Source organism: Phoenix dactylifera, unplaced genomic scaffold (assembly GCF_009389715.1).
Source record: "Phoenix dactylifera cultivar Barhee BC4 unplaced genomic scaffold, palm_55x_up_171113_PBpolish2nd_filt_p 000046F, whole genome shotgun sequence".
In the NCBI taxonomy this organism is placed as follows: Eukaryota; Viridiplantae; Streptophyta; class Magnoliopsida; order Arecales; family Arecaceae; genus Phoenix; species Phoenix dactylifera.
In genome coordinates, this window is record NW_024067669.1 from 1,250,938 (window position 1) to 1,317,726 (window position 66,789).

Below are 66,789 nucleotides of genomic sequence, written 5' to 3' on the forward strand. Positions count from 1 at the left end.
TAATTATAGGGTTGACAGTGAGCTCTAAGTCATCCTGGCATTAGGAGTCAAAGGGATTGAATTATACAGTAACCATAGTTCAGGGTTCCAGAATATTTGCTTCGCATATATTCGGCCTATCCGGACGTTGGGTACCATTGCTAGATGGTCACATCAATTAGTGTAGGAAATTGTTCCTATACTACCGGCTTAGGTTCGAACCTATGAGGTCACACGCATAGAAGATTCCTGATTGATCAAGAAAGCTGATGAATGATTAAGAATCATTCAGGGATAATTTGGTCAATTTGATTGGCAAATTATCTTATAAAATAATTAAAGTAATTATTGAAGGATTAATTAGTAATTAAATTACTAATAAACTCAATTTGATTGAGTAATTGTGCTAAGGATGAGCCAAATTGAATTGGATTCAAGTTTGGGCTCAATCAGAATTTTGACCTGATTGGATTAGGTTAGAACCAAAAAGGACTTAAGCTGATCAAATTAATTTTAAATTAATTTGTTCTTAATTGGGGATTGACCTAATTGGATTAGGTCCAACACAAAATAATTAATTCAATTTGATTGAGTTTGCATGAGCCAAAATTGAATTGGATTCAATTTGAGCTCAATCAGGGTCTGACCTGATTAGATTGGGTTCAACCAAATTGCTTTGTTTTAATTTGGGTTTGACCAAATTTGATTAGGTGCAACCCAAGAGGATTAGGCTCAGATGATGTGGCAATTATTGGTGACATGGAATTGGATTTCATGAATTTTAAATAAACCAAAATTATTGCATGGCACATGGACCCTTTGCTTGACACATGGCGACATTGTTTGTTATTTGAATTTAAATTCAAACATTAAGCAATGTGTTAAATGATTTTAATCACTCAAACCATCAGCCAAGGTGGCGTATGAGTTTTTGAATGGATTAAATTCGAATTTCAAGATGTGATTTCGAAATTATGAAGTGTTTTACCTTGCCGCATGGATTTCAAATTCCTTCCCTCTTGCACATGTGTTTAAAATTTGAATTTAAATCAGATTTGGTTGAGATCTGATTTGGGTTGTTCCTATTCCTTTGCATGTGCCAACTAAAAGAGGTTTTCTGAAAATAAATTTTGAATTTTGAATGAAAATTCGGAGGCCATTAAAAGGGGTCAAACATGGGCACCATAAACACATCTATTGCAGCCTTCTTCCTCACCCGCCTCCTCTTCCTCTTCTTCTCCATTTTAGATAGGGTTTTCAAAGTGAATATCTAGAAGATTCAAGATCAGATCTGAGTCCTCTACTTTCCTTACAAACCTCATCTCCATCTGCTTCAAGACGATTGATCAAGAGTTGATTGAATCCCGACGGGCAGATTTCAGCTTTCAAGAAATTCTGCGCAAGTTAGCACTTCCGCAGGATTGGATCTCTTCAGGAACTTCGCGTGGACTTCTCGTAGAGGCCATTCATGTGCGTGGCTGCGAAGTCGAGGATCAGATCCACAAGTTTCATCCATCATAAAAGGTATTAATCCTACATTAATCTTTTATTATGGTGTCAAGATCTAGGTCTGATTCCCCGAGGTTTTACCCTCTTTTGGGGCTCCTCACGGAGATATCTCCAGAATCCATTCAATGGATATTCGGAGATTAATCGGAATAGAGTTCTTAAGTTTCAGATCTGATAGTTAATCATGCATAAAAGTTTTAGCATAATTGTTTAAACGATTCCGGCATAATCCTATGTGTTCTTAAGGTGCTGATTTCTAGATTTGATCTTGTAAGCATGCATGAATTAAATTGTTTGATTCGATTTTTCCGCTGCGTTTTAAAACTTAAAAAGAACTACGTATGGCTTGATCCCCCTTATGAAGGGGTACGTAGGCAACCCGATCAGGTTCAGCCATGGTTTTTTTAAAAAAAAAAAAATCAGCATGCTTAACACCGAAGAACCTAGGATTCACTATCAGTGGTATCAGAGCCAGGTTTATGTTTAAACTTTTATGTTTTAATTCTTGCAATTAAATCTGAAATCATTAACATGTTTAGATTAGATCTAAAGTGCTTTTTATGATTGATTTAATTGCTGATTATGCATGATTAAGTAGATCTGAAATTTTGGATGCATATGATGCATGTTTGTGTTAGGATTAGTAACATGAATAAATCTAAAATCATAATATTGTTTAGATTAGATCTAAATAAAGTTTATGATTCATATGATCTCTGATTTTAATGAACAAATCAGATCTGAAAATAAAAGTAAAAAAAAAAAATACATAAGATGTATGTTGTTTGTATTAATTCATGTTGTTATGTATATGTGATGCATGAACATAAAACATAATGACTTAAACATGAATTAAATCTGATTACATGTGATTAATTACAAAAACTCAGATCTGAAAATATGTTTTAAGAACTGAAAGATTGTAATTAATATGTAATTAAAAAGAAATATGCAATGATCAAAACTTTCATAAGTCTAAACTTAATTGAGAATTAAGTGTTATGAAATAGAATTGTAACTCAATTAATTGACATTGCATAATTCTTTGGGCATATGGGTTAGCTTGAATCAAATTCTTAGGATTGGGTTAGACCTAAGGTTAGAATCATACATGGACAAATAGAATTAATTGATCAAATCTAATTAAGTAGTAACTAGATTAGGTCAAGAAAATTCTAGATCAATTTACAATAGTTGTAGATGGATCAAGTCCATGTCTTTGATTAGACCAAGATGGAACTTGATTTAGGCTCAGAGGTGTAGCCCAAGTCATTTGAGTAATCAAATCGAAATTGATTAACCAGTCGGTGTCTAAGGTAAGTTTGGCAGTTTTGACCGGTGGTTTTTAATTGGGAGCTACTCGCACTGATTCGTCTTTGCCGAGTTAATGGCATATCCCTTCCACCGATCTCACTTACCTGGCCGACATGGTCAATCACATTTTGATTGGATCACTTAATGATTCGAGTTAGCCCATGCCTATAAGGAAAATCAGTTTGACTGATTTAGGTGTCTCCTTAACCGGTTTGAGTCTAATCTGATTTGGTGAAGTCAGTGGGAGAAATTAGACCAACCGAATCTTCTCATCTATCCTAATTATGAAATTCTCTAAAATTATTAGGTCCTTAAAATGAAATGGTTATGGAGATAACTAGGTCATAGCCTCCCATTAAGTTGGGTGATAATGGGTCCAATGTTTTGATAATTATTGGAGGCGCGACACGCCTGGTACTTATCAAGCATTGGAATTGTCATTCAATATATGATGAGTTAAGTGTACCTTCAATAGGCGGTCAGGTGAGCCGAGCCACACTCGGGCTTGGTCGTCTATTAGTTGATTAGACTTAACCCTATCATTTAATGGTTGGACCTGACTAGGGTATTCGGTGGAGGCGCCACACGCCTGCCGGAAAACCTAGGGCAAAATCATCACTAGAAGTTGCTTGGTGAAGCAATTGGTTAAGAACCTACCAATAGGTGCATATGGGTTGGCCGAGCCACACTCGGGCCTATATGTGATCTATTGGGTTCTAGTGCCCACTAAAGAATTAGGAGTAATTTTTCGAATTAGAGGTAGAGGCTACCAATTTGTATAAAATAGTGGGAATACCTTTAGACTAAAGTCCAAGTCTATTGAGTTTAGTCAATTCATATACTAATAGCCAAATTTTCTTTTTATGCAGAAATGGCCACTAATTTGTCACTTCGCTCATTGTTGGACAATGACAAGTTGACTGGTCCAAATTTCAATAATTGGCATAGGAAACTGAAAATAGTGCTAGAGCATGAGAGGATCCTTTATGTGATAACGGATCAAGCACCTGAGCAGCCCGCTGCTAATGCATCAAGATCGGCTAGAGACACTTATCAGAAGTGGCTCAGTGACCGGATCACTGTTCGATGCATCATGTTGGCAGCAATGAGTGATGAGTTTAGTAGGCGTTTTGAGAATACGCAGCCGGAAGATATCATTCAAGTGTTGAATGAATCATTCGGCGTTCCTGACGACGTTGAGAGGCACAAAACTAGTTGTGCCATCTTCAGCGCCCGAATGAAAGATGGGACCTCGATAACTGATCATGTACTGTACATGATTGAGTTGATCGAGCGTCTAAGCTCTCTTGGCTTTCCCCTTCATGATCAATTGGGGAAGGATGCCATACTAAACTCATTGCCTGGATCATACCGTCCTTTTCTCACTCATTTTCGTATGACGAAACCTGTAGTGAATTATCACCAATTGTTGGGGTTACTACAGACGTTTGAGAATGATCACCAACTTCTTAAGAAGACGGTGAATTTAGTGGGAGGTTCATCCAAGGGTCGCTCCTTTAAGAAAGGGAAAAAGAAAAATAAAATCCAAAAGAAACAGGTGCACCATGCTCAGCCTAGTCAGAAAAAGAATAAAAAGGCTGATCAGAGCAAGGCGGAGTGCTTCTTCTGCAAGAAGCAAGGACATTGGAAGAGGAACTGTCCTCTTTACATTGCATCCCTCGATCCGAACCGGCCTAAGAAAAGTGGGCAATCAGTTGCCAATCAAGGTACTTATATGATAACACCTTGCAATTTTTCTATTTGTGATAATTCGACCTGGGTATTGGATACCGGTAGTCCTTTTAATATTTGCAATTCGTTGCAGGGGCTACAAGTCAGTAAGAGATTTGAAGAAGGAGAAAGGTTCCTGAATGTTGGAGATGGAAGACCAGTTCCAGTTCTAGCTTTACGAATTCTTAAACTTAAATTCAGCTCTCATGTAAATGTCCTTAGTGATTGTCACTATTGTCCAAGTTTTCTATTGAATATCATTTCTGTAGGCCTTTTGGCCAAAAATGGTTATGAAATATCAATAAAAAAGGATTATTGCAATGTCATTTGGAATGGTGTTGTTGTAATGAATGGAATTCTGAGTAATGGCATTTACATTTTGTCACAGCCTGTTCATGTAATGTATAAATCCAATAAGCGCCCTAGAATAGATAATGTCACGGATGTCTACCTTTGGCATCATAGGCTAGGTCATATTAACAAGAATAGAATGAACAGGTTAAGTAAAGAGGGAATCCTTGATGTTAATGATTGTGAATCATTGACAACCTGTGAATCATGTCTTCTTGGTAAAATGACCAAATCACCTTTTACCGGAAAAGGTGAACGAGCCAGTGATTTATTGACCCTTGTACATTCTGATGTATGTAGGCCAATGAGCACAGATGCTAGAGGTGGGTATTCATATTTCATTACGTTTACAGACGACCTTTCTAGGTATGGTTATGTCTATTTAATGAGACATAAATCTGAATCATTTGAAATGTTCAAATTATATCGTAATGAAGTAGAAAAACAAACTGGAAAGTGTATTAAAACTCTTCGATCAGATCGAGGAGGTGAATACCTCTCCAGTGAATTTTTGACATATCTAGGAGAAAATGGGATTCTCTCTCAATGGACTCCTCCTGGTACACCACAATATAATGGTGTGTCAGAAAGGAGAAATCGAACTCTGTTAGACATGGTTCGATCCATGATGGGGTTTGCTAATCTGCCCATATCCTTTTGGGGATATGCTCTTGAGTCAGCCTGCTATATTCTAAATAAGGTTCCAAGTAAGTCTGTAAATAAAACACCACATGAGATGTGGACTGGACGTAAGCCGATGCTCTCTCACCTTAGGATTTGGGGGTGTCCGGCGTACGTCAAACGTTTGAAGACAGACAAACTTGAACCCAAGTCTGACAAATGTTTCTTTGTTGGTTACCCTAAAGAAACTAAAGGATATTACTTCTACTTTGCTGAAGAACAAAAGTTGTTCGTAAGCAATAGAGCAATTTTCTTAGAAAAGGAATTCCTTGGTGAAGGAACAAATAGCTCTAATGTTGAGCTTAGAGAAGTTCAACATGTAGAAGATCCGACACCATCTACTGAACCAGTTGAGTCGGATTTGATTAGATCAGATCCAGAACCCATATTAGATGCACCATTAAGGCGATCGGGTAGAGTACCACGTCAGCCGGACAGATACTACGGTTTCTTGGTCCGGGATGGGGATCCTATCGAACTTGATGAAAACGATGAGGATCCGATCACATATATGGATGCAATGCAGAGGTATGACTCTGATAAATGGCTTGGAGCCATGCAATCCGAAATGGAATCCATGAAGGTCAATGATGTTTGGACATTAGTTGACCCACCCGAAGGAATTAAACCCATAGGGTGTAAGTGGATATTCAAAAGGAAACGGGGCGCAGACGGAAAAGTAGAGACCTATAAAGCCCGTCTGGTTGCCAAGGGATATCGTCAACGTTATGGTATTGACTATGACGAGACGTTTTCTCCTGTGGCAATGCTCAAATCCATTCGGATTATGCTTGCGATAGCAGCACACTTAGATTATGAGATCTGGCAGATGGATGTTAAAACTGCTTTTCTAAATGGAGATTTAGAAGAAGAGGTGTATATGATGCAACCTGAAGGTTTTATATCTGCAGATGAGTCTAAGGTGTGCAAGCTTCAAAAATCCATTTATGGATTAAAGCAAGCTTCACGGAGTTGGAACATACGATTTGATAAGGTGATCAAATCATATGGCTTCATTAAGAATGAAGAGGAACCTTGCATTTATAAATGGGCAAATGGTTCAGTTATTATATTCCTTATTTTGTATGTGGATGACATTCTTTTAATCGGGAATGACATTCCTGCATTACAAGGAATAAAGGTTTGGCTATCATCTCAATTTGCCATGAAGGATTTGGGAGAAGCATCTTACATCCTAGGGATGAAGATCTATAGAGATAGATCTAGAAGATTGCTTGGATTATCCCAATCCACATACATTGATACTATACTGAAGAGGTTCAGTATGATTAATTCCAAGAAAGGCTATCTTCCGATGGGCCATGGAATTAACCTCTCTAAAAGGGATTGTCCGACAACCCCTCAAGAAAGAGAGAGTATGGATAGAATTCCATATGCTTCGGCAGTGGGATCTATAATGTATGCCATGACATGTACTAGACCAGACGTGGCATACTCACTAGGAGTAGTGAGCAGATACCAGTCTGATCCAGGTAGCAACCACTGGAAGGTTGTAAAAACCATCCTTAAGTATTTGAGAAATACTAAAGATCAGTGGCTTGTCTATGGTGATTCTGACTTAAAACTTGAGGGATATACTGATTCAAGTTTTCAATCAGATCAAGATGATAGCAAGAGCGTGTCAGGATATATCTTCACTCTTAAGGGTGGGGCCATCTGCTGGAAGAGTTCCAAGCAGCATACAGTGGCAGATTCTACATGTGAAGCAGAATATATCGCAGCATCTGATGCCGCCAAGGAAGCTGTATGGTTGCGAAAGTTCATCACCGAGCTTGGAGTGACACCCTCAATTGATGGTCCAGTGCCTGTATTTTGTGACAATACTGGAGCCATAAGTCAAGCAAGAGAACCCAAAGCACATCAGCGGACCAAACATATTCTACGTCGCTACCACTTGGTTCGAGAGATCGTCGAACGAGGTGATATTGATCTTCAGAAGATCGACACAAAAGAAAATCTGGCTGACCCATTTACCAAAGTCCTCGGCATCAAAGAGTTCGACGAACACAAGTCGAAGATGGGTATTAGATACTGTGCCGATTGGCATTAGGCTAAGTGGGAGTTGTTGGGATTTGTATCCTAAATGTCAATCGTCAGCATATTGATGATTGAATTTTGTAAATGAATTGACAAATTAATAAAGTGTTATTTGGCATTATTCATCATTTCATCTTCAAATGAACTCTTATATGATGAAGTCCTTAGGACTTATGTTATGATAAAGGAGGATTTATCTTTGAGTCCTTAAACTTGTTCGCGACCAAATGATATGTTGTTACTAGGACGACAGCATTATCGAGATTAGGTCGTTATGTGACATATACGTTGGTTGTCCTCTTAACCAAGGAGTGTGGAGATACTGGTATGCCACACAGGTGAAGTGTAGGAGTACATTTCACTGAACGTGACCAATTCCGGAATGCTCTACTGTCGAGAGATGTTCCGAGTGGATATGGGTATAAGTTTGGCCCTCTGACCTGAGACCGCAACCTGTGACTAGAAGCAACTCACTGTACTTTGGTACCGGACTATCTGAATTTCTAATTCAGTGACGGAAGGTCACTGGGTGCAGTCAAGTACTTGCGTAGTCAGTTGTGAGTCAAGATGGAATTGACCCCTCCTGAAAACAGGAGATAATGTCTTGTGATTAATTTAGCAAAACCTTGGCCAGGGTAATCCCAGTGAGGAGTCACGGGATATCTAAAGTTAATCACATAATGGATGTACTAATTAAAGGGTTGACAGTGAGCTCTAAGTCATCCTGGCATTAGGAGTCAAAGGGATTGAATTATACAGTAACCATAGTTCAGGGTTCCAGAATATTTGCTTCACATATATTCGGCCTATCCGGACGTTGGGTACCATTGCTAGATGGTCACATCAATTAGTGTAGGAAATTGTTCCTATACTACCGGCTTAGGTTCGAACCTATGAGGTCACACGCATAGAAGATTCCTGATTGATCAAGAAAGCTGATGAATGATTAAGAATCATTCAGGGATAATTTGGTCAATTTGATTGGCAAATTATCTTATAAAATAATTAAAGTAATTATTGAAGGATTAATTAGTAATTAAATTACTAATAAACTCAATTTGATTGAGTAATTGTGCTAAGGATGAGCCAAATTGAATTGGATTCAAGTTTGGGCTCAATCAGAATTTTGACCTGATTGGATTAGGTTAGAACCAAAAAGGACTTAAGCTGATCAAATTAATTTTAAATTAATTTGTTCTTAATTGGGGATTGACCTAATTGGATTAGGTCCAACACAAAATAATTAATTCAATTTGATTGAGTTTGCATGAGCCAAAATTGAATTGGATTCAATTTGAGCTCAATCAGGGTCTGACCTGATTAGATTGGGTTCAACCAAATTGCTTTGTTTTAATTTGGGTTTGACCAAATTTGATTAGGTGCAACCCAAGAGGATTAGGCTCAGATGATGTGGCAATTATTGGTGACATGGAATTGGATTTCATGAATTTTAAATAAACCAAAATTATTGCATGGCACATGGACCCATTGCTTGACACATGGCGACATTGTTTGTTATTTGAATTTAAATTCAAACATTAAGCAATGTGTTAAATGATTTTAATCACTCAAACCATCAGCCAAGGTGGCGTATGAGTTTTTGAATGGATTAAATTCGAATTTCAAGATGTGATTTCGAAATTATGAAGTGTTTTACCTTGCCGCATGGATTTCAAATTCCTTCCCTCTTGCACATGTGTTTAAAATTTGAATTTAAATCAGATTTGGTTGAGATCTGATTTGGGTTGTTCCTATTCCTTTGCATGTGCCAACTAAAAGAGGTTTTCTGAAAATAAATTTTGAATTTTGAATGAAAATTCGGAGGCCATTAAAAGGGGTCAAACATGGGCACCCTAAACACATCTATTGCAGCCTTCTTCCTCACCAGCCTCCTCTTCCTCTTCTTCTCCATTTTAGATAGGGTTTTCAAGGTGAATATCTAGAAGATTCAAGATCAGATCTGAGTCCTCTACTTTCCTTACAAACCTCATCTCCATCTGCTTCAAGACGATTGATCAAGAGTTGATTGAATCCCGACGGGCAGATTTCAGCTTTCAAGAAATTCTGCGCAAGCTAGCACTTCCGCAGGATTGGATCTCTTCAGGAACTTCGCGTGGACTTCTCGTAGAGGCCATTCATGTGCGTGGCTGCGAAGTCGAGGATCAGATCCACAAGTTTCATCCATCATAAAAGGTATTAATCCTACATTAATCTTTTATTATGGTGTCAAGATCTAGGTCTGATTCCCCGAGGTTTTACCCTCTTTTGGGGCTCCTCACGGAGATATCTCCAGAATCCATTCAATGAATATTCGGAGATTAATCGGAATAGAGTTCTTAAGTTTCAGATCTGATAGTTAATCATGCATAAAAGTTTTAGCATAATTGTTTAAACGATTCCGGCATAATCCTATGTGTTCTTAAGGTGCTGATTTCTAGATTTGATCTTGTAAGCATGCATGAATTAAATTGTTTGATTCGATTTTTCCGCTGCGTTTTAAAACTTAAAAAGAACTACGTATGGCTTGATCCCCCTTATGAAGGGGTACGTAGGCAACCCGATCAGGTTCAGCCATGGTTTTTTTTTAAAAAAAAAAATCAGCATGCTTAACACCGAAGAACCTAGGATTCACTATCAGATATATTATACAGTAAAAAAATTAAAAAATAATAAATTTTGGAGTGCACTAGATAGATCTCTTTCATCTGCAAAATATTTTTAAAATAGTTGATCACATATGAAGCCACTCAATCTGTTGTTCCATTAGTCTATATATATATATATATATATATATATATATATATATATATATATATATATTTGCCTATGAGATGAGCCCATGGATCTTAGCCGAAATGTCACCCTACTTTAGTACTAAGCTCTCATTCCTAGCATTAGTGGATATAAAAAATAGTCAAAAATAGGTAAAACTTGTGGGTGGGTCCCATTTCTTTTTCTAAGGGGTCAAGAAAGGGCCCAGCGTGGGCAAGCATCCAACTGAAATACTTATATCGCATAAACGGATACAGGGACCAAAAAAGATTCCTTCTCATCCCTCGTCTCGGAGACGACACGCGGCAGTGATCCATAGCTTGGAGATCACCATCTCTTCCCCAGGCTGAAACCGGTTTTGGTTGTGCATCCGGATGATATTAGTTAGAAGCAAAAATTCATACGCATCCTTATCTTAACAGAAATCGATGTAAATTAAATATAAATATAAATATAAATATAAATATAATAATTACATTTTATAATTATAAAATATAATGGAATATTAACTGAATGAGAAATCAAATTAATATTTATATTAATATGGTCATATATATATTTTTTTTAAAATTTATAAATGCTATATAAAATTAAATAAAATTATACATAAAATTAAATTTTTGGATATGGGTTAGATATTTATTTAATTATATCTATACTTATATATATATATTTTGAATATGAGTACGAATATGATATCCGGATGGATTTGGATTGAAAACGGATTTGACGGAGATTAGCCCAGTTTCATCCGTACCGCCATCCTCCGTTTCTCTCTCCCTACCCCGGTTTTCTCCCTTGCTTTCGTCCTTCCGTGCCGCTTCAGCCGTGGTTCTGCGCCCTTTTCAACCCCCCCAATCACTCCTCTTATCTTCTAAACCCTCCTTCTCGGTTGTCTCTCTCGCCTCCTCTTCTCCGCCATTTAGGTAATAATTCGGCTTCCGATCGTTTGATCGGTGGGGTTCTTGGGTGATTCCTCTCGCTATTCTGCGAGAGGAACTCCTGATGGCTCAGACCGTCTTTTTTTTTTTTTGATTTTTTCTTTTTGCTGGTTTTGATTTCTTTTATCGAGTTTTTGAACTGCAGATTGTGGTTTCGTTGATGATGTTGGAAGGGGGTGCCTGTTTCGTAGCAAAAAAAAAAAAAAAGAAAAAAGAAAAAAAAAGGGGTGCCTGTATGGAACTTTTGGTGGTTTTTGCTTTGGCATTTTTTTGCTTTTTTTTTTGTATGATGTTAGGTCGTCGTTGATCTGAAGGTGATTAGACATGACGATTGCTTCTGATTTGTTGAGAAGATTAGTTAGTGCCATCGTTATTGTCTTCTTTTTCCTCTACAAATTAGTTATATGTCCCGTGGAGATTGATGTTGGAGATAGCATTTGCACAGAACTTCTGCCATCGCTTGCTTTTCTTTTAACTCTGCTTTGAAAGCAAGAAATTTTTGTTTCCAAAAGCTCTTAAAATTTTCTATGTTTTGTGATAGTTTCTCTAGTAAAGATTGGCTTTCGGTGGATATTATTTTCCATTCTTTTTCTAATGTTTTCATGCTTCTCCTCTTCTTCCTCTTTAAGTTCTTGACTTATTTTACTGATGAAGTCACCATCTTGATTTTTAAAATAAGTCATTGAGTAAGCTGTCGAAAGAGATTAGATGGGACGGTCGAGTCTTGCTGGTAGAGAGGATCTAACTTTGGGATCTTTTTTCTTGTAAAACCGGGTTTCTTTGGTGATTCATTTCTTGCCTTATTCTGCTGGAATCATCGCAAAGCTTGGCGTTCTTAATTTTATAAAGAGTTCATTAAGTAGTTCTAATCTGTTTAATAGATATATATTGCTCTAGCTTGTTCTGACTTAGATTCTTATTATATGATGGATTGGAACGATGCAAAGGTCTTTCCGATTTTTGAGGATGTTGGAATTGGAGGATGGCATCATTGTTAAGCTGGACATCATATAAAATACTGTGAACTGAAAAATACTGTGAACTGAACTGCTCTCCAGATAGTTGTCCTTCATGGGGGGAGCTTGTTCGAGGAAGAAGGACCTGGATGACGAAAGTGATACACGGAGAACCTCTGGGCGATGCTCTAAAAGTGGCAGCTCGAAATGGTTATTGTTCACGCTGCCTCACTGTAGCATAGATGCCCGTCGGAGGGGGGAGGGGAAGTGTCCATCCCTTTTGGAACTATGCATTGCAAAAAGTTGTGAGGTATTTACCATGTATTTTCTTAAATGGTGTTTCAGTTTGGTTGGCCTTTAATATAATATGCTTCCCTTGAGAGCTTGCTATTGTCTTTCATTTCTTGGGTGATAACAGGATATCGATAAGTATGGCAGCTTTTCTATGCTCCCCAGAGATATAAGCCAGCAGATATTAGATGAACTGGTGGAATCTCACTGTCTCACTGATGTGTCTCTTGAAGCCTTTCGGGATTGTGCTCTTCAGGTATCATTCTCTTGCGGTTGTCTATCACTACTGTTATTCAGTCTGACAGGTGGTGACCTTTGATAGCGAATCTTTCCAGGGCTTCCATCCATATATAACTATTTTATGCAGCAGCATGTTAATGACTCTACAAGTACATGATATGATAATAGCAATTAGATTGTGGTAACAGCTAGATGGAGCTTAATCTTTAGAGAACTGTTGTTTATGTAGATTAATAATGTAAATTTCTTCTGTGTATCCAAATCCTTTCTGATGTTGAAAGGCTTCTTTGTCATTTTTTTTGTTCAAGAATACAAAATCTACAGCTGATGAGCCTTGACGTATATGCATGGATTAGTGTGCAAATATTATGTTGCTTGACATGTACCAAACAGGAACATCTGTGAATAGCTGGAATTAGTTCACTTCTTATGATTTATTTTGCTCAGTTTAAACAAAACATCTTCTACTTCAGGACATGTTCATCATAAAATACACCTGAGAGAAGCTGTGACTGGTGCACCTACTGCTTATTGTTAAGTTTGGATCACAGAGTCCGGACTAGTTTTGGGTAAATGATTTTTTTTACATAATTGCTATGCATTACTCTTTGATAGCTCTTAGTACCCATTAGTTGATTGATATTTATCACAATAGTTATTTTTGGGAGTGTTTTGTTTGTACATTCAGCTTCATATTCTAACTCTCAAATTCTGTCCATCTATGGTATTATCAATGTGGGACATGTTCTTACATATATGTCTATTTAATTCTTATCTGAAACTAGGATATCCATTTGGAAGAGTACTCAGGAGTGAAGGACAGTTGGATGGACGTGATTTCTTCCCAAGGGCAATCCTTGCTTTCCCTTGATATTTCTTGTTCTGACGTAACAGATTCCGGGTTGGTCCTTATCAAAAATTGCTCCAATGTACAAGACTTGACATTGAATTACTGTGATAATATTTCAGACCACGGCCTGGAGCACTTGTCTGGTAAACTACTTGTGGCCGCCAACTTCATCTCTTCCTGTAATATACCCTTGACATGATTTTTTTTTGTCCTTCCTTTTTTTGTTAACTTTTCTATATTATCTTGACACTTACAAAATGAGCAATTGTCATATGCATACAGGTTGTGTAGAAATCTATGCAGAAATGCATGGTCTGCCATCCACTTTATTCTTAAGACAGTCACCCCCATGCCCTGTATGACGGGCAGGTCATCCACTTCCATATCTTATATGATCTGTTTGTATGTGATAATTACTTGTATCAAGCATATAGATAATAATAAGATGATCATTTTGGTAATGGATTTCTAAGCTAAAATTTGGAAACGTGTTATTGGAGTTAGGTTGTGTTTACTTAAATTGCTGATTTTATGTGGTTTCTCTTCAAGAAAGGGATTATGCAACTATAATAGCATACTATCACAAGTTTTGGGCATTGTCAACAAGAGTCCTAATCAGTGCACGTTTGATCCTGAACCTGTGAGCTCTCATCCAATCTATATGTGTTTGACCTTTTTTATCGATGAAAAACATTTCAATATTTGATTTATCTTTTGGCAATTGGCTCTCAATTTGAGGGTAGCCTGGGATGAATTGGTGCTAAAATCTTTGTGAAGATAACCCAATGTGAATTGTTAAGAATAGGGCCTGCCATGAAACCCTAGAAGACCAATTGACATAGCAAATTGTTTTCCTGAGTCCAAGTAGGGAATAACCCTCCCAAGATTCCAGTAGTCTTTATAAAATATCCAGAAACAGAGAGCAAATCAAGGTTTGTATGGGGAATTACATTCACCTTTGAGGTACAATTTGTAAGATAACACCCCCCCCCCCCCCCCCCCCCCCCTCCTCAAATTTAAGCCTTCCAATCAGTGCACACCAATTTTTTACAAATTAATTTGTGGTTTCAAATCTTTAAAATCAAGGGGTTCAACGTTTGCTCTGCTGTTATTTTGTTATTGTAAGAATCTATTGTCTACTTGTGCAGGAGCAATATACAGAGGCATGCTTTTTGGATTTTTTAATCGATTTAGACATATCTGGGTGGGGAGTGCCCTATTAGAAGTGGTCTGGATCATTTCTAGCTTATAGCTGCTGCTGCTGTTATTATTATTATTTTTTTTCTGTCTGTCATCATGATTATCATTATTATCGTTATTGTTATTTGATTTGTTAGGGCGCTTTTAATAAACTTTGTGCAATGTCTGAAACAGATCTCTATAGTGGTCTCATGCTTGTAATGATTTTTTGTTAATTTCAGTAAGTGATGCTTGTTCCTGGGAGTGGGCATTGGATAAAGGACTCAATGTCTAATGCCGTCTATCTTCTTTTTTCTTTTTTCTATATTGTTTTTGCCACAATGTCTTGATGGCCTTAATCTGTCAACTTATGGTATTATTGCTCTTCACACTTTCTTACTTGCAGTGCATGCTTCATTTATAAAGTTGGAGAAAGACTGGTTGATGATGGTGTCTGTTTTTGCTGTTGATTCTTGATTCTTCATAAGAGTGGATTTCTATGTTTGGCAATTCAAAAATCATTATCTGTCTTGTACTTTCTTAGATTTGTTTTTAGAATAAGATAATGCACAGGCCTTGGCAACCTTTTCTCTTGTGACTTCTGTGAAGCAATGTTTCAAAAACTGCATGAACTAATTTTTGATGAGGAAAGCTCATAATATTATTTTGCTTTTTTTGTTTAACACCAATATATGCTTAATTTTATTTTTTATAAATTTTTTTATTTTTAATAGAATTCTATACTGCTAATAAATTAGCTTATATCTCACTTCCTCTAAACGTTATGGTATACAAATAATGGTAGAATGGCGTATCATCATATGAAATATTATTCTGACTTATTTTCAGTATGCTAATGAATGATTGTGAGTGAGATCATTGACATTGTTGCGACCATATTTTACATGGAAGTTCTTCTAATGTTCCTTATTTAGTTTTTTCCTGGCATAACTGGACATTGTTGCCTCTGTCATTTGCTTTCTTCTTGAATATTCACAATCATATTTTTCTCTTCTTCCAGGTCTTTCAAACTTGACATCAGTGAGTTTTAAGAAAAGCAATGCTATCACTGCAGAAGGAATGAGGGCTTTTTCCAGCTTAGTTAACTTGGTAAATTTGGATCTCGAGAGATGCTTAAAGATTCATGGTGGTTTGATAAATTTGAAAGGTCACCTTATTTTCCTTTGTATTTTTTCTCCCTCCACTTGCTGAAGTGCTTATTTATTAATTGTCATGTCTTCAGTTTGATGTTTAGGATGAATAACTAGGAAACATAGTTGAATCAAAAAAAACAACAAACAATTGGGAACATTAAATTGCTGTTACATGCTGCAAGTGGAGTCAATTTGTCTGTACTAAAAGATGCATGGATTAATGTATTCTCATATACCTGTGCATATATTGCTTTAGATTGGGTGAAGATAATATAGTCGAGCAAGATTTCTGCACATGAATGTTCATGCACGGGAATGCATGGATCATTAGGAGTACAACCACTGGTGGTCAATAAAGAATAGGATGGGTGTACTATGCTTTGACCCTAGAGAATTCTCAGCTTGGCTTACTGGCCCTCCACCTCCATGTGTTCCATGTGCCTGACTTAAGGACTTCTTCATTGAACAAGACAACCTGTTGTCTATCTCCTCTCTCCCCTCCTCTCTCTCTCTAAAAAGGGTTAATCTCTTTCACAAGGGCTGGAAAGATCATAACCTTTTCAAACATTTTGTAACTCCATGATCATGAGCAGGATCTGCCCTTTTTTTGAACTAAGCCATACATTTTATCTTCATGTGAGTCAACACCTCTCTTTTGTAAACATTCAAATAAAAGGCCAAAATTTGCTTTCCAATATGGAAGGAAATAGTGAAGCAAATCATGCATCTAGCATCTTGTCACTCCCCTGTGCTGTAAGGGAAACCTTGATGGAGTGGTCACCAATGTTATTTGTTGCCCTTTAGATAGTTGCATCCATCTCAATTTAGTTTATCATTCCTTGGAAGGGTCAGATGTGAGTGTTCTAGACACTCCTCAAACTAACATGAGGAAACTGTCTCCTCTGAAAAAGAATGGAGAAGTTAGAAGATTATGTCACATTTAATCTTCTCAAGAACCCCTTCTAGTTGCTAGTTTCCTTAGAGTGCATAGATTTCATTTCCGTTGAGTGCTTCTCCATGAGGATTCACATGTTGGTGTTGGTGGGCATGCTGGGCACTGAAAGGCATGGTATCTACTGTGCTGGGACATGTGCCATGCCATGTTGAAATTAAAAAAAGAGAAAATGACTTAATACCCCTTTTAAGATAAAAATATTAAAAAAGTCTATAGTTGTTGTTGTTGACCTACGCCACCTGGTATTGCTCTTGTGTCTCTTATATGCTATATAGCTTGTACGCCATACAAGAAAATATGCGGTTTTGCTCTTGTGTTTTTCTGTTTCATATTCTTGTATGTCTTAGAAGTCAATAAGTAGTTGTTTTCAGGATAGGAACTTTTTCTCTGTTATACAGTATTATACTCTTCTTCATGTATACTTAATATATTTCTCTTCTGCAGGTTTAACTAAACTTGAGTCTCTTAATATCAGATACTGCAATTGTATAACAGATGCAGATATGAAGCCTCTTTCAGGTAGCTCCCATTTAGTTATCTTTTTCCCTTTTAATATGGTTGCAATAATAGTTTACCAGTTCTGATTTCTCAGGGGATTTATCTTCATGATTTCGTATATGTAACCAAGATTTTAAATCCCGTGGGATAGGACTGTCCCGGTTTTCCCATGGAACCGGATGCGCTGCTGTCCCGCCCTGTCCTGACAATTGGGACAGGAGATGTCCCAAGACATGCTGATTGGGATGATGGTGGGATGGTTCTATCTCGACATATGGGATGGTACCCCATCCCAGTATCCCGCAGCATGTACTGCAAGGACTTGAATCCTTGTATGTAACAACTGTGCATGTGTATGTGCGCCTAGCTTGGTGTTACGCTCTTCGGGTCGAAAATCCTTTAATTATATTAATTGACTTGCTTTATGGAATAGAATATTCAGTAGAACAAATGCTTCATAGTTTCCAAGATATCATATTATGGAATTGTTGCTAATTTTTACTATTTCTTCTGGGCCTTTAGGTTCCTTCTTAGGGCTTCTAAGATTTGATCTCTGAACATTGGATAGTTTTGAAGTAGCGAGATTTAATTGAATCATTCAATTTGTTATGTATCTGACAAACTGTGCAGTAATTTTGTAACTATGATAGTTTCTTAGTTCTTACCATCTCTTATCTCGTATTCAGTTAGTTGTAAAACTGATTAAAATTTATGTGCTTCACTGTTTATTCCTGTACTGATTAGGCCCTCATTGATATTTATAACGGTGATGTTTGGCTTTCAAAGTTTTTGCTAAAGCTGGTAATGTCATGTTACATGTAACAGAGAAACTTATACTATGGAATTTTTTTTGCTAGGAACTTGTCTTATTTTTCTTTTGATTTCACTTTAAATGAAACGCTCTACTTAAGTTGATGTCTCTATCTCTTAAAGTTGTTAGCATAGAAACTCTTGTTGTTAGTAAATTTTATTTTGAATCTGACACATCTACTTTTGGTTTAGGTCTTGTGAACTTAAAAGATTTACAAATGTCATGCTGTAGAGTTACAGATGCAGGCATTGCTTATTTGAAAGGTAAACATTCGGGAGAACAATGTCGATTCTAATCTTTCATAATTGATGTTTGTTGTTTCTGAAGGACCTTTTGCAGCTCACATTAAGACAGCCATTTTTGAATTTGTCTAGAGTAAACTTGTTTCTCAAGTTTGGTTCCATGCAGGTTCATCTAAACTCTCTCACTTGAACTTGGAGGGTTGTCTAGTGACTGCTGCTTGCTTTGAGATTATTTCAGGTACCCCCTGCCCCATCTTTTTCCTGTATCACTTATACATCTCTCAGTACATGATTAAACTCCTTGATCTTTTAGACTTTTAATATCCAACCTCCCATGAGACAATGTGTAGACATGTGCACGTTATTTGGTTTACTTTTTGGCTTGGCTGATTGATAAAGAGCTTCTACCCTCTTTTTGTGTTTTGTGCGTATGGTAGATCAGCCAATTGTCAAGGACTGGGCTACAGATCAGGGAAACTTACCCTGAAGTAGGCCTGGTTGGCCTGTAAGTTTATCATTTCCTCTGCTACTGTGCATCCACTGCACCCCACTGCTAGACCCAGTCATGTCTAACTGGTGCTTTGTGCTTTTCCCAAACCTTTCTTGAGCCACCCACTAATCTCCTGTGATGTACGTCGAACTTGCAACCTCCTCCAAAGAGGAGCAAATCGCCACCCTTCTGGTCAAGCTCTGATCTTTATCCTCTTTCATCAATGAGCCACCAGATTTCACCCACTATTAACCTCTGTCATCAGCTTGTTGGTAGTAAGGATTAAAGTCATGGTGGGATGTCCCATGGGAGGTCGGGAAGGGGCACCATCCCATGTGTGGGGATGGGACTGTCCACCCATCGTCCAAGCATCCCATTTAGCGTATTCTGGGACATCCGTCCCAAGTGTTGGCATGGGTTGGGACGGCGAAGTGTCACATTCCACCCACAAACCAGGACAGCCTATCCCATGGGATTTGAGCCATTGATTGGAAAGGCTTAAAAATCAAGTGTTTGATGGTGGTGTATATAAGAGAACTCAAAAAGTCCAAGGAGAAGACTGGCAAGCAATTGTCCTGGAATGGACTAGCAGAATTCTGATAACAAGACAGTCTTGGAAAAGCTTTTAAAACCTATTGAAGTGAAATGAAGAAAATAAAAAAACAATCCCTCCAACATTAGGAATGGAAATTATACAAGAGGGGGGGATCAAATAACTATTCTGTTTTGGTTTGCTAGTTGCTGTTCATTTTACATATTGTTTTATCTTTTCATGCCAGTCCATATGTTGGTATGGTATGGCACGATTAGTGCACTGTGCCGATCCCTGATCATGAGTTTGCCGGCCATACTGCTACTGTCTATTTGGCTATTCTTGAGTTCAATTTGGAGGCAAGGTTAGACTTAAAAAGTGGGTACCCTATATGTAATATTATTTTCCTTATTCTTTTTCTAGTTAAGAGTGGCTGGACTTGATCTCTTGTCAATGAGGCTGGCTAAGAGAATTCTGGAGTACTGATGTAGTTGGTGCAATATATAAAAAAAAAAAACTTTCTTTTCCTCACTAGTTGTCCTTCTTTAGTTTCTATACCTTTATATCTTTATACTCCTGCTGAAAATTGAGATTGAAGCGACAAATATGATTGATTTTTGTGTGAATATTGGCTGCACATATTCCAACATTCCTTTCACTCTACCATAACATATGGCCTGTATGAACCTGTTCTTAGAACCTCATCTTTGCTAAAGCCCTCCAGCAATGACTTTTAGACGGCCTGGATCCCTGAAGCCCTAATTTTCATATTTTTTTTGTTTGATGAAATTAGGAGAAATTTATTTTTATTGACTGAATTTCTCTGTTACACTAAAACCAAACATTCTCATGTTCTTGCCTTGAAAAATCTAACCTCGATTTTGCATCACCCTCCTTTCCAATGTGCTTGAGTACCTAGCCTGAAATTTTAAAACCAAAATACAGATTTTTCAATGTATAATGGTTCTTTTGAGACACTCATCTAGTTACTTTTTATTTACTCTTTGAAATATATAATCGAGTGCTTTACTATATCTCATGTTCTGACTCTTTTAACATTACTTCTTTAAAATATCTAATTTTTGTCCTAAAAAATTTGTAATATGGTCACACTCATCATTTTCTTTATCATATCTGATATAGGATTAATTAAGAGCAGATATTTTCTCAAAGATTTTGTATCTGTCACCTTGAGTATAGTTAGTCATGGATCCTTTATGTTGCTTTGATTTGAATCATGTGTTTTCTCGTATTTTCTTAGCAAAATTTAACTACTTAACTAATCTCTTCCGCATGTCTCATCTTTTGCTTCATTAATGGGGAATTCTAAGTCTGCATGCATTGGATCTCTTCTAATTTTATGCTGTTACGGATATCTTTTTATTGGAGTGCAATAATCAAGATGACTATTGCTTTTACTTTTCACAGGGTTCATCTCACTGATGATTTTGAATCTTAGCCGATGTGGTTTGTCCGATGATGGTTGTGAGAAGCTCGCTGGTGAGTCGATGAAAGGCTAGATGTATATTAATACATGAAGGGCTTATTTGGTTGCTTTTAGTTGGAATCTCTCTATAGAAGATATTACACGTGATTGTAATCATAGTATTTATAATTTTGCATCTACAAATTAGCTGTTTGGTTTAAGGTTCACCGTCTCGTTATCGGACCCCGTACTGGTGCTACACTAGCACAGTGTTGGTACGGTACCGTATGTATTTTTTCGACACACCAAGTATAGGTACGCCACCTGTACTAGGTATCAGTACCGAACTGGTACAGTACGGTATATCCCGTACTACCCGGTTTAGGCCAATACAGCGAACCATGATTTGGTTAGCTGCACAGTACGACAATTTACTGACCCGTGTCGCCAGGTAACCGGTCCGAGCCTTGATTCTGGTGCAACAGACCTTGATAGGGGGTATTAAGGCATTAAGATCCAAGCATATCCAGTGGTTGGGGAACTAGTTGGATCCGGTCCCAAATCCAGTCATGAAGAGCCCAATTGACCTCTCTCTATGCATATGTATATATAGATGCAATTTACCTCTTGAACATCAGTTGGTCTTTGAACATTGTATTGGCAATTGTGAAGTTCTTTCAATGCCTAATGCATTTTGTTATAGTAGAACCCGGAAATATACTGAATTTGGTTTTTTTTCACTTTTGTCATTCTTTTTAAGTTAAGCGGCTATTTTATCAAATGTATAAAGTTATAGAATTGGATATTTATTTTATACAAAAAGATACTATTCTTTTGGAATCTGTAGATTATTATAATTAGCACCTTTTGGGAGACCTTGTCTTGTCAAGGATCATGTTTATTACCTGTACCCTCTTTTAATTCAAGAAAAGAAAGAAAAACATTGAAGACTGATTTAAATAAAGAAAGAAATGATCCTAATATGACATAAATGCTAAAATGATTTTTTTTTGGCTTTGGCTAATTTTGGCTGAAATTGACCAAAACAACTGCAATTGATTAGTCTCAGTTGAAACTTGAAACTGACTGAAACCCACAGTTTCAGTAACTGACACTGATCCATTTTTGCTTTAAATGGTTTGATCTCAACTGAATTTAAGGTTTTGCAGTAGTAGCTTGAAATGACTCTATGAGGATAGAAAATTTTCTACAATAACCATTCTTTTGTATCAATTATGCAACTCGGCGAGTGGATTGACATGCACAAGAAAAGCTAGTACTTGAGTCTTTTTTGACTACATAAACTGGCGCGGGGGCGGGGGGGGGGGGGGGGGGGGGGGGGGGTGGGGAGAGAGAGTTTCATGTTAGATGAAAATCTTGATATATTATGCATAGTGCCAGTGCGTTGAAGGATTATATGGACTACTTAGAGAAACATAGTTTTGTTCGTTTGCTACATCAGCATTTAAATGACTTCAAAGCTTTAGGCATGTATCATGAATCCTTGATCTTTAAGTAGATTTAGTATGCCATATAAGGTCTTTCTTGCATTAGTATTCAATGTTTATATCTAAATTACTCTATCATATTCTATGTGCATTAATTCACCTTTTCCCCTTCTTTGCTTAGTATGTTTATTGGTGCATTCTAATGTTTTAGTCAACGTTCTCACTTGGTTAGCTATTGCATTTAAGGGCTTTTGAAGTTGAAAGTCTTGAACCTGGGGTTCAACAACATCACTGATGCATGTTTGGTGCATATAAAAGGTTAGCCTCCTTCACATTCTTCATTTTTTTAGGTTTTTTTGCTGATATATGTTTGGAGGTTTGCATGTCTGGTCTTTGTATAATATAATTAATATTTGAGCCTTTTAAAATATGCTAGTGAACTATTAAGGTCAATGAGATGAACACTAACTTCTTTTGAAACAATGTTCATAGAGAATGCTTTTTCCTTGAATACACAGGAAACTGATCTTGAGAGGTTATAGGTCATGAAGAACTGTTCCACTGCATGCATACTGGCATTCTTCACATCTTCATAATAGTGTGCATTTTCTTTACAGCTTCTAAGAATTTGCCATCTCCTTGCACTTCTTCATCAACTTGTATCCGTTAAGACACATGATGTAACTTCTGTTTTTCTGCTTACTACAGAATTGAAATGAACATGGGTTTTCTTAAATGACATTCATTTAACCGTATTTAACCAAATTATATTTTAACCATATTCTCTTTTATATAATATGCATGTAGACGCATACACATCCACAAGAGCACACACTTATGGACCTGTTTTGTTTGAAGTAGTCAATGAGAATTCTGATTGTCTCGTGATATCAGAGTTGCCTACTTTATTACATGCTCTTTTTTCCCCTAAAATTATCTTGTTAATGTAGATTTGATCAATTTGGAGAGCCTGAACCTGGATTCTTGTAAGATCAGCGATGAAGGTTTGTTAAACTTAAAAGGTATTATTTTTAGACTGCATCTACAATATGCTTCCAATTCATGCTTGGTATGTTTCATAGTAGAAGATAAAGTGGTGAAAAAAGATTTTAATGCCAACAATGTATTGTTCAGATAGGCTTCTATAGGACGTTGGCAATTTATATTCGTTGTTTTACTCATCATTCTAAATTTCTATCTGCAACAATTACCGGCAAGATTGATATATGTTGAAAATTTTATTTTGCCTTTAAAATTTCTTCTAAATTTTGCAATCGACCAAATGAGGAACTACTGATCATTTATTACTATTGTTCATGTAAATAATTTGCCTCATTTTGCACCTTCGCTGCTTGAATAGGCATATTGTAGGCACCCATGCTTGTTCATTCTTCAGGCTATACTTTCCATTGTTAAGCTTACGAACCAACTTTATCCTGACATGGATTTGAAGCCTCCACTAAGTTTATTTTGAGCTAGGAACATGTAAAATAAATGATTATGGATGACTTTGGGTGCAAGTCACCAAATTGGCTTCTCATAATTTCATGCTTGTTCATTAATGCTAGTACTCAAATTTACTTTGTCAAGGGTATTCATTATCCCCTTGCCTTTTCTTTTCTTTCATTTATTCTTATCTTCTTGAGGTCAAATAGGAGCATCATCTGAAATCTCATTGAAGAAAAAAGCAAGTAGCATACTTCCAATTCCAAATTTCACTCTTAGACAACAGCCAGCCCAAAGCTTTCATAAGACTTCACCTGTAATTATGTGCCTTATCTCTCAATCCTAGCCAGAAGCTCATCCTTTAGTCTTCTTAAGATTCCACCTGCAACTGAAGGATAGTACTTGATCCATTTGTTGTATTAGCCATCCTAAAGGGGACCTTGGGTTGCTCTAAGGTGCATTCCATTTGCGCTGGACTTCATACTATTTTTCAACTAAATACACAATCAATGTTCATGTTATGTGCTTCCAGGTAGTCAAAGAAATTATTGTTGGAAATATCATCCTTGTGTTATCTGAGATCCTTCTCAACATCATTCTGTTTTTTTTTCCCTTTCCTCTAGGCCTATTGCAACTGAAAAGCTTAGAGTTGTCAGACACAGAAGTTGGAAGCAATGGACTTCATCATCTTTCTGGTTAGTCTTCCACCCTCTGTTTTACTTGTGAAAATTGCATAATTTCTGTAAATTTTATTATGTATGAAGTCCTAATGTTCACATTTATGTATTAATTTCTGATGATCATCTGAAACAATCATGTAATGGTTTCAATAAGCTTTTGTATAAGTTAATTACTTGGATTTTTGTTACATGGCATTTGCTGTATAAGTGCATAAATTATCCTCCCATTATTTTAAGTATTCAGTGTATCCATACGGAGCGTAATTGTGGTTTTTGAACTATTGGCAGCTATTATGAGCTTTTCTAAAGTATGCTTTTTCCCTCACCTGTTGATTGGTTAATCTTGTGCTTCTTGCCAACTCTTGTTCAGCAAGTAATTTCTTAGTGTTATCATTTTTTATCGATTCATTCACCACTCATCTCCATTGATGATAAGTTTCACATATCTCACACACCAAGGCCATTGTAGGGAAATTTCATAATCTAATCCAATTGCATTTAGTCACCAGATTGTTCTCTATGTTTGGTAGAACTCCAAGGCATGAATGCTGGAAGGTTGCTGCTCTTGTGCAGTACTTGAATATATTGATGGCTGGTTTTTGATGCTGGATTGAAGGAAGCAAGATGATCCTGGTCATCTGGCTCCTCTGTCCAGGCATGATGACCCTATACGTGATCTCCATTTGTGAGATATAGTTGCCCTATGGTTTTTTGTAGTTATCACTGACATATATAAATTATAAAGCTTTCTTCTAACAATTTGTTCCCTTTAAGCTTTGAAGACATTGAGAGGTTCTCTGGTTTCCTCAGTGGCAAGAATCTATGGTCAAGTAGCTTATTGTTCTCTATCTTCACAAACTTGAACTTCTCTGTTTACTAACTAGCAAGATCCCATTTCCTACAAGTTGGTCACAGAAAAGGACTAACTTAGATGGTTAGAGCTTCAGATTATGTGGTTTGTTGCGTATGCTATCAACTTATAAGAAGCATTGTTTAAACTGTGAGAAACTTGATTTGATGATCAAAAAAATGATATCCAGGACATTGCCGATCATTGCAGTCATGCTTTTCCTATGGATATCATGTATAAGCTTTGAATGGCCCATTTCTTTTACATCCTCATGGACACTCACATTCTTTTCAGCATGTGGTTTTGCCATGGTATCTGTGGTCTCAAAAACTAGCTTCTCATTTTGAGTTGGAGAGGTCCAGTCAAGCGATGCTGGCTGCAAGCTTGGTATGCCATTCTTGTCACATCTAGTTTGTCAAGTAGCATTTCGTTGCTATTATGAGATGAAAAATGTCAGCCTTGTACTTTCTTTTTTTTTTTTTTTTTTTTTTTTTTTTGCTTTTTGGGTCTTGAGGTTTTATACAAGGAGGCACGAATCTTACTGATAAAATACAAGGCTGATCTAGTATCCCATTCTTGCATGATTGGCAGCAAGGCTACTCCTTTATTCATGGAGTTTCATTTAGAGCTTCGATTAGATGATGGCTCTTCCTGATCATGCTACAATTGACTCGCTAGTTTTTTATCAGGTTTTACACATGTTCTGCATGCGGTAAGCCCTTTTTTTTTTTGCATCACAGTGCGGTCCTTAACATGCTATGTTATTGTCTTGGAACTGTAAGTCAGTTCTATCTGGTTGTCAACTTACTCTCCTGAGATTTGATGTATTCTAATGCTAAGCATGTTACTTTCATTAACATTGTTGGTCTGTCGCCATTTCTGCATTCTTGATTGTTCTCATATCTCTGGATGGGTCAAGAAAGAAGTTATGATCCTGGTTTCAAATGTAAGCGGAGTATGATGTTACAGCTAGTATCCTTCTTGGATTATTTAGTTGTAATGTGTCATTACGACATGGAGGTCACTTTTGACATAGCTACTGTGTATGGTGACAATTGCAGTGCTTATTTCCTACCACTATCTGGTACTCTGCATACTGAGCTCGGCTGTCTTTTTCGTCAGTCATTATATTTGTTGAGAAGCGCTCATTTTTGTCTCTCTTCCTCAAAGATATGTGGCTTCCTTATGATGACACAATCCATTGCTTGTTTTGGCTTTGACGAACTACAAGTGTGATTCATGAATCATGATATATTATTCATGATTAATTTTGATGAGAGTGTTGGCACTAACTTTTATTTATATGAATGTTGTACATACAATGTGCTTTTCAACAGCTTTACACTTTAGATATGCATTTTGTTTTTGCTTTCATTAGTGATTGATTCATTTAGTGTTTTCTTCTGATATGATGTTCTCCAAGTAAAGCATGTGCCAAGATATACACTTTGCATTGGCTTTCTTGCAAATTTAAGATGCAAGGATTTTTTTTGAGGGTTGTTTTCTCAAATGAAAGATCAAAGTTATGTTATTAAATTAATTAAATGATGTATCTGATGTCACTGTTTTGTAGGTTTGTACAAGTTGGAGAGTATCAATCTGTCATTTACTTTGGTCACTGATAGCAGTTTGAGGAAGCTGTCTGGTTTGGTATCACTTAAATCACTTAATCTGGATGTTCGCCAAATCACAGATGCAGGCATATCAGCTCTTACAAGTACGCCTTCATTAGAAGTTCTTGAACTATTGCATTTGCATATACGTATATATATTCAAAATTACTTAATGATGTATATGTTGTCATTTCTTCTTAGCAGTCTCCAACATGTCAAATTAAGTGGTACCTGGTCACATTTGTCAATTTGTTTCCTTGTCTGTGTTAAAGTGGCTAAAACTTGTTTCTGTTAATAGGCTATATTTACCACATGGTGTTATAATATGATATAAAAGTATGAGAAGTTCTGCATTTTTGGAGCTCTTTGCTTAAGGAAAGCACTTCTCTAACTGGCTAGATGACTTATAATTGTAGACAGAGATGACCTTGTTGTCATCCGTTGAGAGCATTTGACTTATATTACAGATAAAATATTCACCCCTGATTTATTTCTCTGGATTATCTTTTCGCCCTTTTTTCCCCTTTTCTCTGTGAGAGGACATGGGCAGCAAGCTCAAATTCATTGGGAGAATGAAAATCACATCCTCTCGAAGGAGGGGGAAGGATTGAAGAGAAGGAAGGAAAAGGGGGAGAAAGGAAAGGGAGAAAAAAGAGAATTTTGTGTTTGCTGGACGATCTTTTCACAATTGGTTGCTTCAGACATTTGAATTTTGTGTTTTTATGTTTTGTATGCTTTCAAGATATACACTCGTTCTAGTGGATGAAATTAACAAGATATGAGGAGACCGTCATCATATGCAGAGGTGAAGAGAGTCCATGTGAGCTGGCATATTTACAATATCCATCAGCTGTTGCTAAGCTTGTATTTAGTACCACTAACCATTTTATACTTAAATTTGAAGCTTGTTTGGTCAATGTAATGTTGTTTTCCACTGATCAAGGAATTATGGTCATCAGCCACAAACATCTGCTTCATATGACTGCAAATCTAAGAATGTGGTAGCGGAGAACTGACATTGGTTAAGTGGTCCAAGTGTTTGTCAGGTGAACTGAATCGAATATCATGCAGTGAAAAGTAATATAATGCCCTTGGGGGGCAAAAGTGGTGAAGGTTCAATAAATTCAGTTGTTAGAAAGGTCGAAGTGAATTTATAAATTATGATGTTTCTGGACCTTGTTCACATTTTTTGGCCTTTGACTCGACAGATATCTAATTTTATTTTGATCAATGAACCATGAAATCAGTCAACTTATTGTTGGCTAAAACTTAAAGTCACATTCTACTTAGGTTGGAGGGACTACACAGTAATTTGATTGAGTCTAAGGACAAGAATTGCTGGTTGGGCTTGGTTTATCTGGAACCATCTATTGTCTAGGCTGGGACTATTTAGGTTATTTAAAACGATGCAACTAACTTATGGGACCATCTATTATCTAGCCTGAGACTGTCCAAGTTACTTAAAATAATGTAACTTACATTAGAACCTAACCCTGGGCAATAAAGTTTTTTTCCCATTTCTGATGGAAATTTGTGATGATTCTCACAAAGTCATGATTGAGTTTATAGAATTCATTAGCAAAAAATCCTCAAGGGTTATTTATTGAACTTAATAAATATGTTATTTTAAAAAGTTTGCACCAATATTTTGGTTGTACTTATTTTTTTAGCTTTCTAGCAATTTAAAGAATTTGTTGTGATCATTGCTTAACATATTGGTTCATTTGTTGTAATCATTGTTTAGCATATTGGTACATGCCATGTGAATGCAATTTTTCCCTTACAACTTATGAATTAATTTTCTTGCAAGTGATAGGTGACTCGTGATTATGATAGTGAACAATGGTATATAATCATCTACAAACATATCAAGATTACTAAAACTATTAGTTTCTATTGCATTTCTGTTCATGTCGTTGAGAAATTTTTGTAAGTCTTAGTCTTTCTTTTCACTCAAATATTTCTCATTTATTATATCTGACCGCACATGATATGTTTGTGCCCCTGGCAGCATTTTGTTACTGGTAATAATGCTAACTTCAGGAAGTAACTAATGACTATAGAAGCCTAACCCTTTTTTGGACTCCCTTCAAAAGTTTTATCCATTTTGGATCCAAAAAAAAAGTTTTATCCCTTTTCTTCTTCCCTTTCCCATCTTATGGACCTTGAAGGATTCCATGGCATGTCTGACTGGGTAAACTGTAAAACAAGCATTGAAAGGATACCTGGTCAAGCATATTCTGCCAATCTTTATGTTATCTAGATCTTAATTTTATGTCTACAAAAAGTAAGTTACTTGTATGATACTGACACCATGTTCATGTTGAAATGTTATTTGCAGTTAGCTACTACTGCCACTTTATCACTTTCATTTATCTTAGCATGAAATACTCATCTATATGGTAGTGCAGAACAAACTATTTCAAGCTGTTTGAGTCTTATGGTATGAATATGTATCAAATCAAATGTTGTTAATTTCCTTGCATGTGGTGATGCAGGTCTTACTGGATTAACTCATCTGGATCTTTTTGGAGCTCGTATCACAGACTTCGGAACAAATTGCTTCAGATGTAGGTGAATTAATATAAATATTTACCTGATTTATAGTCTTTTCTCCACTTTAACCTTGTTCATTCAATATAGCACCCTTAAGCATGGTTCGCCATCTCGGTTTCGAACCCTATACATGTGCCACATTAGTACAGTATTGGTACGGTACAGTGCGGAATTTTTTTGGCATACCAAAGTGTCGGTACCGGATGCCGGTACCAAATCGGTATGCCATCCGTACCGGGTACCATTACCGAATTGGTACGCCACGTGTTGCCCGGTTTGGGCCGGTATAGCGTACCATGCCCTTAAGCATCTAGCAATTGAATGCATTTCATTACTCATCGGTAATTATTCTGTCACATTCAGCAGAAGCTCTGCTTGTTCCTTATGTTCATGCAAAAATTTGAGAGCAATGTTTCTTCATGATGAAACTTGTTTATGCCCATACTTCTGTCATTGATATTACCTGTCATGCCATTCAATATCATTAGTACTTTAGTTTTCATATCGAGTAGCACTCAACAGTCTTGCAGCTATTTATATTAGCTGAAAGATGCCATGGAAATCTGCTAGGAATGGACTTTCTGTTTTAAAGCAAAAATTACATATTGGGAGCTGCTCATGCTGCATAAGTTTTCTCAAGGATAAAACTTGAGCTATCTCAAAAAATGAGTATATCCTGCTACCTTTCTCAGCTTGTCTAATTCCGTGTTTGCTTCTTGTAGTTTTTTTGTTCACTGAATAAAACTTTTATATGGAGTTTTTAGCAGTATTGCCATATTTATCATCGGTTACCACCAATAATGTGTCAGACCAAATTGAAGTCATTTCTGGTTAGGCATTCTCAAGAATATCACTTTATTTTAGAATGCATGTAGGAAGATCTAGCAAGGTGGTGATCAGTATGTTTTAGTGACCCATAACGAGGGAAGAATTTGTGAGGAATCATCTTGTTGGGGTTTCCTGGGAACTATCTTGAAGCCCGCATCGTTGATTTACTCATGCTGGACATGAAACATGATTTGCATTAGCAGAGGACCATTGACGAAATTAAAGATGTAGGCATTGCTGAATTCTAGGCAAAATTGTAGGTTTAAGATGCAAGCTAAATCTAAACTACCGCAACAATTTACTGGCTATTTGAACACTTTGGCTGTCAAGGATTTAAATGATTTTGTCCTGAACAAACTATTAAATGACCAAGCAGTTCAAAAAGAATTCTGAGGAAGCAATTTTTTATGAGATTTTAAGTGTGTTCATGCCCGACTCTCGAGCTGACATCAACCCTTCAAATTTTGAGTTATTGTTTTGTACAACTTCGTGAAAGAGAGGGCCTATCAATGAAGCCCAAGTAGCGGGGAAGCCTATGTGATTGCTTTTGTTACCGAGGAATCCTGTAACTTTACATATTCCATGCTCAAACGACCAGGAAGCCACTCTCCAAGTCTGATGAAGGATATTGTGATATAGGAGATCTTGTTCACTTAAGGCAGAAATCTGACTTCGTTACTCTATCGGCAGAGATGAAATCAGTTTATAATTAAAGCGGGCTTCTGGTGATCTTTTTATCTCTCTTTCGTTCGGGTTCAGATATACCTAAATCTTATTTTTGAAGAACCTGAATCTTATTCTTGACACACTGGATATGGCCCTTCAATTCCCAGATGTTTTGAGTGGGACAACAATAAATATTTCCTCTGCTTTATTCAGATTTCAAGTGCCTGCAGTCCCTCGAGTTATGTGGTGGGTTGATAACTGATGCTGGTGTGAAGAACATCAAAGACCTTACGTCATTGACTCTCTTAAATCTGTCTCAAAATTGCAACCTCACAGATGGGACTCTCGAATTGATCTCTGGTATTTTGCCAATTACCTTCAGCATCTAAGATCTCATTTCATTCTCCCCAAATATTTCCCTTGCTCATCTCTTTTGGTTTTGTTGTTTTGACACTTCATCCATTACAGGACTGACTGCATTGGTTTCTCTGAATGTGTCAAATTCTCGCATCACCAATGCTGGATTGCAGCATCTGAAACCCTTGAAGAATCTGAGATCTCTTTCGCTGGAGTCCTGCAAGGTGACTGCTACTGAGATGAAGAAGCTGCAATTGGTTGCCCTTCCTAATCTGATAACTGTTCGACCTGAGTAAATAGTGCATTACTGGGGAGCCACCCTTGTAGATATGAATGGGGATTCAGAAGGAACTGTGCATATGGATGGTGTTTTTGTGGATTTCTAATTTAATGGCTGGGAAGATTTGTGTGCTGCATGTTCTAAAGCATGGTACTGACGCCAAAGCGAAGTGTAGATATGCTTTCTCAGCATAATTTGCACGCGGCCCTGCAGCTCAGCATTTGTAAATATGTATATATACTCACAGGTATAATAATCAGAGTACTTGTTCTGGACAAAGTTTGTGTTGCCTATTTTTTTAAAAGTCGATTAAGGGTATCCGACTGATCATAAGCCAAAAAAAAGGCAGATCGAAACTTTTGGTATTGGTATTACCTTTACCTGTTGAAGAGTGGGAGACACGATGGTTGACATGAAGAATGGTATGAGATATGTGTTACAACTTACAAAAGAGTGCCTGGAAGGTTGCATGTCAGCTGTAGGACATTCTGTGTGATTACCGAAGTATCTCTGTAGGAGAAAACAAGGTGGCACTGGAGATTGGGAAATCTCAACCTATTTATATAAGTAGACAAGTCCATGGTCGTCTAACTCCTATGACAGCAATCAGTCGGGAAAATCAGAAATTGCGAGATTTTGAGATGATGACCATCCGAAACATTTGTAGGGCTCCTGTTGCATTATATATGTACGGTTGAGAAAGCATATAAAAACCTGATACTGGATTGGATATTCTCATCGTTCGTTAGAATAAAATACCCAAATCCATTTCCTATCACTTATATGTTATTACCTGTTAGAGTAGCGTAATGGAAATGGCGAAAATGGCATTTGTTGAAGCCTCGGCAGCACTTTCTTACAGTTTTAAGTGCCAAATTCTGAATGGCTGCTGCCGATAAGGGAGAATCAAGCTCCAAAGTTCTTTTTCTTTTTTATGATGAGATGTCCAGCTTCAGTAATGGCTTGAACAAATAACCTCGCAACATATTCCATGTCTTTTTTCTTATCCTTCAATACCATCTCTTACTTTTGAAAACACCAAGCCAATTTTAGAAGCCATCAAGAGGTTAATCAAACTCCAAATTTTTCTTTGAATCATCCGCCCATCTTTAACAATTGACCCACCCTTCGGACCCCTTGATTGCTGGTCCCGATTTGAGATGTTAGCATTAAATATTTCAGCTTGTAAAAGGTGGTCTGAAGCCCATCATAGGTCAGTTGAGAGAAATGTTATGATGAATTATCACGTCAATACTCGTTCACATCACTAAGGTGCAAGAATCAAATAGAATGACAATCATCTGCATTAAATGTACAAGCAATCATGCTATTTAATATAGATAAATTTTTAATACTTTATATTATATGCTCTTGAATAACTTAATTTTAATATATTTTCAATACATATCAAGATGGATCAATGATCCAAATCCCCTTAGTTAAATCGATATATATACAAATTTAATAGCCATGCCTTAGATCATTAGCTCATTATGATGCATCGTTTAATAGTAGATTTCTTTCCCATTCTTCATGATTACGTGATTTATTCAATTTTCGTTATTAAATTTTATTGGACATCTTATTTATATCAGAATACTTTTTAATTTATATAAGTAATTGGACCGAGAATATGCATATTACTGACATCTTAACTTCCTTATGCATGGTATGGACTATCATGAGAAAATTATTCATAAGTCCCTACCATGATGGTAAATTATTTGCAAGTACATAGTTTCCTAGCCCAAATTCAATTCATACATCAGGAAAAATTATTTTAAAATCCCTAATTGAGCATAATTTATAGTTTCTGAGTTACAAACCTCGTATAAAGTCTTATAGGGAAATTGTTACTAAGGAAAAAATATCCATAAATTCCTAGTGAAAACTTATTTACAAGTCCTAAATTGCAAACTTATATGAAGTTGGTGAAGCGCGGATCTCATCTTGTTGACGTCCAAGAAAAAATCATTTGAGTTCCTGTTTGATATTACATGGTAACAAGCACCTAATTTGCAAATATCATATGATGTTACAGACAGTTCCCTGTCAGTTTCTTTTGCAAACAGCTTACAACTGGGACAGTCATCACGATTTCCATTTACCATAGAAACCAAAGCCTAGGTTTAGCATCATGCTCCTGATCAAGAGACCTGCAACATAGCTACAGCTATAGAACTGGAACATATGCTGCTGAACAGTGCTCGTCAAGCAAGACTGCTAAAATTTAGTTTACCGTAAAGCCGACTGGTGTTTAACCTCTGAGAAAGGCAACAAATGAAAACAGCTCTCCATTTGCTAGCCGCTACCAATAGGTTTTTGCACCGTTGCATCTTACTTTCATTAGCAGGGATTCTTGAAAGCATTTGTGAGGCATTACCATAAACTATTTCACCAACAATGACTGTCTGCAACTGTATGCATCACAGTTTCGGTGTATAGTATATACTATACACAGTCTACATTCTCCCACTTCAGGGAACCTCAGAGGTAACAGACAAGTGCATTAACCCACCCTGAATGGAATATCTTAGGTTTGCTAAGATTTCCTGAAGCCCTGTCACCATGCTCCTAATCAAGCTGAAAGAAGCAACAACCGGGGTGATAGAGCAACATTTTACAGTATAACAGGCACTCCCAAGCCAATAGCCATGAATGAGAAAATGCAGTTAAACAAACTCCATTAAATTCTCATGCATGTCAAAGGAAAAAAACCTTCCAAAACACACGAACAGAATAATTTTACACTGCAACTATTTTTACCACCTAACAGGAACACCACACCAAAGCAAAGCCTAACGGAAAACACATAGTTACTTCATAAGCATCTATATACCTATGCCTGCTCTTGGTAACTATATATTTTCCATGCCCTGACCAAACAAAGAGAGAAGGAATTAAGGGCTGTCCAGTATAAAATAAGTTAACTCAAACACATAAATTCTTTTGTAGGAAAATAGAGCAGATCAGCAGCATACCTCATTGGTTAGCCATTCCTTAGACATTAAGGGTGAAAACAAGGGAAGAGAAAAGGTCAAAGACTGATTGCAGATTCTTCTGTCACCTTCTGTGGTTGATCTGAACTTGAGGTTCCTGCAGGAGGCGGTGTGGACATGCTGCTTGCTGACCCATTCTCAGCAGGTGGAGCAACTCCCCATTTTCCTTCAGAATTCTAGCGGCTCCAATACATGGACACCACCATCTGTCAGGCCTAAGGCAAATTGATTTGGTTCCGATGGATGGGCAGCAACCACAAGGGGATAAACAGTTGTGCTGGCATATAGAAACACAGAAATCAGCAACGCCCATCAGGAAACAACAAAGCCATAATCATAACCATTAGACTCGTCCTAGTTACATCAGGTGGGTTTATAATTTCCTTATTCACCAATTACTTATCATTTAGTTTGTCAATTTCTACCACTTAAAACTGCTTTATTCTTAACCACCTTTTTCCTTGAATGCTAACCAATGGAATGGAGCAACAAGGAAAATAAAATGACGTGTGAAAAGACAAGTGACCCATTCGATGAGTAAAAGGTAGCATGCATCATGAAATATAATAACATACAATAAATGTCACTACTGACAGCTGACTGATAGCAAAGAAATAGATCATTTCCAATATCTAGATAAAGATCCCAATTTTGGCAACAAAAGAATGCCACAGCACCTACTGTGTCAATAGACTATATTCATCAGCCTGAATTGCACCAAAGAGCAAGAAAGAGGAAAAATTTTCTTTTATGCAAAATGATTAGCTGAAGTACTATTTAAAATAAATACCTAACACTGGCAGGGAGGTAAGCAACTGGAAGAATCCGACATCTCAATGTGAGGTTTGCAGCATTAAATATGCATATGGTTGCATCCAGGAAGCTAGCATATATCAACTGACTGTCACATGAAAATGTGGCATGCGAGATAGGTGCAGAACCTTCACGGGGGACCCACTAAAAGACAACAAAATCATCAGCATACAGAGGTATGAAGCCTGTATATTCCCGAATTTCCAAAATAAAAATACCTGCTTCAAGCACTCTAGCCTAGTGGTTTCGTATAAAGCAATCTGGGTCTCATGTACAGCTAAGAAGTATATCTGATCCTGATGGAACTGAACACGCATATCTGATATAGTGGATGTAATCCGCCCAGAGGGAATTTGCAAAAATCTGCTCCTTTGCTTTTCCCATCCATCAGTTCCCCACACACAAATCTGCAGGAGGAAACCCGATTGTACCGCACAAATCAGCCAATATAGTGAGTGATGATAAAAGAGATGTTTCCAGTGCACCATGAAGGGAATTTCAGTCATTTACCTGAGCATCAGCTCCAGATGAGACCAACACATTTAATACATTTGAGAAGGCAAGACCGGTAATTCTTTTTGAATGGCCTTTAAGCTTGCTCTTGACCTGCATAAGATATAGATAGCTTAGGATCAGATGTTGCTTTCTCATCAGGTAGCACCATAAACAATGCTTTAATGGAAATGGAGTACCTCATCAACTCGGACATTATAGATCTGAATTGTGGAGTCATCCATCCCTATAGCAATTATATTGTTGTCTTGAGGGTGGAACGCGAGAAATGTTGCTGCTGGTGGTGGAGGCATGAACGTTGTCATGGTCTGCACTCACAAAGGATAAATCAAAAATGGTTGATCTTAAACACAAGGCAAGATATTCAAACTTTGACATGTTTTTTAACAGCTTACAAACCTACCTTAAATGTCATCATGTTGAATAGGGAAATTTTTCCTCCTGATGCTGACATGACGTAAGAATCATTCTTTGACAAAGCAAAGCAGGGAACCGCTTCTTCAGGATTTGCATCAGTTATCTCATTAGTCATCAATATGCCACTCGGGGGTTGCCATAATTGAGGGGCAACACTTGCTGTCGCCTACAAATTCAAGCATTTTGGGGAAAAGCTATGACCAATATTTCCAATTCCTAAATAAAAGCTTGGTATGATGCAGGGCAAATTTTCATGTCAATTACCTTTCCACTAGAATTCCGTTCATTACGAGGCCACTTCCAAAGCAGATGAATAGCATTAGATGCTAGAGCCAAGATGGCAACTCCAGAATTGGTATAGATCAATCTTGAAATCTGTAATGGCAAGAAATCCGATCAGAACCTTCAGAATGTTTTTTACAATGTAAACAGCAAATCTTGAAGCCATAATAGTCCAAAAAAGAAAATAAGGCAAAAGCTAAGATATCTGTTTTTCCAGTCTGCTTGTATGGTGTGAAATAAAAACATGAATCAGAAATAAAGGATAGTGATCTAAATCAGCACAAAGCATGGGGCACCTTGATTCCATTTGGTTTTAGTCATGCATGGCCATAACCCACATTACGTCAGAAATGACAATGTGGATCTCAGAATTTCTAGATCTTACAATAATATAATCAACTTGATGATCACAACTTGATGATCAGGTCTGCAAATAGTAAAGATATGATTCGAGGTAAAACAAATGAAAAAATAGACAAAATTAAGCTAATAATTGCAAAAAGCAAGTCCCCAAGCATAGGAAGCCTATTTTGGAGCACGGAACAAACTATGCAGAAGAGGGGAAGAAAACTAGAAAATATGCTGAAATCTCATATCTCTTCTTTAACATCTTCAGAATAACCAGTCTCCTACATATAAAAGCATAATAATTTAAACAATAAGAAACTTAAAATTTTTCTGCTCTACTAATTTAACTGTAGGGAGCATTCAATTTAGCCATAGGAGGTGGCTACATTTTGGCCAAAGGAAACATCATTCTGTTATATATTGGACATGTACATAGCTTGTCTTGTTTAACACTCAAAGTCAGGGATGAAGCTTGCAGCACCCAACATGTTTCTGTACTTGAATTTGCTTTCAGTCCCATCCTGTTTTCGAAAAATATTTTAATCTATGAACTATTATAAACTCCTTGTTTCCATGATTCATTCTCTTCTGCACTATTTTTCGTGCTTTTTCAAACTGTAATTTTTTCAACAGATGCCATTTAAATAACTGATGTCCTAGAAATTTTCATGAAGAATTTTTCCGATTCTTACATCTTTCTGTTTTTTGGTTGAGCTATCTCAAATTAGAAGATAACTGTCCATTCTGAAGATGGAAACATACAACTAGCAATTATGTAAGTCATGCATAAGAATGCTAGAGCACATAATTGATCAAACATATGCAGAGAAAATCCAAACTGAACTAATGTGCAAAAAAATCATGTGTTCACAAGTGAAAAGCAAATCAAAAAAAGATTCAAGTCTGCTTGATGGAGTAATAGCAATAAAACCAGTTAAAATTTCAAGAAAACTAATTATGCAGAGGGTAAAAAAAGTACAATATAATGAAACAAATTAAAATTAACATTAATATAATTGCTTATTCATTCTCATCGTAGCGAGACATGTGTCACTCCAAGTCTATAGCAAAAATACCAGAGTGAAAAGAAAGTATTACGATAAAAACTAGGATCACCTATGCCCTTATATATGGCAAGAACCAAATATAAAAACTTCAGCCTCAGCAAGTACATGCCTATAGGTCTAGCCTTAGAAACTTAAAAGATGCAAAAAAATGTAAGAAGCAAAAAGATTTGGCATCATTTATATGAATAATAGATCAACAGCACAGTTGCCAAACAGGAGTTGCACGCCCAGCACAGGCCAGTGTTCAAATGAGTAACTCCCTTAACATTATAGGAAACAAGTCAGAACCATACCTTGCTTGTTCTCAAATTATCAATGAGCCTCAAGGATCGACATTGAGTTGGTTCGCTGATTTCAGTAAGCTTCCAGATCTTCGATTTGTCCATGGATTCATCAGTTACTCTAGGTTTTACATCCACCAAGTTTCTGTTGTCTCCATTCTATCAAGTTGAATATACAGTTAGTGTCACAGAGTTTGTTGAATTTTTCAAATTCGAGCAGTGAATAATATGGCATAGATATATGAGCAATAAAATTATAATTTCACACAAAAGTCACATAACGGAATAAAGTGCAGGAGATATTAACAAACCATTCCAGCTATAGCCACAGCAGGAGAAGCTCTCTCCATTATTCCAGAACTCGTTGCAACAGCAGCAACAGCAGATAATGGGCTTATTATAGGCTGCATCATGAAACAATATTATGTGATAACAGTGATCCTTCTGCATGATATGTCAAGAAGACAAACAATAATCAGGTGTAAGAACTACCTTTGTTACTGGACTCTGAAGCAGCCCTAGAAGTATCAAAAGAACGATTTTCAAATGTGCGCAACAAACGAAGTCCATCAGCATTTGCCAAGATTTTTATCCCATTATCATGTGTAGAAACAGCCAGCAATGTACCCTCTTTGTTGAAGCGTATCCGAGGACTTGCCTTCAAAAAGAATTTGAATATATATATCAGTTTGTGTTTTTTTCCCCAATGAGAGCTCGCTGAAATAAAAGATGAGATTCCACAAAATTACTTACTGGCAGACCACCCTCAGCATCAACAGTTGTCAAAAGATTAGTATTGTCCATATCCCAGAACTTAATTAAGAACTCATCACCAGCAGCCAAAAACCTATTCCTAGTGGTATCAAATTGCACAACACCCAAAGATCGTTTTCGAAATCCTTGATAGGTCCTCTTGACAGCTCCCTCACTTTCATTCCACTCTACAATGAATGATTCACCTTCTTTGCTGGTCCCACAGGAAAATAGCCTACAAAAATATATTTTTTTTAAAAAAAAAACTTTAGTTGCTAGAAACTTTAGAATCACAGAGGCCTGCCCCCCCCCCCCCCCCCCCAAAACAAGAAAAACTGCCAGCCCTGAAAATAAACCTGGAACCATCAGCACTATAAGCCATTGTAGTACACCAGTGACCTGGAGCATCATAATCCACTCTAGAACCCAAATTGTCATACAACCATGCCTTTATTTTTCCATCTAATGCTGTTGAAAAGATAAACTACATGATCAAGAAAAAAAAAAGCATCAACAACACATCAAAGATAATGAATATAGAACAAACAACAACAGAAAAGTTGGTTTTGTTAAACTTAATTTATAAATCATCAAAAGGATTTATTGCCTGAATGCTCTCCTTGTAGTGTGGGCAAACAGAATAAACAGGTGCCTCATGACCTTCAAAGGTATACAGTTTTGGTACCAGTTGCATCCCATACCTGACATTTTACAGCTATTGTCACTAGGTGCTTTAAAAATATATGTTTCTACATACTATGTCACACTTCAGAAACCAACCTTAATTGTCTTATCATCCCCGCAGGTTATTATGCATAGTTGCTTATTAGGATGAGCAAATGCAATATCATTGACGCCACCAACATGAGCATCAATCTGAAACATGTAATGTAAAGAGAAGACATTAATAAAAAAGAAGCAACTGACTGAAATAAGCAGAGAAAGAAAGGAATTAACACAGGTAGTTCATAATTTTCATACCTCCAAGTGTTTTCTCATATCATCACCACTATGATAAGAATATATTTGTACGATATGCCTTGAATAAGCAACACCTAGAAAAATGGCAAGAAGGTATTGATATGCCAAAGTGACTGTGAATGTTACCATTCTTTTGGGTGTACATAAGTAGTATTGAAGAAGGAAATGTCTTGTTTTATAAGCTTACCAAACAAGGAGCCATCTGGGCTCCATATTACGCGGTTAACTGATACACTAGGATCCTTGACTAGAGAAGCCTGAGAATCATGGAATCAAATTTCAGATTTTTGCGACAATACAATAGTTAAGCATGTAACAGCTCAGGACAGTACTGCAATACATTTTAATATCATAGTGAAGGAACATACCTGCAGGGACATGGTACAAGCTTTAAGTTCCCAAACCTGGAAATGCCTTTGGATTAAGCTCTCCCCGGTACCAACATCCCACAATCCAATGTTGCCCACATTTGTACCAACTAAACCATGACAGAAGCACGAGAAATTCGAGCATGAGCAAGCAATTGCAGAAGAAGCTGCTGATTTTAAAGAACCCTAGAGGAAACCAAATATATGGTACAACTAAACAAGTTAAAATAACAAACCAAGGAGAATGGTTTGCTGGATTGGATGAAAATCCATGCTCATGGGAGTTGAGAGTTGACTCAATGTCCGTGCAACAGTTTTTGGCAAGTCATCCAGCGTGTACATAGCCTGACTATGATTCTGAGGATGCGTAACTGGCAATATATTTACAGGAAGATTTACCTGCAATGAATGTTGAGTCATAGGAAGGTCAGAATAACTAAATAAACAAGACCTCAATTCTAGATGATATTCTTTAAAAAAAACACTGCTAAGTAGAAAAAAATGGTAATATAATCAGGATAGAAGCATTTAACAAACCTCATCAGAAATCCCAATTGGCCTTGTTCTTTTGGACACATGATCAGAATCTGCTGATGTGTAATCTACAGCATGGTTGGTAGTCGGAGGTGTTCTTGGATGTTTTAAAATTGCAGCTATTAAAAAGATTTAAAAGAATCCGAAGTAACAAAACAATCAGTTTTACTGATGATATTAACATCTGTTGCATGTTGCAGTCATCTTCTACTACTAGCATAAATGAATAAGTGATGCTACCAGGATTTATAGGAGTATTGATTCCAATGGCACCACCAGAGACAGCTGGATGAGTTACAGCTGGTGGACTAGACATCCATCCAGCCAGTGGAGCAGGAACTGGTGCTGGCACAGGTTGGAAAGGCTGAAAACAACATATCAAGTATTTTAGATAGATGTGGTGAAGAGAAAGTAGCCTAAAAATTAACTTAGTTTAATTACCACATGTGTACCCCCCAATGGAGGAAAACCTCCTGCTTTAGGTATAGTTCCAAGCAGTGGACTATTTGCTGGTGATGGGGCCCGTGCACCATTTGGTTGTCCACAAGAATGATCGACAAAAAGGGTTTTAATATCAGGATTTGGCCTAGGGTTTTTGCAGAGCTGGTGCTGCCAGTTTAAGCTGTCCAATCACATGAGAAAATCAACTCCTTTCAAAACCCAATATAGTTAAATAATATGTTGAAGCCAAAATATCAGTTGCAGGTTAAATAATATTCTGAAGCCAAGCAACAGTGCATACAGTGCCCAAACAAACCAGCAACAAATTAAACATTAGCTTTCATATTCACTGTCAAAGGCAAGGTTTGTCGTATCAGTCAGTATTGGTGCGTACCAACCGTACCATATCGTATGCGGTATGGAAAACATACATATACTCGGTACGCCGAACCGGCTCCCATACCGTACGTACCGATACTATAATAGGATGGTACCAGTATGGAGTCTGGTACCGAGATGGCAAATCTTGGTCAAAGATTTGCAAATTGGAGAGCTTTTTTAAATATGTTGTTCATGAATGTAACCCCAATCTGATCATAGGGTTTGCTTTCCCCCTTCTCCCCTTTCACCTCTAGTACTCTCTCTGAATTTATCCCTCCCTTCTCTATTGTCCCCTTCAACACCCTCTCTCTCTCTCTCTACACTACAAAAGGACAAGACATGCCCTCCATCCCACCAACTCATCCTCTCCCTCCCTCCACCACCAACATCACCAATCCCCATCATCATCCACACCATCCACAAGAACACTCTCTGTGTACCATGATTGTTCCCCCTCCCTCCCTCCTCCATGCTTCAATGGAATTGGGGTCGAGCTGGTTTGGGTCAGGCTCGAGCTTGATACTTTACTGCCAATCATGATCTGGCAGCAAATTATTGGCCCGAGGCAAGGCTAGGCTAGGCTCAAGTCCGCAAATTTGTTGTTGATATCAAGCTATGGCCTAGCCCATACATATCCCAAAAACCCGACTATTGCATAGGTCTAGTTGTCAATTTAGCAAAAATGTTGATTTTTTAGTTTTACTTGGGTGATTTTGAAGTCGAGTTTCACGTGGGTAAGTAGGATAATTAATGTATTTTTAATGCCCAAGCACCCATTCCCCCTTTACATATGGGAATTTAAGTAGTAATTAAGTGATAATTCTTGTCAACAATATATAAATATCCAAAATTGCACTTCCTCTTCAATGATTTTCTCCAAAACATCCAGCCGAACTAGTTGGAGATCAAGTTTAGTACTATGACATAAATCCCTGCATAGAACTTGAGTACTTAGAACTTCACTTTGGACACTTCTAAGCTCTCACACTTATGTGGCAACAAGCACACCTTAAACAGTAATAAAATTATCATTACCCATCTCTTAATCCATCTAAAATAAGAGTTATTTCAGGGTGTATCATGAAATGCTTATTTTATTAGATTTAAATTGAAAGGAAAGTGGTAAAAGTTACGGGTTTCCCCACATGTCTGCACATATCGGTCAGTTATCCATGTTTCTCATTTTTATACCTATATTATATTGACAAAAGATAGTTTTAAATCTTAGACATTCCTAAGAATGTCCAATAATATCAACTTTTCTTCCCACAATGCCCTCGGATTCCAATTTTAACACATAAGATGAAGCTCTATGACTTGCCACCCGAATCTTGCATTTCAATCTCGAGAGTTTCTAGCTCCAATTTGACAATCTCAAACCAAATCAATCTGCATCTATCTTTAGTTTTCCTTTATCAACATGTTGCTTAATGTGATTTTCCCATGCATCTCATCAAATTCCTTTCCTTTCTTATCTATGTTCTACCAAGATTGTTTAAAACATTGACATCCTAATCCAACATGGGAACCTTCTCTCCAAGGTAGAAGCGAGCCTCCTCATCCTTCCAAAGTATCCACCGCCCCAATTTTCCATATATGAATTATGCATTGTAATCCAACTATAGTTCCATATCTTAAAGTGGCTTCCTCTTATTTGAAATCAAATATCCAAAATAACTGCAAACCAAAATGCAAAGCCATCATTAAATCCCCCATCCATCCTATTGAATCTATTCATGGAATATTTCTGACTAAATTTTATGTTAAGTGTTAGCAAATGGGGAAAGTTTAGCTCATGGGTACATTTGAAGTAGGAATTGTGCACTGCATACCACGTGTGTGGATCATATATAATGGGCCCTAAATTGCATGATTTGAGCAAGTTGAAACATCACAATTCACAAGGCTATTGAATCTATTCTATGGTCCTCATGAAATGCTTTGCATGACAATTACTTTGCAAGTATTTCCAAGGTAAGTAGTATTGTAATAGAATAGAAGAAAGAATCTTGATCCTTTTTCTTAATTTCTTTATTTTTGTCATCTCTTATTTTTATCTTAAATTTGCTACTATCTTCCGTAAATTCTAAGCAAATTTAGAGAACTTTTGAAGTAGCAATTTGGTTTAGTGAAGGATTATCTACTTCTTTGATTTCTTATATATCACTTGTACATTAAGGTGGTTGCTGCAATTACGAAGTCAGGTTTATATTTTTTTACAATTTTTTTCTTTTCATGTTTCTACAACCTAGTTTTTTATTTATTTTAACTATCCTTTCATAACTATCTTCTAAAACTAAGATAATAAGTACAACACAATCCGTTGTATCTCTTTTTATGACGTGCACTGCACATGCTCAATTGGTTTGACTATAAAATTAAAGAATACCCTACTGAATCTCACCTTTGATTGATAAGTGTACGCAATCTGGAACTTTTTAGGCCAGGAAACTGCAGTTTGTCACGGAATAGAGGGTTTGCTTCAATCAGTTTCTTAAGCTCAATAAGCATTATTGCTCTTGCTGATTTGGTATCCCCATATTTAGAAAGCTGCTCATTCTCCCTGTAAATAGGCACATTGCTGTACATCAAGCAATCATCCAATGAAAGTAGAAGAAATAAAAGAGTTAGACACAAAAACCTCGTACCTGAAGTTCTCTAGAGTCAGAAGTTGAGTAATTTCCTTAAATAATTCCTCGTTGAATGAGGCAAAGACTTTCAAATCCTTTACAAGGATGTCAACCGCCTTTCCTCGGTCATGCCTAGATGTAGAAATTCCATCAAAAGTTTGTCTAAAAAAGTTTTCACACGTGCTGTGAAAGAGAGGAAGGGAGGGGGGCAGAGGGATAGAGAGAGAGCTTCAAAGCATAGTACAAGAGACAGAAATTGTATGCACAGAGCTTACTTATCCAATGCTTCGAGGTACTTCTGCTTCCGAATTTCAAAGAAAATCTTCATTGAATAACGATTGTCGTCAACCTTGGTAAAACCGGAAAGGTACCGCTCGACTTCATCCCAATTCCCATTGTGCACTTCATCCTCAAAATACTTCATATTGAAATAAAAACCAGACTCCTGCTCGAGCCTGTAAAGCGAAAAAATAACCCGCAGTAACAACAAAGCAACGAAAAAGGCACCACAATTAACCGAAGATTGAATCTTTAACAAGTAAACGCACTTGTGAACAGTCTCCTTGAACTTCTCCTCATCAAGGAACTGCAGGATGAGAAAAACCAACTCTCTACTTAGAGAAGACATCTTGGCCCGTCAGTCTCCGCCTCCAAACCCTGAATCTTCACAAGAAAAGCAAAACAAATCAACAGATCTCGCAAAACCCATAAAACAAAGATAAAGATCCTATCTATGAGCACACCTCCCATCAGAAATTCAAGAAAAATACAAATTCAGTTCATCGGCACATTTCTGATGGAGTTAAAACCACAAAAGCCCAAAAACTCATGTTCCTGTTCACAGAAGAGATCTACTACGGAGACAAGATCGGGGGTTCAAAAACTAGGGTTTTAATGGATCGGCGTCGCGAGAATTGTTTCAAATAAGCGGATTCGATGAAGTAAACCATCGAGAAAGAGAAAGGCAGAGGGGAACAAAGGGGAAAAAAGCCGGAACTTCGAGACGAAGATTCCACCGAAAAGCAAGAAAAAAATTGGGGGCAAAAATCGAAGCTCACCTCCAAGAGCCGAAGGCCGGAGAGAGATCGATCCAAACCGGCGAAGACCAACAGCCAGATTGACCCCTCTCGCTATAATTAATGGATAAAGTAAAGAGAAAAATTCCACGAAAAATATCTCATCTGAGGCTCAGAGGTGACGGATTTATAGCGAGCGAAGACATGGCCGAGCAGAAGATACGCCGCAGGACTTATTAAAATTATAAGCACTCTGGCTTATAACATGTGATAGGCTATCATTGAACATATAAAGCAAGGTATTAGAGTGGGCCCCAAGTCAGCCGGCGACGTTTTGTCGACTTTACCGCCGCGGAATCTGCGACGCCGCCCGCATTAACAGCCGAACCGATCAGCTGTCTCGTTCTAAACTTAACATAATCGAACTATCCATTGCTAACACGAAACGTGTCCAATCGTATGCGTGTATTTGTATTAAGAGCCTGCGCTGTCCTGTGTTTGGACCGAGCGTGCCTCTCACGCCTTAAATGAGGAGAGAGGATTTGGGATGATCAGCTGAGTCCCTTCGAACATATTATAATCACAATAACCAACCATCATGTAACACGCACTCGATTGAGTGCAATTCTTTTTTTGTAGCGGAATCCGGTGTTTTGGAGTGAGAGAGCGTCTGGGGGAGACTGCGACAAAAGTGTCCGGCCAGGAGCATTTTATCTTCGGGCGTGAAGTTGCGGATAAATGCGATGACTGCCATTAAATCTAAGCTAGTGCCGGGGGCGGCGTCACGTGAAGGACAGTGGGCCCGTTTTGGGAGCGTCACCGGAGGAAATTAAACAACGGAATAGTTGAGATTCGTGCGACTTTTGTCGGACTTCTGAATAAAGATTTTCTCTTCTCGTTTTGTTTTTTAATCCTTGGGTCGCTGCCGTCACCGGCGGTGATCACCCGGATAAGATCAAACGTCAAACATTAATGGGTGCCGACCTTTTATTTATTTATTTATTTATTTTGTAGTGATGGGTGCTGACCTTTCAAGCTTACAAGTTGGATATAATCATTAATTATTAATCACATATTGGCTTTTTTTTTTTTTTTTTGGTGGTAAACTAATCAAGTAGAAATATATCCATAGAAATTAGAAACTAAAATATTGAAAAATTAAGTAGAAAGATTTGTCGAAAAAATTATGATGCATATCCCGTATAATTTGTCATATAAGATGCCATCTAGTCAGTTGTACTGTTAGCTTCTTTGTAACTATGTGAAGTATTAGTTGATATCAGTGAGCGCATCATTCGCCAATAATACTGTAAAAATAGAAGAAGTCTTTTGTCGGTAGAAGATGGATCGAAAAGCTACCTAATGACCGTCATAGATTCTCTCAAATCTTTCTAGGCTGCATGCAATTCTATCATTAGGACTTTAGTATTCAAAATCCTTAACACCGTCTAGGGGGAGCCACAAGAAATTTTTTTTTTTCTCACGCTCACATCATAATTGGCCTTGAAAAAATAGGAAGGTGATGGCTCTTAAGAGAAGAAGTAAGGAAATAAGGAGAGCCATAGTTTACCCCTACTATCAAAAATCTTTTTGCAATAGTCATCCAAAGAAATTTATGAGTCTGAATGGAGGTTTTTAGTATAAAAAATATATACCAGCCAAAACTACTTGTCTAATAAGACGAGCTAGCCATGATCCATTGCATGGACCAAAAAATGGGCGACGGTTGGCACAAACATATAACCAGCCGAAAATTCAGAGTGTAGTTTTGGGTTGGACGAGGATTATAGAAATTTTGTCGTCTCTCCTTCTCTCTTCGATGAGTCACAAAAGTGAGCTACGTAGAGTTGGGATCCTGCCGCCTCCCAAAAGGAATTAAGTGGAAGGATAACGGGATAAGTCTAGCGCGCCGGCCCGTGCAACGTGTCGTCGAGGAACGCGGAAAGTAGCCAGCTGTTTGGCCATCATTGGTCAAGGGTGCGCCCGTGGCTCCCCCCGAGCCTTAGCGCTTAAAGGGGCTCTGCAGTTATATTTTAGAAGATGAGGAAATAGAGAGCTACCGTTACACGACTGCAGGGGCATTCCTCGCTTTTGAAGAAATATATATATATATATAAAAGGAGCGTTCCTCATTGGTACACGTTTGATTCGCGTGATGGAGTGTGGGTGAAAGGAACCGGAATGTGAATTCAATTGGAAGATAAGTTTGCGAGCACTCTCCAAAAAATCACTATAGCAGGAAAACACAAGATTTACTGTGCCAGTACCAGATCCTGTATCGATGCTATACCATCATAGTATGATATGGCACATGGTACACTTGGCGGTACTCGATACGCCTACCGGCACCGGTACCGTCCGGTACTGGACTGGTACCATCCGGTACGGTATGGTACGACATATCATGGTAAAATGCAAGCAAAATATCGAGTAGATGAACTGTTAAGATGCAAGTTGCAGATCAACAATAGCCAAGACCTGTGCAACGGATGGATGAATACGGCGAAAGTAGATCAATTATTTTTTCATACCAAAGATACAATAACCAAGACCTGGTAGTTTGAAATGCTTTCAGACCTATACGGGCCCAATCCAATGGCCAATGTGGCGAAAGTAGATCAATTATTTTTTCATACCCAAGATACACCCAGAAATCTTATGATGGAGGCTGGGACAAGGTTAATGGAAGAGAAATTAGTTGACTTAAATTATTTTTTTAAGTTAAATTGGTTGTGCTAAAAAAATAAATTAGTTACCAGCATCAGCTCACTTTTACCAGTTGTCCATTAGAATGGCCCTTATGTTAACACGAAGGATGGCTATTATTTTGACCCAGGCTGTGGAAGTCTTTTCTATGACTCCATCGACTTTATCTGAGTTGGCCAGAAATATTTAGGATACCTTTTCTGCTGTTGCAGCGCCTAGGTATGCTTCTCTTTTCTGAATACGCCCACCTCCTGATTATCTTAAGGTGAATTTTAATGGCGGTATGACGATGGATAGAGCTTCTGGTGGGGTAGGCTTTGTTGTTAGGGACCATTATGGTAGATGAATTGCAGGTGGTGGCTTGATTGTTGTTGGGGCGGAGCTACGGGCTGCTTGGGAGGGCATCCGGTATACGAGATGTGTGCTGGGTGTCGACAAATTGTGCATTGAGGGAGACTCTGCTACGGTGAGATTGGATATGAGGAGTGGATAGATATGGCGACGGTCACCCGTTGATTTGGGAGATTCGCAGATTGGTTCAGAAGATGTTCACAGTTCTAATTGGTCATATGTTTCGTGAGATGAATAGAGCTGCGGACTGGGTAGCCTCATACGTCGCACGTCACTCTGGGGACGTCATCTGGACGAGTTTAACGGGTGTTCCCCACCTATTGAATTGTTTACTTTTCTTTGATTTGGCAGGATGTACTCAAACTTTGATTTAATAGAAATGAAATACCGTTTTGAAAAAAAAAAGGGATGGCTATTATTTTTAATAATTTTATCATTTATATAAATAAAGTGATATTTTCAAATCATAGAGACAAATTATTTCATCCAGCAATGGTGTAATTATTGTTATCTCTCATTATAACAAGAACGAAAGATAACAACCTGGAGGGCTGAAATGACAAAAAACTACCGTTGTCTTGGCATATCGAAACCTACCTGAGCTGATTCTGCTCTTTTATCTTCGTGTACTTTTTTTTTTGTTTTTTTTTTTTTTTGACGCTGATGGTAGAACTCACTTGGTTCCAAGAAAGCCCGCTATATTTATACACGCGGCACCAGCGTTCCCACGATGGGGATCCTACGGCTATAAAAGAGAGGGAAATCTCATCATCAGAGCCGCGAGCACTTTTAGACGGCTAAAGCTCGAACGCCAGCAGGTCTGTCTTCCCATTAGCGAGGGCGGTCTGGAAGTGCAGTCCCTTTTGGAGAGGCATGAGGCCCTTGTCCCTCGGCACGCAGCCCGTTTCTTGTTAGAGCCACAGGGGCTCTGGAGCCGGGTGATGGCAGCCAGATATGGACGAGGGGGCTCTGAGGTGGCACGGAGTGGCCGCCGAACCTCCTTTATGTGGCGTGAGATTGGAATGTACTTGCCGACTGTGTCGGCTAACACCAGGTGGCTGATAGGCGATAGATGGAGCATCGATGTGATCGGTGATCCGTGGGTGGATACCTTTTCTTTGAGATGCTGGCCGACAATGGTGGATACTGAGGCAGCAGAAGGGCTCCGGGTATGCGACCTCCTAGCACCAGGGAGGGCAGAGTGGGACGAGGCCAGACTACATCAGTCGTTCGGGGCACATTTTGCTGAGAGGATTCGCTCCCTCCCAGTACCAGGATGCGAGGGGCCAGACGTCCGGGTATGGGGCACCTCATGCAGGGCCAGTGTCAGGCTGGGTGATCTGTCCCGGGTTATCCAACGGGAATATGAGCAGGGACCGTACTGCGCCTGGATTTGGTGGTCCGAGCTTCACTCGAGGGCAGCACTCTTTTTGTGGAAGGTGATGGGGGATCGCCTTCCGACGAGAGCAGTGCTGAGTAGGCGTGGTTTGGGGATTCCTGCGGAGTGCGGGGCTTGCGGTGTAGACGAGTCTGTGGACCACGTACTATTTCGGTGCACTTGGGCGAGGTCGACATAGCAGTGGACAGGTATCTCGAAGGAGGCATGGAGGGAGAGGAGACTTTTTCTACAGATGATATGACAGTGGTTGGCCAGTTCCGGGACATGTCAGGAGGCCATCTGAGCGACTTGCACAGCCCATCAGATCTGGCTGGCAAGAAACGCTCGCACCTTCGGCGAGCGCAGGATGTCGCCGAGGTTTGTTGTGGAGTCTGCTCGTGCACTGGCGATGGAGTCCAGACTCACCATCCCTTCAGATACACTCTTGATAGCTCGGGACATCTGGAGTTCCTTCTCTGCTCAGGCAGCTCCTCGGACGGTGTTTTTCACCTAGGAGCCCCCACCTCTGAGTTTTCTCAAGGTCAACTTTGACGGGTCGGTTTTGGATGGAGGTACGCGAGGCGGGGCAGGCTTCGTTATACGGGACCCTCGGTCCAGGGTAGTGGCAGCGGGCGGTTGCCGGTTGTTCGACATATCAGTTTCAGGGGCGGAGTTGCGAGCTGCCTGGGCAGATCTTCGCCATGCACGGCAGGTGCTGCGGGCTAGCTTGATCATCTTGGAGTGCGATTCGACTACAGTTATTGGGTGGATCCGGCGGAGACCGAGTGGTGAGAGCACAGACCACCCTCTGATCCGGGACATTGAAATGATGGTGAGGAATGGCGCAACCTTTAAGGCCAAGCATGTATTCAGAGAGGCCAACAGGATTTTCTTTGTCTGAATCTATAAGTTATGATCTGATCTTCATGTATATAGCAATAGTTGTATTAGTTGGTGAGAGACAATTAATTGATCCTTTCATATGAAACCAAGACCACACCAACTTACACAGCGATTTGTTTGAGGACTGACATTATGCCTTGACGCTCAAAATGATAACAATGGTACCAGGCGAAAGCTGACAGTAGGGAGAAATTTTCTCTATTCCGGAAATGGAACAATTTGTTTGAGCTATTATTGTTTTTATATTTTTCCTTTCTTGCTGATTGTTTATTTTGATTTGGAATCACTTTCTAAGACCTCCTTTATGATAAATTAGGACTACCAGTTCCTCCTTCTGTTATTTATGGTCGTCTCTTCCTGACATTTGTGATATTGCAGTTGTATGCTGGAGAACATCTTCTATGAGGTAAAGAGCAAATTTGAGACAGCCCTTGGGATCCTACAAAAGGAAAAGATCACGATTGATCCTGATGATCCTGCAGCAGTGTCTCAGTATGCAAAGCTTATAAGGACTATTAGAGAAAAGTAAGACTTTTGTTTTGCTTTTGAAGAGTTATTAATTGATGAATCTTGGTTATTAATACAGCGGCACCTTGTTATTGCGCTCTGGTTTTAAGAACTGGTTTATTGCACTATGGTTTTAAGTTTGAAGGATTTATAGCTTTTTATAATATTGTCTTCATGCAGGGCGGACTTATTCTCAGAGTCTCAACGAATTAAATACAGCATTGAACAACAGACAAAAGGCATTCCTGATGCTCGGACATATTTGTTGACACTACAAGAGATACGAATCAAGTATATAGTGCTATTTTCTTCTTGATCTGGTTTTGTTATTCTTGATTAGTTTCTGTTTTAGATTGTTGGACTCTCCATGTGCATAACTTATCCTTAATGCTGACCTAAGTTAATTGGTTAACTATTTTTACATGTATTAATATATATTAGTAATGGATACATTAACTAAATATTACCATTTTTGCATATCGTTGTGTGATGTATGTGTGCTTCCATATGAGCTAGTTAAAACAGCAGCTCATTGGAAAAGTTACTGTTAATTCCTTTTTCTTTGGTTAAAAAGGTAGGCTTCTTAAATTGTTAAAGAAGTTGAATTAAATTTGTCCAATAATTTAATTTTAAAAAAGTACAATATTTTGAAGATAGGAATAAGATTGTAGAGGCTAGGACATGCATCAGCATCCGCATGCAATCACCAGTTAGTTGGCACAACAATGGTGTGATATTCTTTAGCCTTGCTCGAAATGGTTGTTAAGGGGATAGTGTTTTTATGAATGAAGATGATTTCCTTGGGAACAAAGGCATATGCCTTTCACTGTGACAAGTTGCAGCAATAAAATATCAAATACATGTCAATGATAATGTTTGGTATGAACCAATTTAGCAAGATTTTAAACCCAATAGTTTCCAGTTAAGCCTTCTTTCCCTAGTAACTTTGCATATATAATCATTTCTAGAGTCAGATACACTTGAACATTGGTTAGTAAGACAGAGATAAATCCAAAGTCTTCTAAAGCACGAGAAAATGTAGAATGTTTAAGCAGTCGGCCTTGGGTGTCTTTTAGTGTCTTCTTATAGTATTACCAGTATATAACTAATACAATAATCAGATTCCACTCATTTACTGGTTGAGATTTTATTTCAATTAGTTCTTTTATGTATTTTAGAGAAGAACATAATACATGGGCTTTGTAAATTGACAAAACAAAATTGATCATATTCCTCTTTGTGTATTTGTCTGCATTTGTTAATCTTTTTCATTTCATTGGATCCAATGTGATGAATTTTTTGTTAGTGTGCTTCAAAAATTTATAGGGATAAAACTATATTTAGATGGTTCTGTAAGAAATCTATCATCTTTTCTTATTATTGGAGCCTTATAAAGTTCATTTTTTCAGGAGTGGCCTCACTGATGACCTAGGTGCTGAGGCTATGATGATGGAAGAATTAGAAAGGGTTGAGAAAGAGATTAAGAAGCCTCTTATGAGGTCTGACAAGAAGAATATGGGTCTTCTCTTAGCTGAGTTTGACAAGACCAACAAAAAGTAAGTGCTGCATGTGGAAAGCTCATATATGATCTATTCTGGTGCAGCAATGTTGTCATTTCATTCTTGCTTGAGCAACTTGTGCTCTTCCTTTTTCTGATGCTTATATTTTCTTGTTCCTATTGTAGATGCTACTTTTTTATTAGGTGTATCACTTATTTGTGCGCACGTACATGAATGCACACTACAGGACCTCAGAAAATTATTTATTATTTGAAGATATTGTACGTAGAAATTGCTTTCACCATGTTATTAATGTTATAACCACTCCGGTTACATCGTCAAAGAATTATAGCTTTATAAATGCTAAAATTCATATCCGAAGGTCATAAATTGCTCTTCTTTTCCCTATTTACAGTTCGAAGACAACCTTTTGATGTGATTTTTTGCTTCTTACTTGATTTCTGTTTTTGCAACTTTGCATTAGACTTGGCATTAGAAAGGAAGATCTTCCCAAGTATGAGGAAGAGCTGGAACTGAAAATCGCTAAAGAACAGTTGCAGGAGCTAAAGAAGGACGCCCTGGAGGCAATGGAGACCCAGTTGAAGAGGTTTGTTGTGTCTGCGATATTAATAGAAATTTTTGTTCATCTGCATTGGAGTATCTTATGCATATGATGCATTTGGACGTATGGACCAAAATTTCTATATGCGAGGTACTTGCTGTTGGGACTCTTTCAGCCCAAACTCATAAACAGCCATTAGAGATTTCATTGCATTGGCTGTTGTAGCAGTAATTAGTTTGTTGTCTGCATCGCCTTAAATTTAAACCTGAATACAGGAAAACATATTTGTATATATAAAGTTCATTCAGTCTAGTATGACATGCACCAACAGATTACAAGTGCATATAACCATATATTTCGATGGGTTTATAACAACTGCATTCATTGTACACTTGCTTTGTATGTCTTTTATACACCGACCTTGCTCATTTTCTTATAATCTGTATCGACAGGGAGGAATTCAAGGATGAGCAGATGGTTGATGTGAAATCACTGGACATACGGAACTTCATCTGAGATTAATGTCTTCTATGATCCAAATACCAATGGTTTTGTCTCTTTCTTTATCTTCTCCGGTGTTTCTAAAAAGTTTGTTGCTACCAGCAGCAATATTGGGGAAATGCTGTTAACTGGCTTTCTTTAGTCTGTAATAATATAGCAGCCAAATATGCCGCCTGTTGTGCCTCTGGGAGCCAGACTTTTGGTTTTTTGGTTCAGATATGGTTCCTTCAAAACATAAATTTTGGATTTTTTTTTAATTTTTGGGACTTGCAGGCCAGTGATCAAAAAATACATAAAAATCTGAACTGCCTGTTATCCAAGAAAATTTCTCAGGGGACGATAACAAAAATCTGAGCCAGCGTGCGAAAAAGAGAGAGAGAGAGAGAGAGAGAGAGAGAGAGAGAGAGAGAGAGAGAGAGAGGGCCATGGTCAAAGTTGCAATGCTGCTAAGAGAGAAACACAGATTAAGTGCATTTTTAAACTGATGGTCTTCACAACATAAAACGACAGACCAATGACGCTGAAACTTAGGTTGAAGGTAAATAAAATGAGAGTCTAGCAATGAGTAAAGGAGAAGCAATGCAAAACCATGAGTATAACAATCGAAGATCACAGGGACAAGCCCTGAAACATGAAGTATGACAAGGGTAGTTGAGTCTTCATGGCAACAATTTCCACTCTGAGAAAAGGATAGGGCCCAAGAAATTGATTCAGACAGCAGAAGATGACCTGCTTGATCCAAGTATGATAAGAAGACAAAATATAATTCCCAATTCCTCAAATATGTCTTACCTTGCATAAAATAAAATTAATAAGAAAGAGTCCCATGCATGTAGCGGAAAAGTGAGGTAGATTATACATCATGAATCATAAGTTTTGTATTTGTTGAAACTCATAACTAATGTTCACTTGAGACTTGCATCTTAACAGAAAACCACAACATAAAGATCATCAATTTATAGAAATAGGTCTGACAGACAAACAACTTCAGGATTCATGCGCTACTGATGCAGTTTATTAAAAGCTATATGTAAAATAGAAAACCCAATTCAAGATTATTAAACACAGGATTCGCTGCAATTATTGAAAGCTTAAAAAAATGATACAGGTAAGAAAAAACTTGCAGAGGCCTATTATGATTAAACATATAATTTTCTTCCATCTTCAAAAATTAATTTCACTAATACTTAATCAATATTTTAATTGTATCATTTCCAATATTTGATCAATGAATCATGATCTTAGTACAAAGATGTAACTCACATTTAGGTAGGTACGATACATCAATCTGTAAGGAGCTTCTTTCGCAAGATTAATGAAATCATTCCTTCCAAGGAGATAGTGCTCCTGATAACTGCATGATATGTAGGTGTATCAAACCATTACAACCAGGAACAAGTACCAAACCAAACCGGTAGCCCAGAGACAGATAGTGCTCGTTAAGGTCATCTGCAATCAATGCTGTGAGCTCCGAGGCTGCCGAAATGATCCACTAGCATAGAGCATTTGGTATACAGGCTTAATTCTCACAGTCAAAATTATGCTCACCAATGTGCCCAAGATACAGACCCCAGCTAGAACTAGAAATGTGAGCCTAAAGCAATTAGGCCCCAAGCAAGAATTAGTTGAAGCATCAAGAAAACCTGGGTTCTGCTTTGCTGCTTCAATATCATACACATACCCTGCAAGACCAGCTGAGAACAGGAGAGCCCCAAGGGGATTTCCTAACAACATGAAATTATATATCAATCCAAAGTGCTTCAGCCCGAAGAGTTCAGATGCAGTCGGCACCATGACAGAGAATTGGACCCCATAGCAGATACCAAGTAATGCAGTTGAAGCATAAAGGGTGCCATTAAATCCATAAGCAAAGAGAAGGTAAGCTATGATCATGACAACTTGTGCGCATGTCATCCAAATGGGCCGAGGCAACATTTTTGACCTGCAAAAGATAAAATCTCAATTGATCCTTTTTTCTTAAAGTAAAAGAAGGAAAATCATGCAATAAGACCTTGATAAAAACACTTGACACATCGGCCATATTTTATTATATATAGCTGCAAAAATATTTAAAAGGGCAATAAAATGAAAATGGTTCAACCTGACAAAGTACTCAGAAACAGCACCCCCACCAAGACGACCGACGAAATTGCAAAAGCTGAAAAGGCTGAGCAAGATAGTCGTATCATCAACACCTGCTGCAATCCCAATTTGTGCTAGATTATTAAGCACAGTGACACCCGATCCAACCCCAACAAAGTAAACCAAAAATAGAAGCCAAAAATCAGCCTTAATTAAAGCTTCTCGGAATTCAAAATCCTCTCCCCTCTTGGGTCTTCTCTTCTTTTTCACAGCTCCCTCTCCCTCAGCCAAAAGCATATCCACATCAGAAGCATCATCAGCCTCCTGAATATTCATTGTTGATGAAGATTCGCCCAGTAGTGGTTCTGATTTATCTGCAGTTAAACTGTCTGATGAACCAGATGGGCCAAGAGCACCATTTTTTTTGCGTTTATTTGGATAAAATGTCATCTTCAGGGGGATCGCAAGGGGAGCCAGGAGTAACAGAACCATTATACCAAACAAAGTATAGGTTACAGCATTACTTAGTGAGACAACATCATCCAAGACTGTAGTAGACAGGAGATACAGACCTAGCAACACACTTGAAATTTGGGTAAACAGGAAATGCCCAGATTCTGATGAGTCCTCCTCTAAAGATGGTGTGCAAGGCCTGATGAAATACATCATTACAAGGCATATAACAGGCAGTCCTAGTGTAAGAAACAGTAACAGTTTTGTAGATGAGTCATGCAGCACTCCAGTATATATTTCGGTGTACACTGCAGCACTAAGCCCAACATAACCTTTGAGAATGCCAGCCACAGTGCCCCTGCTAAGAGGGAAGTTCCGCATGTTGGTAACGAGAACACCTGTGCCCAACCATGCACTACTATTGGTGGCGATACATAATGCAAGCCACAACTGCCATAACATCAGAAACAGTCATACTTGTTACACAGCAGTGGTAACAGAATTTTAAAACCCAATAAGCAAAGGTCTGAATCTGAGATAGGAGGCAAGCTTGCGAATAATGTCACAAACAGTTGATCAGCACATTGCAAGAAAATCAGCTAGCTAAATTTATTGTGAGAAAAGTACAGGTTCATTCTTGTTATTAGAGGAGAGCCAAATCCAGAACGTCTATCATAAATTATTCAAAGAATCGTAAGAAATAATTAAATAAGCATCAAAAGATGTATGTATCATATAATTAAGGTAGCTTCCAATTTTAGATTCCATAATTCAATTTTCATTATATATATATATAGTCCTGAAAATTGACTGTTTGGAAATTTTAGAAAGTACGTTTGCCATTTTTACTATGGTTTTTACAATTACTTTCCAAGGATTTATTGAAACAAAAAAAAATTCACAATGCAACATCAATGTTATTTCTAAATATCATGCTTTCTTCTCACGCCTCATGAATACTGTGCCACGCAACTGCAGACAAAAATTTCACAAAAGCTCATAATGAGCCTTGCTAACCAGTATTTTGGAAATTTTTGGAAATGTCTGCCATTTTTACTATGCTTTCTACCACTATTCTCTAAGTAATTTACTAGAAAGGTGTTGCACATTGCAATGCCAACGTTATTTTTAAACATCATGCTTTCTTCTCACACTTCATAAATACTGTGCCTCCTAACTACAGACAAAAATTACACAAAACCTCAATGAGGTTTGAATAGCCTTTAACTAATGTGTCTTTAGTATTCACTTTCATGAGCTTCTCTCACTTAATTTCTCCAAGCAAAATTCTCCCTTGTTTTCTTCCTCTTAATCTGCCTCTACTCTTCCCAGTCATCTCAGTCAAACAGGAGATGATTCTTAGTCACTGTCAAATATGAGATCCATACATTAATCTCATAACAACTCATGACCTCACCTAAAAAGATTAGCCGGATGGTATTTTTTGGGTTCCTTAGTCCTGTATAAATACCCAAGATCTCTCAGGCGAATAGTCGATATGGGACTAAACACATGCCCGCACGGGTCCTCACGAATCTTCTCTCATAAGAAATGTAACTTTGTGCTGTCTAATTGTTCTACCCTCCCCCCCCCCCCCCCCCCCCCTCCCTCCCTCCTGCTTCTCTTCTTTTATTCACTTTACAGTAATTGCTTTCTCTTGTTAATTGTCATAGTTTCTTACCCCTTGCTTCCTCAAGATCTGCAAGTAAAGCTACCCTACTTTGCGATGCATCTGTCTTATTTCAGTTGCAGACACAAGGTTTTTGCGCTCAGCTGGGAAAAAAGAACCATGGAAATAAACATTTTTAATTTGGATCTTTATGGCTTCCCCTACATGAGTCTTGACATAATATCAGGCAGATTCGGGAATTGTTTCCAATGTCTACCAACCATCGTTTTCATTGCACCATACTGGAAATCATCTGCATTTCTGGTGCAAAAAACAGGTGAGGTAGATAAGCTATCGAAGAAAAGATCAAAGCACTCAACAATGTCCATGGAGAAAATGGATGCTCTCATGTGCCTACAGGTAGCTTCTCGCATCTCTGGAATGGCAATCAGAAGTCATAAGGCTGCTGTGGCAAAATTCAAAGAGATCCAGATATGGTTTCCAAACAGCCGTGGATTGCAGAATTAATAACAGATCACCAAGAAATTTGATAAGTCAAAATGGATTATTTGACCACTTCCTGAAAAGCAAGGCTTTCCATAGAAATAGCGATCATCATCTATTCATCTTGAGCATGGCGCATACAAAGTACCATAACAGTCTTGTAGACTTGAGAAAATTAAGGCACTAGTGCCAAAGCCATTTTTAGTTAGAAACCTTCAACCAAGAGAAACTTGTTTTGGGAATAATAGTTTTACATATTAAATTTTATTGAAATCGTTTGTGGAAAGAAAAATTGCAATGGAATTTATCTTATTTAACAAGCATGACACTAGATCCATTCAGACATTTAAGTCCCTGCAGCAAATGCTTTATGGAGTGGAAGTATGTATCTGGTTTCTTCTACAGATGATTTTCAGAGAAAACACTTTATAGGGAAATGCACATGTGCTTCCTATTCTAGAGCAGGGGAAGGCTGTGATTAAAAAGTAGACATGATGAGAAGATTAAGAAGCTTATATCATTTAATGGTGGAGAAAAATTTTCAGCTGAGAAGTTCATAGTAATGAAGGCATCTTCTGACACTATGCACACCAAGGGATGCTCAAGCAATGTTTTATATCACATAAATCAGACCTTAATGGATGAAGCACATGGTAGAAGATTTCTTCTGATCTTTTGAGGACTTACAAAACAAACTCTAACACCCCAACTTATTCTAGCTAACCTGTTGATTAGCAATTATCTGCGAGTGGTTTCAACAATACAAACACAAAGAGGCTATTACACTGAATGCTACCACCACCCTAGCAGGAGCTTACAATGAGATGCATACATCATTCATATCTTTCTCCACGCACAAAGAAACAGGCTTTTCAAAGCAAAATGGAATCTTAATCAAATCAAGCAGCCGGGGGAGGCAAAAAAAAAAAAAAAACAATTCCTCAAAACAAAACCCCCAAAATCAAATCTTGAAACGAGAATTCATCAAAAAACAAAGAAAGAAAAAGAAAGCATGCACACATCCATGTCCGGGAGTACAATAAAAGATCATGAGTAAGAAAAGAGAGGCTACGCACCACCCAGTAGGGCAAGCCGGAGACGGTCTGGGCGACGGCGAGCCAGAGGACGCCGAAGCCGAGGAAGCAGGAGGCCGCGCCGATGAGGAGGACGAGCCAGGGTGGGAAGCGGTTGCAGACGACGCCGGCGATCATGCCGAAGTTCTCGCCGACATCGTTGGCGACGCCGAGCATGCTGAGCTGCTGCTGGTTGTATCCCAGCACCGACTTGAGCGTCGGTGAGTACAGGGGGAAGTTGTAGGCGCTGCCCGCCGCCACCTGCACCCACACCGCCGCCGCCAGCCCCACCCACGGCGGCCGGCTTCCGGCCTTCACCGCCGCCGGCATCTCTTCGTTTCCTCTTCTCTCCGACCTCCTCCTCCTCTCTCAACTCTCTCTCTCTCTCTCTCTCTCTCTCTCTTCGGCCTTCCCGTGCTCTTTTTTTCCTCTCTGTCTATATATATATTTGGAAGTAGGCGAAAAGCAAGCGAACACAGCCAGTACAGGATCTGCTCGTTTTCCTCAGGCGTGAAAGGTGATGGGATTTTATATTTCTCCTGTCTCTCCCACAAAGTTGTGAAGAGTCCGGAAGATCTTGATGGGGATTTGAGAGCAGAGTCGGTCGGTTAACATGTGTCTCGTCCTGTTTAGTGTTTATTGCCAATTAAATAAAATAATAAACATCAACACTCCACTCCCTGCAGCTCCCATGGCTTGGTTCACAGATGCTGAGATAGTGACTGTAAGGCTGCACCATCAATTCTTATTTCTGGCACCTAAGGAATGAATAGGGCAGTACTGACCACTGGTCAGTAATGCTATCCATCAACTTTTTAATTAACTGTGAAAGGGTTACAATAGCATATGCCATTACAATCATTTTGGTAAAAAGTAAATGAGTTCAAGTTTATGATCTATCTTTGATGGTTTGAATGAAAGAGATTGGTAGAGTGCTTGCGTACCTCGCATTTCAAATACAGATTTCAAACTATTATATATAAATTAATTATGTAAATGTGCCTTTTTGTTTTATCTTTTATTAATTTTATTTTGATGGTTTGAATGAAAAAGATCGGTCGAGTACCAGTATCTCCTGTATTCTAAACATAGATACAATGCTGAACCCTATAGAAAAAAAGATACCAACTATTAGATGGAGCATATGAAAGTAAGGTATAGAAACTAAAACTATATGCGTGCTTTTAGCTTTACTTGGTGATCAAGATGAGAGCTCATGAAATATTTTTGGACAATAATAGATAAGAAGACTTTCCCATGGCTCTCCTCTTGATCCTATCTTTCCTTCATAGATTTAGAATAGAGGGAAAGGAAGTGAGCTGACAAGATCTGGGGTTGCTTTTTTCTGATTTTAGATATTTTGATAAATATTTGAAGATTTTGATTAGATCCAAGGGGAATCCAAGATGTTCACGGAAGACCATATACCACTAATTAGCTCATTAAACGATAAGACAGGGGTCTTAATTCTTGAACATGACCAATCCGGATAAGAAGTGTATGTCATGATTATGATTCTAATCAATAGTTTGGAGGAAAGAGACCAGTAAAGTAGCAGCATATGTCACCTTTTAAATAAGGATCAAATCATGAATCCTTTGCAGAAAATCAATGAATATTTTATATAATAAATTAACCGACCATATATGAATTAATTATATAAGCCCTACATTTTCTTTTTCCATCTTGATGATTGAAGGAATAAATCATGAATCATGTATTACCGAATATTATATAAGAGACCTCCATGAAAAAAAGATAGGATATTTCTTTGCCGTTTGCATCATGAACTGAGATTTTTTTATTTTATTCTCAAATTATTAACATTCGAAATCCGTGCACATGAGGATGCCATAAGTGGTCTACAAACCACTTAAAGGAATATACTGACAATATAAAAATCTTGATGCCGAAGTATTGTTAATGAGTAATATTGTCAATATTGTTAGACTAATTTTGCAAGTGGAGGCAAAAGCCATATATGATAAAATATTTTTTACAAAATCTTTTAGAAACATAGTGTGATATATAAGTCTAATAACATTTGTAATATTATCTTCAAAAGAATATATTAATAATCCATAAGAAACTAGTATGCTATGTACATGTAATTCATGTGCGTGCAATCATTTGGATAGTGGAGTAACTCATAGCATGGATGTAGTGCAAAGTGCAATGGTAATCTTTTAGTGGCTAGAACTTATATTGTTGCTTGAAATTTATTTTTAGAGGTGGCTTTTGATGATTATGGATTCAACTTCTAACGCAGCAAATAATTTTGATCACCATTTTAAATCTTATCTTCTAGCAATCTTTTGTAGTGACTACCAATCTTCTAGGAGAATATAATGAGAACTCTCTTCCATCATGGCCAATTGTCATCTCTTTGATGAACAATCGAGCATATTACATAAAAACACATGAGATGGAAAGTATCTATATTGAAAAGACAGGGTAAGCAAAGGTATGTAGGAGTGTGAATTCTAGAAAACATATTCTTTGAGATCCTAAGGCTGACTAGATAAGCCAAAATATGAGAAAGAAAACTAAGGGTGGAGATGTACTTCATCTTATTAGGTAGCTGACCCAACCCGATGCGATCCTAATAGGGCAGGTTTTACTTGGCTTGCAGCGGATCTCAGATGGGTATGGGTAATAGTGAAACTCGCCCTAAACCCAATCCGGATATGCATAGCTCTTCATAAATTTTCTCTCCTTAGCAAAAAAAATAATGTACGTAGCTTTACCTGATCCGATCCATCCAACCTGCCTCCTCTAACTCTACCCTGCCCCATCCCACCGATAATGGCCTACCCAATCCATTGCCATCCCTAAAGAAACATGGCATTAATCCCTTTCTTGTGTTTGGAAGCAAAATAAAAAATCCAGAGCAGCTAGGTTAAATTAAGACATTTTGCGAGGAAGGAAAGTTAAATTATTTCACCATTTTATAGGAGTAAGTTATCAATCTTGGGTTAAATTTGGTGAACATGTTAGGAGGAGAAAAGGTAAAGCATTTATGATGTATCATTATTCTAAAATACGAGCTCTTTTCATAAAGCGGTTTATTTACACATCTTCAAATAACTTTATTCCTCTTTATTTGGCTTCCAAACATATAGTACTCTTAGCGTCCCAATACTACTTAACCTCCTATTTATTACCCCCTGTGAAAAAGTCCAAATGTGGAACGCTTTAATGGTTGCTACTAACCTCTCATCAGATATCTTCATTTCTCTCTCTTAAGACCGCTCAGAAAAAACGGTGATATGTTTAGGCTCGGATTAAACGGATTTGCTTTCCCCCTCTCAATGCCATGACCATTGAAAGGAGAGTTCTTATCCATGGATGACAATGATCTTTGCATTTTCATGTGTAACGCATTCTCCATCTCTTTTCTTCTCACATCGTAGCACGTTTAAGCTCTCAGTTAGGGATAAATACAAAGTAATTTACAGGCATGCACGCAACAGTTTACATGCATGCAGTGAATGACTTTGTATTAATTCATTCATGAAACAACTTCTCAAGTTTGATGCACAAACTGATTCACAACTGTCCTAAACAAGTGTCGGCATGCATCTCTAATTATGTTGCAAACACAGTTAAATCACTGATGTTATAAGTGAACACAATAGTGTGTTTCTTGTTGCTGTGATTCTTAACAGTATCGTTTACGGCAGCCAACATGAGCAAGCAGTACATGCTTACGTACAAAAGAAGATTGCAACAAAGAGAGTAGGTCAAGAAATTATTAGCTCTCTCTCAATTGGAAGTTGGGCAAGTGTTCATCAGATGGTGAAAGGGTTGGCTCGTGAGGTGACGTTCGAGGCAGCTTTCTACTGTTTGTTTTAGAGCAATAGGTTTCTAGTGTTCGTTTTTAAGCAAGATGTTTCTAGCTTTTGTAGGGTGTCTAATTATAAACATGCCTTCTTCTGAAAACACATTTCACTCGGTTCCTCTCTCTTCTTAAAAAGAGGAAAAAGAACTGCATAGATCATAACTCGAATGTGTATGGAAAATGAATTGATGCTAAGAAAATATAAGTTGGTTGGGATCACAACAATCCGTCCTTCTCACATCCATCCCACTTGATATCAATGTGTTTATGCTAAGAAAATATAGATGTGTAGTTCGACGTGATGTGAGTCCTTTATCAACTCATCCCATTGTTTACCAGGATGATAATTACTTGGGGTAACTGTTCTTCCAGTTTAAAACCAACAACTCTCTTTCATGAGTTGCATGCTTTTAGATCTAGAAGTTCGTAGGAAAATGAAAAGAACACCAGACGGGTTCTCAGAAGAGGGGTAGTTCTATATACACCCCCCCTATTGCTCAGGACACCCCCCAAAAACCAAAAAAAAAATACCCAAACTAACCTTTAGTGTAATTACCATATTGCCCTTGAAATTTTCTCATACACCCCCCTTCCTCCTCCTCCGTTTCGTTTTGAAAAGAAAAAAAAAAAACCCCCCCTCAAACCCCCCTTAAACCCCTCCTCCCCCGTTCCCCCTTCTCCCTCTCATCGCCGGCATTCTCCCGATCTCCGACCACCTCGCCGGCTTCTCCCGGAACCACCTCGCCGGCTTCTCCCGAATTTTTTTTTTTTCACGGTTCGTGCTCCGTTCGGCACTGGATCGCCGAACAAAAGGCTTCTGTTCGGCTGAACAGTGCCGAACAGAAGCCTTCTGTTCGGCAACCCTCAACCGAACAGATCTGTTCGGCTGCACAGTGCCGAACAGAAGGCTTCTGTCCGGCACTGTTCAGCCGAACAGAAGCCTTTTGTTCGGCGATCCAGTGCCGAACGGAGCACGAACCGTGAAAAAAAAAATTTCGGGAGAAGCCGGCGAGGTGGTTCCGGGAGAAGCCGGCGAGGTGGTCGGAGATCGGGAGAATGCCGGCGACGAGAGGGAGAAGGGGGAACGGGGGGGTTTTGGGCGTTGGCGAGGTGTTTTGGAGGGGAAGAGCGGGGTGGGGGGGGGGGTTTGGGGGGTGTAGAGAGCAATTTAGGTGAGGGGGTGGGGAGGGTGGGGGGTAATTTAGGAATTTTTAATTTTTTAGGGGTGTCCTTAGCAAATGGGGGGGTGTAGAGAGTATTTAATTTTTTTTTAATTTTCGGGGGGTGTCCTGAGCAATAGGGGGGGTGTATATAGAACCACCCTCAGAAGAGCTGTGAAGAGGCAATGGGTACAATGACCCAATTACCCCAGCCTAAGATTAAATGTTGAATCTATAAGCTGGGTCATGATCCATGGCCAATTTTTCTATTCTTTTTTTTATAAATTATACAAGAATAGAATTCACGTGAAAGAAAGATGCGAGATGATGAAGACCACAAATTTGTAGTTCTTAACAAGCACCGAGGAAGTAAGGGAAAGAAAATTCCACTTTCCTTTCACTAATCTTCGATTTTCCTTTTAATAATAACAAATAGATAGCAGACGATGCGAGATCTCTCATCTTCTTCAGAAGAAACTCAAAAAAACAAAAAAAAAAAGAGATACTTTTATTTCTATTTTTTAAGATAATAATTTTTGCTGTAAAAATAGTTCACAAGTAATTTAGAAAGTAAAAAAAGTTTCATGATACATATTTGGTCGGTCTATTTCAAATTTTTTTCTTAGATTTTTGAACATAACAACAGAAAATAGAAGCAATATCAATCGGTCGTGAACATTTTTTGGAAGCTAACCAACAAGAAGTCAATCACATGCTCGAGCATGATTCTTCTTTCCTCCATTATTAAAAGAGAGAATTGATGTGCACCAACGAGTCTCTTTCTTTTTGTTTTTTTGTTTTTTTGGTGATTACCAACTAGTCTCCTTTGTGGCTTTTATTTTTTTTTCTTCTGAGAAACGTCTCCTTTGAAGTTTTCAATGCAAGGTTATACCTTCTCATATGTCTTTTTTGATGAAGAGAGAGGCAAAGCCATCCGGCCTTGGGGAGTGATGTCAATGCAGCACTTGGCTCCTAGAGGTTGTAACTCATTCAGAGCCATGACATTGCCAAGATGTGATCAAAGCATGTGTGGATTTGTTCTGGCAAGACCAAAGAAATGACTGATTCCAAAGCCCCCTTATAGTGTTTCATATTCTTCCTAATTTTCACTTGATACTTTTATACAAATACTTCAGATGATTAGCTACTAAGTCAAAGGTATAGATTTTCTTCATGCTGGGAGATCATTAACTTTGGGAACTCTGGCTGAAGCTGCATCTCTTTGATTTTCCTGAACGATCGATGGGACCTCTAACCTCCAGTCCACCTGAAGATGAGAAGGTGGGAAAGCTCTCAATCTATACCAAACTTGCACTCAACTCCTCCAAGGGATACAGAGATTTCACCCCACGTCACAAATTTGTCTGGTCGTGGGAGTGATTTCTGTACAAAAATATGGCACGTTAAGCTTATCTTATCCAGCCTTGTCTTCCGAAGGCTCTGAGCCATCTTTTGTTGGATGACAGACTCTCTAGCAATTCCAGGACCTTACTTAAAAAGAGTTAGTCAAGAAATATTATTTGAATTTCTTAATCCTATATAAATATCTAAGATCTATCTAATGAATAACTGATGTGGAATTAATGCATGCCCACACAAGTCCTCACAGGCTCCTTGCTGTTTCTTTGGGTACACAATGATGGGCTGCTCTCTAATTAAGGAGGACTCCAAGAAAAAAATTATACAGAAAAAAATAGGATAACTTTGTAAGATTTTTTTAATATTGCGACCTCATGTTAACATTTAGGCTTCACTTGATAATTTGAAGCATCCATTAGTTAACAATTCATATTTGTATGGAAAATGGGCGAATATCCTTTTTATTATTAACAAAAGCCTTTCTGGAAAGAAGTCCTCACACCATTATCGTGTAGGTTCTGCGGGAAGGATAACGCTTTTAATTACTGTAATAGTTCATAAAGGTTCTGCAATTGCTTAAAAATATCATTTTTAACCATAAATGATAAACCATTTCACTTCCATGAAATTATTGTATTCCCTCTAACTACGGCACCAGCATCGATTTGTTTAGATTAGATAAGATAGGGTTAGATACTTTTTTTTTTTTTTTACCTCTTTAAGAAACTTAGTAGGATGTCACCTTCCTACTCTTGGACTTGGACCCAAAGCATAATTAGTTCAACATATGGGC

The 66,789-nt window shown here is 38.0% G+C and overlaps 3 protein-coding genes and 1 pseudogene across 4 annotated transcripts; 2 read left to right on the top strand and 2 right to left on the bottom strand.

The window, feature by feature from the left end:
- Positions 1–11,114: 11,114 nt before the first annotated feature.
- LOC103723842 (F-box/LRR-repeat protein 14-like) lies at positions 11,115–32,011 on the top strand. 2 transcript variants are annotated; one of them, XM_008814900.4, is made up of 16 exons: positions 11,115–11,321; positions 12,284–12,602; positions 12,711–12,839; positions 13,609–13,816; positions 15,874–16,020; positions 17,406–17,480; positions 18,462–18,533; positions 18,679–18,750; positions 20,963–21,034; positions 22,655–22,726; positions 23,359–23,430; positions 24,478–24,549; positions 26,958–27,101; positions 29,496–29,567; positions 31,261–31,407; positions 31,516–32,011. In XM_008814900.4, exons 2-16 carry the CDS (start codon positions 12,408–12,410, stop codon positions 31,698–31,700), a joined length of 1,734 nt encoding a protein of 577 aa, XP_008813122.2. In that variant the 5' UTR covers positions 11,115–11,321; positions 12,284–12,407; the 3' UTR covers positions 31,701–32,011. The 2 variants fall into 2 exon arrangements, with proteins under 2 accessions (XP_008813122.2, XP_008813123.2); XM_008814901.4 differs by having other exon boundaries at positions 12,395–12,602.
- A 1,596-nt stretch (positions 32,012–33,607) lies between these two features.
- On the bottom strand, positions 33,608–45,678 carry LOC103723843 (annotated as a pseudogene).
- Positions 45,679–51,192: 5,514 nt separating this feature from the next.
- LOC103723844 (probable ATP synthase 24 kDa subunit, mitochondrial) lies at positions 51,193–54,100 on the top strand. Its single transcript, XM_008814908.3, has 5 exons — positions 51,193–51,371; positions 51,534–51,644; positions 52,763–52,909; positions 53,337–53,459; positions 53,867–54,100. The coding sequence occupies exons 1-5, from the start codon at positions 51,229–51,231 to the stop codon at positions 53,928–53,930; spliced, it is 588 nt and encodes a 195-aa protein (XP_008813130.1). The 5' UTR covers positions 51,193–51,228; the 3' UTR covers positions 53,931–54,100.
- A 948-nt stretch (positions 54,101–55,048) lies between these two features.
- Positions 55,049–60,233, bottom strand: LOC103723845 (protein NUCLEAR FUSION DEFECTIVE 4). Its single transcript, XM_008814909.4, has 3 exons — positions 59,640–60,233; positions 56,017–56,900; positions 55,049–55,857 (listed from the first exon to the last, which is right to left on the bottom strand). Exons 1-3 carry the CDS (start codon positions 59,964–59,966, stop codon positions 55,371–55,373), a joined length of 1,698 nt encoding a protein of 565 aa, XP_008813131.2. The 5' UTR covers positions 59,967–60,233; the 3' UTR covers positions 55,049–55,370.
- Positions 60,234–66,789: the final 6,556 nt, after the last annotated feature.

Excerpts from the sequence above, each read along its gene's own strand:
- LOC103723842 (XM_008814900.4), top strand. The coding sequence starts at position 12,408 with ATGGGGGGAGCTTGTTCGAGGAAGAAGGACCTGGATGACGAAAGTGAT. Across the intron at positions 12,840-13,608 it reads TTCGGGATTGTGCTCTTCAG|GATATCCATTTGGAAGAGTA; the intron begins GTATCATTCTCT and ends ATCTGAAACTAG. Across the intron at positions 16,021-17,405 it reads TGGTTTGATAAATTTGAAAG|GTTTAACTAAACTTGAGTCT; the intron begins GTCACCTTATTT and ends TCTCTTCTGCAG.
- LOC103723844 (XM_008814908.3), top strand. The coding sequence starts at position 51,229 with ATGCTGGAGAACATCTTCTATGAGGTAAAGAGCAAATTTGAGACAGCC. Across the intron at positions 51,645-52,762 it reads CTACAAGAGATACGAATCAA|GAGTGGCCTCACTGATGACC; the intron begins GTATATAGTGCT and ends TCATTTTTTCAG. Across the intron at positions 52,910-53,336 it reads TTTGACAAGACCAACAAAAA|ACTTGGCATTAGAAAGGAAG; the intron begins GTAAGTGCTGCA and ends ACTTTGCATTAG.
- LOC103723845 (XM_008814909.4), bottom strand. The coding sequence starts at position 59,966 with ATGCCGGCGGCGGTGAAGGCCGGAAGCCGGCCGCCGTGGGTGGGGCTG. Across the intron at positions 56,901-59,639 it reads CCGGCTTGCCCTACTGGGTG|TTGTGGCTTGCATTATGTAT; the intron begins GTGCGTAGCCTC and ends ATGTTATGGCAG. Across the intron at positions 55,858-56,016 it reads GTTTCTGAGTACTTTGTCAG|GTCAAAAATGTTGCCTCGGC; the intron begins GTTGAACCATTT and ends TATCTTTTGCAG.